The sequence below is a fragment of the Pseudorca crassidens genome, chromosome 13 (assembly GCF_039906515.1).
Source record: "Pseudorca crassidens isolate mPseCra1 chromosome 13, mPseCra1.hap1, whole genome shotgun sequence".
Lineage (NCBI taxonomy): Eukaryota > Metazoa > Chordata > Mammalia > Artiodactyla > Delphinidae > Pseudorca > Pseudorca crassidens.
Genome location: NC_090308.1, coordinates 968,825 through 1,039,542, shown reverse-complemented (window position 1 = coordinate 1,039,542; position 70,718 = coordinate 968,825). Strand labels below are relative to the sequence as shown.

General features: G+C 51.9%; 1 protein-coding gene across 3 annotated transcripts; it reads right to left on the bottom strand.

The window, feature by feature from the left end:
* Nucleotides 1-29,557: 29,557 nt before the first annotated feature.
* On the bottom strand, nucleotides 29,558-58,091 carry THBS2 (thrombospondin 2). Of its 3 annotated transcripts, XM_067701515.1 has the most exons (23): nucleotides 57,798-58,091; nucleotides 56,265-56,288; nucleotides 55,047-55,121; nucleotides 53,108-53,664; nucleotides 51,868-51,952; nucleotides 49,106-49,302; nucleotides 47,423-47,563; nucleotides 46,754-46,850; nucleotides 45,272-45,439; nucleotides 44,849-45,025; nucleotides 43,937-44,110; nucleotides 43,325-43,452; nucleotides 43,090-43,242; nucleotides 42,453-42,671; nucleotides 39,975-40,082; nucleotides 39,042-39,201; nucleotides 37,472-37,590; nucleotides 36,639-36,873; nucleotides 35,117-35,344; nucleotides 34,369-34,640; nucleotides 33,729-33,826; nucleotides 32,470-32,609; nucleotides 29,558-31,605 (listed from the first exon to the last, which is right to left on the bottom strand). In XM_067701515.1, exons 3-23 carry the CDS (start codon nucleotides 55,096-55,098, stop codon nucleotides 31,598-31,600), a joined length of 3,516 nt encoding a protein of 1,171 aa, XP_067557616.1. In that variant the 5' UTR covers nucleotides 55,099-55,121; nucleotides 56,265-56,288; nucleotides 57,798-58,091; the 3' UTR covers nucleotides 29,558-31,597. The 3 variants fall into 3 exon arrangements, with proteins under 3 accessions (XP_067557616.1, XP_067557615.1, XP_067557617.1); XM_067701514.1 differs by lacking the exon at nucleotides 56,265-56,288; XM_067701516.1 differs by lacking the exon at nucleotides 56,265-56,288 and having other exon boundaries at nucleotides 45,272-45,436.
* Nucleotides 58,092-70,718: the final 12,627 nt, after the last annotated feature.

The window sequence follows — 70,718 nt, the reverse complement described above, 5'->3', positions numbered from 1 at the left end:
CCCACTTGACTGGGCTCAGGGACTCCCTGAGGGCTGGTCGGACAGGATTCTGGGTGTGTCTGGGAGGGTGTTTGTGCATGAGCTGAGCCTTCACATCTGTGGGCTCAGTAAGCAGATGGCACTGCCCCGTGTGGGTGGGCCTTGTCCAATGTGATGAGGCCCCAACAGGACAAAAAGGGGAAGGAAGGGCAAACTCCTCTCTCCCCTGGAAGTGAGGGGTCCACCTTCTCCCGCCTCAGACCTCAGCTTTCCTGGTCCTCAGGCCTCCACCCTGGACTGCATGACGCCACCAGCTGCCATGGGTCTCCAGCCACCAGCTGCCCTGGGTCTCAGCCTGCAGAGGGCAGATCATGAGCCAGTTCCTACAAGGAATCTCCCAAAATCAAGCGTTTCATTTAAAAAACTTGAGGTGTTATCAACAAGAAAATTAAAATGCCTCTACTCATCACTATTTCCTGAAACTAAGTACTGAAACTATGTGTGGAAATGAAAACAAAAGTCATGTTCCTTGTTATCCCAGTCTGGCTGAAGAGGGGGGGGAAATCATTATCTATCCATCTATTTATCATCTATCATCTGTCTATCCACCTCTCTATCTATCCATCATCTATCTATCCCCCTATCATCTGTCTGTCTATCACCTATCTATCAATTATCTATCTATTTATTTATCATCTATCAATCATCTATCAGTCATCTATCTCTCATTTATCTATCTATCATCTATCATCTGTCTATCTATCTATCATTATCTATCCACCTACCATCTATCTATCACCTATCTATCTGTCATCTATCAATCATCTATCAGTCATCTATCTATCTATCATCTATCTATCTATCATCTGTCTATCTATCACCTATCTATCAATTATCTATTTATCTATCATCTATCAATCATCTATCTATCTCTCATCTATCTATCTATCTATCATCTATCATCTATCTATCTATCTATCTACCTACCTACCTATCATCTATCTATTATCTATCTATCTACCTATTATCTATCTATTATCTACCTACCTATCATCTATCTATCTATTATCTATCTATCTATCATCTATCTATCGTCTATCTATCATCTATCTATCATCTATCGTCTATCTATCGTCTATCTATCATCTATCTATTATCTATCTAGCTATCATCTATCTATCGTCTATCTATCATCTATCTATTATCTATCTATCCACCTATCATCTGTCTATCATCTATCTATCTCTCATCTATCTATTTCCCTATCATCTATCTATCTACCTATCATCTATCTACCTACCATCTATCTATCTATCTATCTATCATCTATCTATCATCTCTCTGTGCATCTGAAATAACTTCAGGAGCACGCACAGGAGGCAGCCTCAGCAGGAAGTAGCATAGTCAGGAAGCTTTAGGAAGGCAGTGGGACAGGACAGGCCTTGAGTCGCATGTACACATAGACACTGCAAAGCAGCCCCGTGCATCTGAACGAGGTGCAGTGCCATCCACCACAGACGATGCATCCAGTTGGCTTCTTGGTGGTCTGGCAGGTCGCCTGGCTGCTAAAGACAGCACAGCCCTACTTCCTCCCTGCGGTCTGATCCCTCCCCCATGAAAGAGGGTCTACCCTCTGAAGTGGAGTAAGGAAGGGGCATGGATTTGCTAGAGTGACTGACTGAAGCAGCTGTGCTTTTGGAGGCCAGGAACTAACCCTGCACCGAGACAAGGCCTATGACACAAGAGGAAACTCAAGCTGGGTCATCAGGGCCCCAAGCCCTTTCCTACCTGGAAGCCCTGTGTCCTGAGGCAGAGCTGCAGGTCCCGATGCCCCTGGGTCTCCCAGAGGAGATATGAGACCTGCCTTCCCCACCCACTCCCTCCTGCAAGTGCACCTCTCGATCACCGTCCAGTCCCAAAGCACAGCTCTAGGAAAAGGACGTGTAGGGCAGGTGGGAGTGGAGGGGAGGCCCAGCGAGGCCCTCTGGCAGCACCTCGCCTGGAGCTTCCTCAGCCGAAGCCCAGCAGGACAGCACTGAGCCCCACCCCAGGCCCACTGGGTACCCTGTGCAAAGCCAGGCCGATGTGGCTACTGGAAATGCACCCACACCCGCTGATCTTCCCCGGTGGTCCCGTCTGTGTGGTCTAAAGAGCACCGTGTGCTGAAACGCCCCCTGGACTCCTGACACCATTTGCCTGGCGTCTCATGGGTCTCCCAGCTGTCACTACACTCCACATCACATCACATGGGTCACAGCGACCATCTCTGTAGCTCTGCAGAAATTGTATGAATCTAGGCCACGAGGAGATTTTTAAAGGTTAACTCGTGCAGGATATGTTCATACAATAAAGCTGCAGGCCACCTTCCACTTGTGGGGCTCCCGTGGGTCCCCCAAAGCGGCTGCTCGTCCACACTCTCCCCACGTGAGCAGTAAACGTCTGCTGTGATGGGGCTGTGATTGGCGGAACCAGGCTTGACTCTGGACAGCTCAGGAGCCTGGGCAAGATGGCGGAGTCCTGGGGGTATGAGGAGAAGGGGACGATGTCGGGATAGTGACAAAATCCACCCACAGGTCAGGAGGCGTTTTCTAGACAGCACAGCGGTGAAGCGTGTTTCCTGAGGGCTCACGCATGCAGGCTTCACGTGAACCTGTTCACACAGGTTTTCTCGGATCCCACAGTCACTCTGCCTCGTTCAGTGATGAACTGAGCTCAGGAGGCGAGGAACTCACCCAAGACGCCACATTCGGCCAGAGCTCGAGTCCCCCCAGGAGGCCCTCTCTGGGGCCAAAGGGGAGTCACCAGGCTTTGTCTCTGCACCTGACGGGGTCCCGTGAGGATCCAGCGCGGACGGGACTCGACTTCTCGGCGCCTCGGCTCCTCAGACTTAGTGAGAGTCAGGGCCAAGTGCGCAGAGCATCTGTGAGGTCAAGACCAAGTGCTGCGTGAAGTAGCCGGAGTGGAGCAGAGCGGAGAAGGCCCAGCAGGCCTGGTGATGCAGGAGACGTGCACACAGTCAAGCTCGGGGAACAGGACCCCCCAGCACTGGGGAGCCGGGCCCTCTGAAATGAGTTTGTCACTGGGCAGCAGTCCAGGCCCCACGTTAAACCCAGGGACAGCGTCACAGGCCAGGAAAGGACGTGCCCTTGGGGAGGTCGAGGTGGATCCCTGAGTCTGTGTGAATTAGGCTCCAACTTCAGCGAGTAGGAGAGATGCTCCAACAGGGCCACGTCCAGGGAGCCAGAGAGAAAGGGCCCCATCCAGGGAGCCAGGCCCAGCCTGAGGGTCCGGCCCCCACACCCAGAACAGGCCAGTGGACTCCATGGGGGCCAGGCTGCACCTGCCAGCAGCCTGTGAGTGTGGCCCACTGACCAGTGGGGTCAGGCTCACGTCTCTCCCACTGAAGCGGCTTCCTTGGTGCTCATAAAATCCAGTCTCGGCGCCAGCACCCAGCTGGCCTGCCGCACCCTCCCGGAGCAGGGCCTCCAGCCCTCCAGTTTGGTCCCCAGAACGTTGCTCTATTTTTAGGTCATGGCAAACCTGATGGCTTTTACTGTTCTTTCTCAGCTGTCTTCTTTGTCTTTCCAAGCACAGGGAATAAGGGCTCATTTTTATTACTTTCCAGTCACAACACAAGCATTTCCTCCTCTGCTTCAAAAGCTGATAAAATGCTCTTTCATCATGGATGGTTTTATCTCGGTCCCAGCAGAGTGTGGCTGGACACCCAGCCCCACGGAGACCTGGGAGGGCCTGAGGGTGGAGCCACTGTTCCCGGACGTCCCTAAATACACCCTTAAGTCACTCTCACTACCTCCACAAAAATTTGAACAAACTAGACATCATAAGGTGGTAAATAATAATATGGTATCACAGGCAAATGGGAAATTGAAAGTTTAAGCAAAAAACAAGTCCAGAGGACCAGCCCACACCAAGACGGAGAGCCCACAGGGAAATTGCTGTGTGCGTGGCGGGGCGGTCAGGACGTTGCTGGCGGACTCGGGCGGGAGGAAACTCTGCTTATCTGAGGAATATTTTAAAGCAGTGTATTAAAAGGAATTTTTAGATGATTTATCAAAGTCTGAGAAAGAAAATGTGGGAACCGGGAAGACTAATTTGTTTTAAAATGATTATGATTAGCCAGAGGAGAGGTTGACATCCGTGGAAAGTAAAGGACATGTGAGCACAATTCTGTGCACTGTCTGCAGTGTCTTCAATCCGCCAGGACATGGTTGCAATCAGTCTTCCATAGTCTGAGTGAGTAAAGAATTCTGAAGAACAAAGGAGAGAGGGGTGTGGGCCGTGCTCACAGGAAGTCCCCCTGGAGCCCTTTCCCAGGACGTTGGCCCAGAAGAGCGCAATTTTACTTTGCGTGGTATCCTGTCTCCACCACATGCTTGACAATCTCTACTACACGTGTAGAGGGGGCTCGGAGAAGAAGAGGTAACTGTGTCCTGGAACAATACTTTCCAAATTTAACGTCCTGAATCAGGCTGCCGCAGTGGGCGGGGCCATGCTGAGGTTCCTCCCACCTGAGGGGCCTCAAAATGCTCCTGGTTGGTGGCTCAGGCCTGGAGGGGCTAGGCTGCAGGTTCAGCATCAAGGGAAGAACGTGGCGGGTGCTGGTCCCCCCAAGAGGTGCGGAGTGGGTGGCAGGAGGCAGCAGCGGCCAAGCCGTCACCCGCCGGCTGGGGCTGGGAGTGAGGTCGGGACAGAGGCAGTGTAAGGGTGCCGTAAGGTTCAAGGGACTATTCTCCCTTTAAGTTTTGCTCTGTGTGGACTATGGATGGAAGAATCCTGGAAACGCTTATTGCCAAGAGCCATTTGGAAGAGGGGGACCATGACACTGGTTATGTGACTGAACATCAGATTGCGAGCCTTCTGAGCTGTCTGCTGGGGTTCCTGGCACCCACTAGGGCCGCCGGAGAGCACCGAGGGCGTGTCCCCCAGCCTGAAGTCAGCACAGGGCAAGGGGGACGTGGCAGCCTTGCCACCAGTCCAGCCACACCAAAGTGGAGAGAGAGGTCGGTTTTATGTTGCAAAATGAGTCAAGAGTACGCAAATGCCCAGCAGTTTTGTCTGTGGCCAAATTATACTTTTAGACTCATGCCTATAACTTTATATTTTAAAAGCTCAAATTATTTTGTAATCTCCCAAAAATACATCATGTTGTTGTTTGTTTTCAAAACCTCATCTGTAACCTTCATAATATTTAAAAACCTTTTCCTCCCTTTGGATAAATACAGAAATATTATCCAGTTAAGATCAACACTGAATCATCTTCATATACGTACTCGGGAAGCGGTTTTTAGAGGAGGGTTTAATTGTCGGTGCCCTCAGGAGCGAGGCACGGCTGCCAAGGCACACAGAGCTGCAGGCCTCGGAGGCACGTGGCCTACTCCTTTCTTCTGAATGCGCTGGTGTCGTCGATGCTGTGAGACGGGAAAATGGCTCTGGTGCTTCTCCCCAGGGCGTGCGGGCACATCAGGCAGAGAGCTCCCAGCAGCCGTGTCCCCATCCTAGGTCGTCTCATGGTTACCGTGGCTGTTCTGTCCCGCTTTCTCTGGCCGGTGCCCTGGGCTGTGCCCGAGGGGTGGGACCCAGCGCTGCCTCCCCTCCCGCCCACCCCGGCGGTCCTGGCCGTCCCCTCTCCTCCACCTTGTCCCTCGACGATGCCCAACACCAGCAGGACCTCAGCCCCGGCCACTCCCAGACCTCTGTCCTCATCGCGGGCATATCTACTGAAAGCCCTGGACTCTCTCTCACCTCCGGATCAGCACGACGTTTCCATTCTTCCCCCAAAGGTGTGTTTCCACTGTGTTTCCTCATCACCGTTGACGGAGAGAGAAGGGATAAGAGATATGCACGTTTTATAAACAACATTTAAAAATGCTCTGGGGCGGGAGGGCTCTAAACTGAGTGCTTGACACGGATAATCCCACTTAATCCTCCCAACCGGCCCACCGAGCCGACGTGTTTGAAGATCTTTTAAAGAAGAGCAAAGCGTGAGCCCCCAGAGCCTCGGTGAAGGGTAGAGCACCTGGCACGTGGGACTGTGCCGCTGGGTCAGTGCCCTGGACGTTGGCCCCGCTGTCACTTGTATTTCTTCAGGGTTGGGACGCTCCCTAAGGCCACACAGTGGCCCAGTCAGGCCAGGAGGCTCAGCCCACCTCATGCTGGAGCCCAGAGCAGAAAGCTCTAAATTTCGGTCTCTGAGTCCCCTGTTCTTTTTCTTTTTTTTTTTTTTCCTCAAAATTTTGGGATTTGTTAACAATGGATAATAAAAATAGCTCATTTGTTTCCTTTTCTTGTGGGAACATCTAGATCCTCCCGTCTTTGGAATTGGTGTAGCGGAGTGGTTAGGACCACCCGTCCTGAGGTCAGGAGACCCGAGGTCAGATCCAGTCTCTGCTGGTTCATCTCATCACCTGCTTCGGACACAGTTTATTCATCTGTAAAACTGATGTAATGGCAGCTCTGGGCGGTTTGGGTAATATAACTGTCGCAGAGTACTTACACAGAGCCAGGTCGGTACCCAGGAGTTTCTCCATAAAGGTTGCCTACACGTATTTGTTTTAAATTCTGAACTTTGTAAGCGATCACCTCTGTGTACTGTTTCAGGTGCCCTATGAGACACTGCTTTGAATAGTATTTAGTGATGCTGCCCTAACAATTCTCTTTTTCTCCATCAGTTAAGAATGACTATGTAAATTATCCAAGCTTCTGCTGCACCACCCCCGACCACTGTTTCCAGTGATGAAAGTTCCCCGGGGTCTGGCTTCCTCCCCCACCTGCCCAGCCCCCAACTCCACAGCCCACGCCTTCCCCACCATCAACTGCTGCTCTGCTGCGGGGGACTTTCCTTGGGGTGGTGGCTGCCCAAACTCTCCCTATTTATCATCCCAACAGAGGTTCCAGCTAAGAGAAGAAGTGAGAAGCAAACAAATACTCTGATCTCAGAAGATGTTTCTGAAGTAAGGAATCGAGACTACTGTGCAAAATTCACTCTGTGTTACAGAAAACAAAATTTGGTCTGTATCAAGACGTATACTGACGAGGCTATTGAATTTCAAGGAGTAAGAAAGAACATTTCAGGTATCCGTCCATGTCCTTAGAAGAAATCGATAACCAGGCTGGCCTCCGGGGTCTGTGTAGCAACTCTAATACCAGAAGAGAAATGCTGGCAAAATTTCGGAGAAGAAAAGGTATGAATCTGAAGTTTTGTTCCAACCGGGGTTTTCCTCCAGCACAAAGGCAGGTCCAGTTTCCCACGCTCACCATCAGCGGATGACAGTACCCAAGTCTAAGCTGGATTCAGAGCGGCCAGACGCATGCAGCCCCCCTGCCTGCACACACCCCTGCCCACCCTCCTGGCCACCCCAGGGCCGGGGCCCTTCCCGCTGCGCTGCACCCCTCCCCCCTCCTCGGGGTTGCCCCAATTTTCCTCTTCCTCATCCCACATTCCTAAGAGGGCTATTGATGGAGCAGCAAGTGGATGGTGAGAATTTGGAAACGTTTCTACATTTAGGTAGAAGAGGAAGAGAATTGAAATAAAAAAACTAGCCACTCTGAAAGCCCACAGCAGATGGACAGTCACTGTCACACGAATGAATGAACAAACAAATGGATGAGTAAAGGATGGAAAGTGTAAGTCTCCTCATTGGTAGATACACAATATGCATTTTTTAAATATCATCTTTTCTGCTTCTAATTAGTTTTGTATAGTTTAATGACTATCACATTGCCTTACATACGATAGATACTTTCTGGGCATGGTCTTCATAAGGAGCAAAAGAGAACACTAAGGCCAATAAATCAACGTGTGTTTGATGGAAAGTTCAGATCTGAAACCTCAGTGTGAAGCCTTTGGAGTCCTCGTCGGCCAGTGGGAAGGGTCAGAACTCTTACCTTAAGAGCCGTGGAGAGCGTGGCCCGGCTTCACGGCTGGCTCCCTGCCCACAGCCCTTCACTCCGGGCCTGAGACTGAAGGACTCTTCCCTTATTTGTCGGACCCTCCTCTTCCTTGCCAATGAGGAAGATGAGTATAAACAGCCTGGCATAATGAAAGCATCCTCTGAGTTAAGGTCACGTGAGCAGCGTTCGGAGACACTGGTTCCCTGTAATTTAATTAATGCAGGAATGAAGACCTAAGCATTTGAGAATCTTTAAAAATAATTTTGTAGCCAAAAGATTTATCTCACAGAAGATAATTTACAGCCCAGCCCAAAGCGGCAAACGCTTGCTCATTCTAGAAAGAATGTGTCCTGTGGAGAAGGGTTAGCAGCGTAGATCTAGTGCATGTTCATCTCACAGACCCTCTGTGTCCTCAGCTCAGGGCTGAGCTCAGGACGACATGCAGCCTCGAGGGGGAAACACTCAGGCCTGATGTGACCCAAGGATATTTGGTATCACATTCTGGGCATTTTCTGAGCAATTTCATGCACAAATGGAGACTCTCTTTAATCGACAGTGTTCTTGACAATTCATGGACCGCTCCTGATAAATTAGACCAGGAGACCTCCACCAAGAGGGAGGGGGAGTTACGAACAAACAACAGGACGGTGACACAGGACAAGTCAAGTGTACCTGCACGTGTGAACGTGAAACGCCTTATCCTGAACCGTTGACATCGTTGCGACTGACACAGTAATGCTGCTGACAGTAACTGCCACACTCGTTTGCCAGTCCTCTCAGTCTGCAAACATCTCTGCATCACTGACCGTACAACGGGCTCTTTGCTGGATGTGACAGAGCACAGGTGTGCCCTTGCCCACGCCCCGAGCATCTCGGCAGGGTGACTGTCTGAGGTTCTCTTCCGTTAAGCCAGGGCCCCGACATAATCTGGGAATCAGTGATCATGGTAGACTTTTGACTCCTAAACAATAATAAATCCATGCAATCTTCCCCACATTGGCAGCTAAAGTTCAGTCTTAAAATAGAGCTCTTTCTGTAACTGACAGGAAATATAGACTCTGGGTTCCCGCCTCACAAATGGGAAGACGTGAATGAAGTCTCCTTACTTTTGAGAGAAACTGGGTCACCTTGTAACCTCGAGCTGTCACAGGACTGGGCTGCACACCTACCGCTGTGATGTCAGGAGAGCCGGATGCCCACCTGCCAGGGGGGACGCCTGGGGGAGTGTGGTCCCTGAGAAGTGAACGAGGACGTGGCTTCCCTTTGTTTTGCTTCCCGTCACAGTGAGACGCTCCAAGCCGTGCGTGTGCACGTCTGATCTGACCTCATGGTAACCCGGAGCCCAGACACCACGTCTCATGTGTTTTCTAGAAGCCGTGGAGCTGAGACCTGCCCGCTACAGGCTCTGGGGAGCCAGGGGTCTGAGGGCTTAGCTCCCGACCCTGTCACCACCACGGAGGGGGTCTGTGTGGACCGGGTGGGGGGAAAGGGGGGTCCTTTCCCGGGTGTCGGTCATCAGGGCTGTCAGGGCAAACAAACAAAACCTGGGTTCTGATACTTCAGGCCCCTGAGTGCCCTTGGAGCCCCTTGATCACCAGTCGGACAAAACCAGTGCCGTCTTTCTGTTGGGGCCAAAAACATTTTAAATCTAGCGTTTGCTGTAATCTTAGTGGCTCTTTTTTCTCTGTAGAAACAGTGTGACAGTATTTTGAATTTTATTTGAAAGGGGATGGTAGTGATTAGTAGTGATTTTTAACACGTTTGCAAAATAGGAAATGTTGCACCTATTGCATCAGGTCAGGAGAAATGAGAACAGTGCAGTGTGTGTCCTGGAGCCTCCCCACCTGGCCTCTCAGGCTTTGGGAGTTTTCATTCAGGATTTTTCCACCAGGTATAGATAGCCTGGTGCTGACTGAGCCCTCATCCAAACTGTGGATAATTCAGAGAGACGCTACTGGTGCTGACGTACAGAAAGATTTCTTTTTGCATGTGGTCGTGAACACGATGCCAAAGGCATTTTTATTAGCTTAATCTCAGAGTCTGCAAGCCTGTGGGCTGACGTCTCATGCTGCGTGGCTTCAGTTAGATATTGGGTGGGAAAGGCTGAGAAGGACGAAACAGATTAGAAGCAGGAGGCCCAGGGGTCCTGGGTCTGCCGCTCATGTAGGCAGGGAGTGGGTGAGACCTGAACCATCTCAAGCATCCCTGTGGGATCATAACAGAGACTTACTTGATAAAATTAACAAAACTGCATCACATAGTTTTGATGAGGTGAAGTAACATATGTGAAGTATGTAGTTAAATTTATTTAACTACATTATTTATAAATTATTTATATTTTATAAATAATAAAAAATAAACTAAATTTATTAAATTTATTTAAAGTAGTTAAATTTATTCCCATGTGGCCTATGACTCGGGATCTTGTCAACACTCCTCGGACACTGGTCCCTGGTACCGACATCGAGGACGCGATACTCCCGCCCATGGCACATACACGTAGGAACTGCTTCCTGCTGGCACCGGAGCCAAACCAGCCAGGATAAAGACAGCGCTTGGAAGGCAGACGTTTTAGCGAGAGCTGATCTGTCTTCCCCTTTCCACAAGGAACTTCAGTGTGATGACAACTGGTCTCACGGTCGCGAGCAGTTAAGGAAAGAGAGAACATCTTCACAGACGTGGCAGCATTGACCTTACCTGTCATCCCGTGAGAATAAAATTCACAAGCAGTGAATGTAATGTGAAGCTGCCGCCACAAACATCCCACAGAAAAAGCACGTCATTGACCTGAGAGGATCCATCCTGGGAAATGCTGTTGACGACACTTTCCTTCACTTAAACCAAACTTTCCATTTCTTCTAATGCTAAACCTCTTAAATGGAGCTGGCGATGAGCAAGTCTAGGATTTGTGACGCCCTGTGTTTAGCATCTTCCACCCTACCCTCCGCACTCCTGCCGGGCACATGCGTGTATGATGTGGACGCTCTTCCTTGGTTGGAGTGAAGATAATTTGTTAAAAGTGAAGCCCGCCTTTGATCCCACTGTGACGCCTTCACCACGTTTCTGGAGCGCTGCTGGGCAGTAAGCTTCTTGCTGACCTTCGTGAATATCATCTTATGCGTCCATCTATGCATATATCTCATGTATTAATTTTATTTTCCCAGGAAAATTTACAGAGACTCCCAGCAAACTTTTGAAAGAAAGATTCATAGTGAATCACAGGCAAGTTGAAATGTCACATGGATTCTGTTTTCCATGCTTCCTTCTTGCAAGGCTGTAAACTGTGATTCCTCCTCGGGAGATACCACCTAAAATGCAAATATTCCTCGGTAACAGGGTGGGATCATCTGTCCGTGTGGCTCAGGTTCTTCCTGTGGATACAAGCTCTTAATGTTATTCTGAAGACTTTCGCTAAGAGGTTTTCAAGCTCCCGGAATTAATTCTTCGGGGATATCATTCAACAGGAACAGCTTCTAACGAAGGATCAGGGCAGTGAGCGTGTGCCCACAGCAGCAGCCTGCAAATTAGATCTTTCCAACTGTCTTCGGGGACACGAGAGATGGAACACCCGGCCCTGACAGATCGCTCCTCCATCACCCGGCCAGCTCGGCTCCTTTCCCTCTCTCCCTTTGTCAGGTGTAAGGGTGAAATGCAGCATTAGCAGAGGCCACCAGTTCCACGTGAGGACCAGCCCCAGCTCACTTTTCCCCGCCGCCCTGATGTCCCACCCCAGAGTTTCTATGACACCTCTCGAGAGCTGCTCAGACAGACGTTCCAGCCCTTTGTCTTTACGGTAAATTAGAGAAACTCAGCCCTCTCCTCGCTATTATTTTTCCTTCTCCCAAACTTGCTGACTAGCCACCTCTGACGGCCTGCCCTGCTGGGTGGTGGAGGTATGCCATGGGGGGACGGTCCTCTCTGTGGGAGGAGCACAGTCCCATGGGAACGCAGGGAGCCCCGGGAGGCCCCGGTGCAGACCCAGGCAGACAGGACTCCACCTCCAGCGACATGGTCGTCCCAGTGCGGCTCCCGTTCACCCCACCGTGGACCCGGAGACGCTCCCCCACGCTGGGAGGGTGAGGGGAAGGCGGGGCAGGAGGGCTTAGGTTCAGGGTTGGGGTGATCAGATGGGCTTCCAGCGTCAGTGACTAGGAAGTGGCCTCAGGCCCTGGGTCCCATGTCGGTCAGGCCAGTTCTTCCCTGGGTGGAGGTGGTGATGTCACACTCGGGTTGTAAGTACCAGGTTCTGCAACCCTAGCTGGGCCCCCATCGGGGTGGCCCAGGGGACCGTGGAGGGAGACAGGGCTGGATGGGGAAGGGGACCCCTTCCTCCCCGGTTGCTCCCGGCAGCTCCCCTCCCCTGAGCAGTTACCCCGAGTTCTGCACCCCGACCGTGGTGGTTTCTTCTGCAGAGTTGCTCTCATCACACCTTCTGGGGTGGGGGGCACCAAGCCAAGCCCCCAGCCCAGAGGAAGGTGCCCTGGGCCTGGCCTCGCTCTGCACAGACTGCGCTCCAGCTCTGCGGTGTCCTCCGCTGGCTCCTGAGCCCTCCCTCCCACCCTGTGACCACGAGCTCCCCTTCTCCTCCTTCTGTCGCCGCTTAAATCTTGACCCCTACCTGGTCCCTCAGTGCTGGGTTCCCGCTGTTGCATAACCGCAGCCCTTTCTGTCCCTCTGCTGGGCCCTCACTGCCTCGCAGCTGACGATCGGGTTTCCTCTGGGCTTCAGATACCTCACTTTGTTCCTGGATGTGGGTATGGAAGCAGGGGCCCCGGTGCTGTGGCCACTTTGCAATAATAGTGGAAATCAACTCGAAGTGAGGGTGATGCCCTGCTGACACGCAGGGACACATCGGGACGTCGATGAGCTGGAAGCCCTCCTCCCTTCAAGGACCAGATTGATCCCTCCCCAGCGTCGTGGGGCCTGTGTGAGTCAGATGCTCTTTGACCTGCACTGGGAAGTGTCCCCAGCACTGTCCGCTGGCATCTGTGCTGTGTCCTCCATGTGCCGCGGCCCTTGCCTTCTTCCCTCTGAGCCCTGACACCGCCCACAGCCTGGACCGTATGACAGCACTGCTCCGTGGCCGGGGTGTGCTGCTTCCTGTGTTTATCTTTGGTTGCCCAGCTGGGCGCTAAGCTCATTAGAACAAGGACTGGGCTTTCTCTTCTCACGAGCCAGTAAACTCTGCCATAAAACTAAAATTATGTTTGGTACCTGCCAAGTGATGACAGATCAGATGAGCATCTTCCATTTGCTATGGGTGCAGGGAGTGACTTTTTTGTTTTTTGGCATTTTTATATATCGCTGTATAACCAGAAGAGGTATTTGATAGCTGCTACCAGAAAGCCTCTCAGGGAGAAAGCTGTGTTTAGGAAGACAGATTCCTTTACAAGCAGCTCCAGGACGAAGGTGATTCCAGGGCAGGAGCTGGCGGAACAAGGAGGAAGGGAGGTGAGCTGCTCAGAACTGAAGTAAAGGAACAGGATGCAGGTCAAAGAAGGGGGCCTGAGGACCATGGCAGAGGCCGCAGGACTCTGGGGAACGAGCGCCTCGGGGTTGACTGAGAGCTGCCTGATGTACCGCAGTAATGCCCTCTCGTCCCCAGATTTCCTGTATGCGCCGCTACTCACACAGCTCTCTGTGTGGTTTGCTTGTTTGCTTGTTTCTGTGTGTTTGTATGAGGACTGACTGTTATGCAGGGGGTCGGGAGCTGGGTTGGGGGGTATGTGGAAATGTGGAAACGGCACAATTCCTTATCTGTATCAGCATTCATAGAACACGGCAATGTGGGGAGCTTCACCTGAGACAAACGCTAAGTCAGACCAGGAGGGATGGTGGGGAGGCTGGGTGGTGAGAAGCTGCACGTACAGGGCCAGCCAGTGGGGCGGAATGACATCCCCTGCCATGGACAAACGATATATTTTCTACCTATGTATGTGTGCATCCATCTACCCATCATCTACCTACGAGAGAGGATGCCATCTTCTGAAGGTAAACAAAGGTGTTTGCCTCAGTCCGCTCAGGCTGTGTAACAAGACACCCCACACTGGGCGGCTTATAAACAGACACTCATTTCTCCCAGTTCTGGAGGCTGGGCCTCTAAGATCGAGGTGCCAGCAGATTCAGTGTCTGGTGAGGACCCAATTCCTGGCATCTTCTTGCTGGGTCCTCACATAGAGGAAGGAGCAAAGGGGCTTCTGGGGCTCTTTTATAAGGACACTAATCCCATTCACTAGGGCTGCACCCTCATGACCTAATCACCCCAGTGACCCCACCTCCAAATACCATCACACTGGGGGGTAAGTCTTCAACATGTGAATTGGGGGGGGGGGTGACACAGACATTTAGTCTGTCACAGAATTGACAACAAAGATGCCAGACCTCCGTAGCCATCGGTCATAAAGAGGACACTTAGCACCCTGGAAATGGTCTCCTTACACCCACATGCTTACACGTAAAAAGTCACTGTTCGTTACAGCCATAGATGTTTATCAACTGCTGGTTTTGCTCCAGACACTGCATCAGGCACTGTATATGCAGGCAGACTCCCCTTGACGGAGCTTCCAGATTTCGCAATATTTACCAATTGGAGTTTTGTGACAGCCCTGCACCGAGCACGTCTGTCGCAGCCATTTCTCCCAGCAGTGTTTGCTCACTTCGTGTCTCTGTCTTACATTCTGGTAATTCTCACAATATTTCAAACTTGTTCATTATTATCTTATTTCTTATGCTCATCTCTGATTAGTGATCTTTGAAGTTACTGTTGCAAAAAGATTACCACTCACTGTTGTTGAGGAAAAAGCCTTGAAATTATAAGACAAGTTTTGCCCAATACGGTTATAATCTGTTTTAGTAATAGACTTTTTTCCAGTCTGTCAATAAAGAAGTAAGCAATATAGATGGACAAATTATATACATAATTTTTCTACCAATAATATCTAGGTTCTTAGTGCTTTATCATTATAGCAATAAGAAAATACGACACCAATGGAAATATATAGCAATATGAATATTACTTTTGCACAAATATTGCAATTCACCCAGTCTTTCCTACATTCCTTTATCTGTGTCTGTCATGTTGTATAATTTAGCTGTACAGGAAATTACAGAGGACGTGGGAAAGGGATGCTTTAATTTACCAAAATCTCATACTGATTTTACACAGCAAGTCCACGCAAAAAACATCCAGCCCCCAGGTGAGTTCTGCTTTGGGGTATGTCATGGGTTCTAGCTCAGGTTAGAAAACATTAGAGCGGGGGCGGTGAGATGAATTAGGAGATTGGGACTGACATATATACATATATGCACTAATACGTATAAAACAGATAACTAACGAGACAAAAATTAAAAGATACACTTCAAAAAAAAAACATTAGGAACAAAAGAAGTTGTTAGGCTTATGGGTTCTCACTTTCTACAGTTAGAATATATAAATCCCTTTCCACATATTAGCTAACAATTCTGCCCCTCTCAGAAATGCAAGATTTATTTCTCATTTCTCATGTGGTTTGTGTCTTTTAAAATGTGAAGTCACCTCACTCTGTTTTGAGATGGTCACCTGTCTGAAAGGGGCACACTGTAACTTCAATGATGGTTCTGTGAGTTCCATGTTGGGAGGGCGTCTCCCAAGGTGCCTGTGAAGGTGCGTGTGTGTGCGTGTGCGTGTGTGTGTGCATGTGTGTGTGTATGTGTGTTTGCAGGGGTGAGGAGATGATTCACATGGGTAAACGTTACTCTCATATCCATAAGGTATGTTACCTACAGATATTTTATAAAGACACTGTCCTTTATTCCAAAGTATGTATTCAAAAGAAAAACAAAATGTAATTGTCTCAAATGACTTGTAAAAATGTCTCTATATATTATTAAACCTATAGTTCTCTGAAAGAAAGCACGGCATGTTTAGAATTAAAGTAGACAAAACTTTTGCTTCCATAAGTTTAGTTTATTTTCAGGAAAACAGTGATGATTACAGTTTAATATAATATAAAGAGAATATGAGCATATTTAGGCAATGTAATGTTTATAAAAAATATACAGTATGTTTGAGGAGAAGTCTTGATAGTTAAAACATGAAGAAATAAGGACTCGAGGTTTTGGGGTTTTGCTTAATACTTAGCTTATTTTATGTCATGTTCTCAGGTTTGTCTATTTTTCATGGAAAGGCTTTACTCTGGTATTTCGTCTGTGCCAGGAGGATCGTCGGGCTTGGGGCTCTGGTGCAGCAGGAAAGTCACCCGGTCCTTCTTCAGCCCATCTTCCCTCAGCTGTAAGAGGAGGGGAATCACCCCACCACCACCCCCATCACCCAGGTGCACAACTTACACACAAAGCCCCGATGCAGCTGGGGTCCTGGCAGGGGTCTCCAGGTGCCATGCAGAGCCCTGGGCTCCTAGGGGGTTGTGGGAGAGAAGGGTCCCCAGGCCTGGGAGCACAGAGGACACCCTAAATCACAGGCCAGGTCTTCAGACGATGGAAGGCCATTCAGGGCAGGGCTCAGGTCTCCATCAGAAACTGCAAGGGAGATAGTAACCTATGAGTTTGCCACTAGGGAAACCCTGTGGTTCCCTCGACTGGACACAGGGCTGGGCTCAGTGGGAGACCCTGCTTCCCCAGGACCGGGGTACTGACTAGACACAGGCTGTGGAAGTAACACCCAGTGAGCCAGTTTGGGGAGGTCAGGCCCTGCGCCTGGGTAGGACGGACCTGCAGGCTTGTTGTGGGGGTGGAGTCATCTACTGTGGAATGCTCGGTGATCTACAAAGCTTGTCTGTTTCTAGGGTGAAAGCGATTGACTCCTTTACTTTCTGTGCACGAGTGTCCAAATTATTACCGAAGAGGATGCAAATGTGCTGTGGTTCACACAGACCCACGCAGGTGCCCGACGTGACTGCCGTTAACAGCCCCACCTGCGAGACGGGCCCGTGTGCCCAGGAGCCCCGGCGACGCCTCCTGCCCTGTCCTTACAGCTGTCAGTCACGAGTCCTGAAGTTACCTCTGCTCTGCCTGTGCCCTCCTCACCCTCCTGGTCCTAAGAGTGTGAGATCCGTGAGGGCCGTGTCTCTGCCAGCATCATCACGACCACATCCCACACACCTAAGTGTGTCTGAAACATATAAGATTCCAGGAAATATTGCTGAACGGTGAGTGAATGAATCTTTCCAAGACCACAACTGATCATTCCTCCTCCTGGATTCCTTAATTCCTAACACTGGAACCACTCCCCACCCCTGTGCTCCCACACAGAGAGCATCCCCTCCGACAAGCTGAGCATCTCACAGCCCTGGAGTGCAGAGGGCACATCTCTGGGGGTCCAGCAGTCCTCGGCCCGCCAGGTCTCATCACGCCCTGGGTGTGCCGCAGCCCTGGCCACAGGCATGAGTGTCTTCCCGGCCCGTCCTGACGGGCCAGCGTTCCCTGCCACATCATTAGCCTCACAAAAGGCCCCTGACTGGGGTGCTTGTGGGGACTGCGGCGGTGGAGGCCATCAGCCCCAGGAATCTGGGTTCTTCTTACTTGAATCGTCATAATTGCACTTTTCTGGGAAGCTTGGAATCTTGATGTCTGACAAAATTCATATTATTTATTGAAGGTGAATGTTGCAACTCGCCATTTCATAATAAAGTAAAAGCTGGATATATTCTCCCTAGCCATTAAGAGAACCACAAATTATTTGCTGATTTGTTTTCATAGAAATATTTTTTAAGTCACGTTTTGGCAAGCAGTGTAGTAGCTCTTTCTGGGTTTTGAGCTTTTCTTGAACAAGAATTCTGGACTTAAAATGTTGAAGACCACTTCCATTTAAAAGCTAAGATAACTTACAAAACACTGTGAGAAGATGAACACTGTATAACTTAGTGTCATTAAAAGATGCAGATTCTCAGTTTATTAAGGTGCAAGGGAAACACAAACAAAATAAGCTCAAAATAATGGTTGCAAGAACGGAAGTGGGTTTTGAAAACAAAAGACAGACAAGACTGAAAACAGTCCAATCCCGGCAGCAGGTGGGGTCCTGGGAACCCTGATGTGGCGCCGACAACGGTCCCTGAGTGTGGAGTTTGGGGCTCAGGGAAGGGAGACAGGAAGCAACAGACCACCAGCATGGCTCGGGGCCCATCAGACACTCAGAGGGTCTCTGCAAGCCCACAGGGGTCTTCCCGTTTCTCAGACGGGAAACTGGATGTTTAGTCAGAGCCACACGGCTCGGAGATGACAACACACCTAGAATTTGTGCCCAAAACCTCTGCTTCCTATTACAACACAATGTCTGCCTTTTACAAACGTTAACTTCTGTTCACGCATGCAAGTTATTTTTTAAGTAAAAGATTATAAAATAATAGCCCAAGAGTCACAGGGTCAAAATCAGAGACCCTGGGTCCCTCACGTGTTTGCTGTATGATCTTACACAGCTCCTTACCACCCTCTTTTAGGGTTTTCGTTTGCAGAAAAGGGCAATTCCACCCTCCTGGACCAGCTCATTCGTTATCAGAACTAAGTGAGAAAATAAGGTATCAAAATGTCTAGTTTTTCCTTTTACAAATGAATCGTGTTTCAGATGTTATTTTTCTCCATCGGGAATGTATTTTGACGGCAATTTCTCTTTCATCGTTTTACCGCTGAGCGGGGTGAGCAACGTGGAGCGGGGCTGGCGGACAAGAAGCACAGAAGCTACAGAGACCCCCAACCACTTGACCCCTGACCTGATGACCCTGACCCACACCCGATGATCCCTGGGGCCGGACTCCTTAGCCATTTGAAAACACACTGGAACCTCCCTCCACCCTCTGATTAAACTCAGGGTTAGATTCACCCTCCATCCCTCTTACTTGATGCAAAGATCAGATCATGAAGACGCTTCCGGCTGGAAGATGCCACAGGCTGGCCCGCGCCCATCTGCTTGGCGATGCCCGAGTCTGGGAAGGTCCTTGCATCTCCTCCCGCAGTTCTAACAAGTTTTCGTGGCCCCAGGCTCTCTCACCCTCCCTCTCAGAAGAGCAGCCCCACTTCCCCATCGTAACGGATGGCTGAGCCCTCAGTCGCACCTCCTGATCAGAGGACAGCACCTCTGCTCTTCCGGTTTCCTGCTGCATTGGACCCTCCTGTACCCAGGCCCTTCACAGGGCCCATCTTCATTTGTTCCGTGGATGCCTTTGCTTCTTGCGAACAGGTGGCCTACGCTGACACCCCACTTCTCTCCTCTCCCCTCGGCTCCAGGTCGTGAGTTCCCCTCGGGCTTTTTCCCATGGAGCCCGCGTGCCCATCTCCAGATGTGAGGGCTGCTCTGCTAACTTCTCTCCCTGGGCCTCCCTGCAGGGGAGCCTGGGCCAGCTGCCCTTCTCTGCTCCTCCCCTTGCGGGCCCACCTGACGGGTCCCCAGATGCTGCAGAGGAGGAAACGGGCTACCGGGGGTGGGAGGGGATGGTGGGGGCCACGGGAGCTGATTTCAAATTGTGCCCAGTTTCACTCTGTTTTGCCAAAGGTCTTGAACTCTTTTAAACAAAATCCCTGGTATCCTTATGCTGCAAAGACAGGCATGCCCCGTCAGAGGTTGGCATGAGGAAAGAAGAGAGAAAAATAACACGCCTCTGATGTGGACACGTGGACATTTGTGGCGTCTGTTTTGCGCCTGAAGTCAACTCCTATTCTCTCCATCTGGCCGTCAAACTTCTTCAACAAATGATGCAGGGTCTCTTCCAGGAATTGGGGAATCCTTTCCAGAAGCAGATTCTGTGTGTGCTCCAGGAAATCCCAGTGCATCACATGAAATGCTGTTTCAAACTCAAAATGGTGAGCCTCTCAGAAGACTCTTCTAAGCTGGGAAGGTTAGACTCCAGCCCTTTGAGGACAGTGGCAGAAACACAGCTTGGACAACCAGAGAACACCGTCAGCCCTGGTCACATCACTGTGGTTCTGTGTCCACTCCATCTCTTTGGTGGCGAATCAGCTGCTTTTGGAGAAGAACAGTGTAAACGCATGGCTTTGCACTGTCCTGCAGGCGGGACGGGGCATCCTGGGTGGTGCTGTCCGCCTTTGCAGGAACATCTACACACTGCCCCAAGGTAGATGTCCCGTGTTCCTGAGCTATGCCCATCCCCTCAGACCAGCCCCAGCCTGAGCTGCAGCCAGGTGGACATGGCCGACCCTCTCTGACCCTCCCCACCTCAAGCACTGATGGTCTCCCATTTTCATCCTCACGGCCTCCTTCTTCCTGCTTAGCCCACAGGTGGGTGCAGCCCCAGTCGTGGGATGATTAAAAGCACTAGGGGGTTGGGGTTGGGGGGCAAATGGCCTGGACTCCTTCCTTTCAGAGGGACCTTCTGGTTCCTCAAATGGGCCCGAGGACTATTGAGCTTGAATTGCCCATAGCAGTGACCCCTTGGTGACGGACACGTTAATCCCCTCTGTCACTTTCCGGATCCCACTCCAGCGCCAGGAATCACCTCCAAGATAAGTGAGCTGATCCCAAGCCCATGGCCACGCTCCCCTTTGGGGCAACCGACCTGAGACAAAGCCCAGCGGCAAAATCTCCTTGGTTACTGGAGAATCGACAGAGAAACGAATCGTATCATCATAAAAGCCATGACCTTCACACTCTGTTAGCATCACATCATGACCGTCCGGCACTCCGGGAATGAAGCCGTCTGGCTGTCCACACGTTTCGCAGGAAGTCCTCGTCCTGCACAGGCTCCCGGGTCTCCCTCTCTGCTGCCCCTTTGTCTGTGCCCCGGGGCTGACTGTCCTTGCTCGGATAGCACAGTCTGCTTTTAGCAAATCAAACTGCAGGGAACACATTCAAGCTTTTAAAAATGCATTCCTTTGGAAGGTTACACCCAGGATTTGGGTGTTTCTCCTTCAAGGTTAAGGCTTGGGGAGGTTCCCCTCCGTGAGGACGACCTCGCCTGAACCAGGCCGGCTCATCAGGACCGAATTTTCCGAGGGTCCCACCTTCTATTCAGGCTCAGAGGCTCCTCGCAGCGGGACTGCATTTCTCACGCCTCCCCCATGTCTGGCAAGAAGCAGGGTGGCCATGGGAAAGTGACTTGAGGCCTGCTGAATCTTCTCCAGGCCTCCTTGGCCTGGTTTGTTCCTGCTGAAGGTTTAAGGGAAGTTCCCCCTGTAAGAGTTCACATGAGCAAAGGCTGTTTGCCAAGTCACTTTGTCAGCACGCTGTCCCCCGGGAGGATCTGCCCACACATCCACACAACGGTACACATCGTAGGTGTTGTAGTCTGAGCATGGGCTGGAAGAAGAGCTTCCAGACACCAAGTATTTTAGAAAAGAGTGAGTTTATTGAGCACGAAGAGCAGAGTTATTGAGGGGCCCTGCGAACACAGCCAGCAGACTTCCTGATAGACCAGGGAGAGCAGGCCCCCTGTGTGGGCTGGTAGTCGACTTTTATAGCCTCAAGACAAAGAAAACTCCTGCTGGCAGGAGCGCTAGGTGATTGGTCAAGATGCTGCAAGGTGACTACATGGTGATGATTTCGCCTAATATGGAGTCGGGGGCTGTCCGGTTTAGGTCAGGAGAGCCCACGGCAACAGTTGCTATGGGGGCTCGGTTAATTCTGGAATTTTTGTCCTGTGTCCTTGACGTAGTGTGTCCTTGACGTAGTGTGTCCTTGACGTAGGGCTCCACAGTAGGGACACCGGATCTCGAGAGCTTTTCTTCAGACACTCCGAGCTTGTTTTCAGTTCTTTTAGGAGTTTTATCCCAAGATGTTCTGAATTTGAGTCAATAATTTTCCTCCCACGGCGAATAACGGTCCGTGATGGAGACAAAGGTGATGGCTTGCCCTCTGCTACCGAGTTGATTTGGGACAGGACTGACGCGCTTTTCCCCAGCTGTGGCTCCTGAGCAGAGTGCCTTCTGTCCAGAGCCCTCCAGCCGCCTGTGTGCCTTTCTCCTAGAAAACGACGCAGGTTTCCTCGACACGCCCTGGGCAGGATCACAGCGGGGTGTCCGGTCACCGCGCACGGGCAGCGATGACCCTCTTCTCCTCCAGCTGAGGGAGCAGGTGTGGGAAACGGCATTCTTGGTTGAGACGGTCTTTGCCTCTCTGACCTCACGGTTGGACCTCGTCCAGCTCTCAGCCGGGCTTTGGCAGGGTGGCTGGGGCCTGGGCTCTGAGCCTGAAGGGCCCGCCTGTGGTTGTGACCACTGGCCTTTATGTCTCTGTCCCTCCAGCCACCGTGAGCACAGGCCTCGTGACCCTGCTCGCCGAGCGCACGGGGCAGGGGGAGGGCAAGGGAGCTGCTCCATGGGGAGCAGGCCCCGGGGCACCGGGGGTCCGGCCCCCCTGCCTTGTCACGCAGGGGCCTCAGGTCCCCTCCCCCCGGGCCCAGTTCCGAGCCCCACTGTGCTCAGGCCCCATCTTCTCCACCACCACGCCTGCTGCCTTCCAGCGGCCCCTCCTCTGCTGCCAGCAGCATCTCTCCTGCCCCGAAGCCCCTTCTGCTGGACTTCCTGATCCTTCAGGCCACTGTCTCCTTTCTGTCTCCTAGCCGCTCCCAAACAGCTCCGATGAGCAGTTTCATTTATTACTGTTACTATTAATTTCATCTCATTCATGCACTGGCCCCTTAAGGACTTTGTCGTTCCTGCCCTACAGCAGACAAGGAAACTGAAGCTCAGAACGGCTAAGTCACTTCCCCAGAGACATACAGTCAGTGCGGGGCTCAGCCCCGCGGGGAGCGCGGAGTCCTGTGCTGCTGGCCTCTCACGATACCCGCCTCCAAAACGTTCCCGTTGCTTCGAGGGCAAACAGAAACTCATAGTGCCTTTCAGTGACTGCTGACTTCCTGTGAGTTCTCCGCTAAGAGCGTCACGTGGACCTGGTGTTTACACATCACAGCGCTCGGGGAGGATGTTGAAGCGGGTGTCCTCCTGGCACACGTGATAAAACTCAAGTCCCTGGGGTTTAATAACTCAGCCACGCCAAGCGGCCATGCCCTGGAATTTGGGCATTTTCTTCGCTCTTGTAGCACAGCCTCCCAGACGCAGAGCAGTGCGGAACAGCACACACAACATTATTCGCTGATTTTAACCCTTCTCTCGGTCACACGGTGGTTGGATTCAGCTAAGGCCTTGGATACTATGAGATCCTCTGACATTTAGACCAGCTGGGAATCCAGGCGTGGAAGGCCCGTCCCTCCCACAGGCCTGATGCCCTGGCCTTCCCCCTGCCTCTAAAAGCCATTCAGCAGTGGAGGTAAACCCGAGGGTCCGTCTTCCTGTCCTGGGGCCGCCACCCCTTCCTCACGCCCAGCCTGTTCACAGGCCACGTAGGGGTGAGGGCACTCGCCAGCTCTGGACATCGGCCTGTCTCATTTCCTGGGAGCTCGGGAAGGAGCCGATGCTGTTCCCCCACCTTGCAGAGCGCGAGTGAGACTCTGAGCACGTACCACCTGCACGGCCGGCAGCATCAGAGCTAAAGTCAGAACGTGGGTGCCCTGGCTCCAGAGTGTTTCCAGCTCCGAAGTCACCAGGGGTTAGCAGGAAGGGGACACAGGAGGGCCTGGGAGGAAGAGGGACCAGAGGTAAAGTGCAAGACCCCCAGAGAGGGTGGAGGGCGGAGGGCGGCTCGGAGACATCGTGCCAGCTTCGCCCTGTCCTGGTCTATGTGCATCCATCTAAGTTCTCACCTGACCGTTCATTCACTATGTGCTACAGTTACGATCGCGTTCTCACCTGACCGTTCACTCACTATGTGCTACAGTTATGATCGTGTTCTCACCTGACCGTTCATTCACTATGTGCTACAGTTATGATCGTGTTCTCACCTGACCGTTCATTCACTATGTGCTACAGTTACGATCGTGTTCTCACCTGACCGTTCACTCACTATGTGCTACAGTTACGATCGTGTTCTCACCTGACCGTTCACTCACTATGTGCTACAGTTAGGTCGTGTTCTCACCTGACCGTTCATTCACTATGTGCTACAGTTAGGTCGTGTTCTCACCTGACCGTTCATTCACCATGTGCTACAGTTATGATCATGTAGTTCCCATTTTTACGTTAAGGTGAGATTCGTGTCACATAAAACTAACCATGTTCAAGTGTACAATTCAGGGGCATTTAGCGCACCCACAATGTTGTAAGACTATCACCTCTGTTTAGTTCTGGAACGTTTTTATCTCCATGAAAGAAACTCTTGTACCCATTAAACAGTCACCCCCATTCCCTCCTGCCCCAGGCTCCCGTCACCACGAATCTGCTTCATGTCTCTACAGAGTTACCTATTCTGAATATTTCAAATAAATGGAATCATACGATATGTACCCTTTTGCACCTGGCTTCCTCGATATTCAGCATAATATTACTTAGGTCGAACCGTGTCATAGCAGGAGTCAGAGCTTCAAACCTTTAAGGCTGAATAATATTCCTTTGTCTGGAATCCATTCATCTGTGATGGGCATTTGGGCGGCTTCCATGTTTTGGCTGTTATGAGTAGTGATGCCAAGAGCATGCATGACATGTCCTTGTGTGCGTTCTTGTTTTCAGTCGTCTCGGGTTTATACCCAGGAGAGGACGTGCTGGGTCACATGACGTCCCTGTGCTTCACTTCTGGAGGAGCCGCCAGCTGTCTCCCACAGCGGCCGACCCGCTTTACAGCCACGGCAGCGACACGCTGGGGCTCCAGCTTCTCCGCATGTCCTCGCCGGCACCTGTCCTTTTCATTATTATAGTGGGTGCAAGGTGGTACCGCATGGCGGTTCCTCTGGTGACTGATGTTGAGCAACGTTTCGCGTACCTGATGGCCATTTCTGTGTCTTTAGAGAAACATCTCTTCAAAGTCACTGCCCACTTTTTATTGTTTCCTTTTTTTTTTTTTTTTTTTTTTTTGCCTTTTGTTTTGGGGTTAGAAGAATTCTTTATATATTCTGGACACCAGACCCTTATCAGATCTATGATTTCTAAATATTTTCTCCCGTTCAGTAGATTGTCTTTTTATTTTCCTCGCAAGGTTCTTTGATACAGAAATGTTTTTAATTTGATGGTCTCCAGTTTATCTACGACTTTTTTTTTTTCTTGTGGCTCACGCTTTTGGTGTCTTATTTAAGAATCTGTTCCCAAATCCAAGGTCATGATGATTTATACATGTTTTTGTCTGAGACTTTGGTAGTTTTACCTCTTATATTTAGGTTGTTGACCCATTTTAAGTTAAGTTTTGTACATGGAGTGAACTAGGAGTCAACTTTATTCTTTTGCACGTGGAGATCCATTTGTTGAAGAGACTGTTCCTTCCTCACTGACAATCTCAGGACCCTTGTTGAAAACCAACTGGCCGTGAATGTCTGGGTTTATTTCCAGACTCTGTTCCAGTCTATTGGTCTATGTGTCCGGCCCAGTGCAACACCACACTGTTTTGAACACTGTACCTTTGTAGTATGACTGGAAATCAGGAAGTGTGAGTCCTCCAACTTTGTTTTTATTTTTCAATTTTGTGTTGGCAATACAGAGCCCTTGCAAACCCATAATGAATTTGAGGATCATCTTTTCCACTTCTGCAAATTAAAAATTGTTGGAATTTTGATAGGGATTGAACTGAACCTGTAGTTTGCATGGCATAGTATCACTGTCCTAACAGTGTTAAATCTTGCAGTCTATAAACGTGAGATGTCTTGACATTAATTTAGGTTTTTGTTAATTTTTTCACAATGTTTTGCACTTTTTATTATACAAGTCTTTCACCTTTTGGTTGAATTTAGTTCTAGGTACTTTATTGTTTCAAATGCTATTGCAAATGAAATAGTTTTCTTAATTTTATTTTCATATTACTTCTTGCTGGTGTATAGAAACACAACTGATTTTGTGTGTTGATCTTGTACTCTTCAACTTTGCTGAATTCCCCTTTTTTCCTCCAACTTTATTGAGATATAACTGATACCTTTAAACATTGTTTTAAGTTTAAGTTGTACCCCCATATCCATTAGGGTTTTGTACACCCATATCCATTTTTTAAATCCCCCAACCCATTAAGAAAGAAAGAGCTTGGGAATTAAAAATAGAAATTACCTATGAATGAGATATCATGGCATTCCAGTAACGGATTTTAGAGTAGTCTGATATTGTATTCTTTATCAAACAACATGCAACAGCCCCAAAGGATAATCAGCTACATGAATATGTTTAAGAAACTGCCAGGATGGACCATGTGAACAAGTCTCCTTGCCCAATTATTTAGGACCCGAGATTTGATCAATCTGGGGTTGCATGTCCTATTCCGGAACTGGCTCGGCTCACCACAGCATGGTGAAGGTCACTCCTCCCCAACATAGCAAGAAACTCCAGAGTCTGGTAGAATCCTCCTGACGCTAGTCTCCTAATTCATCCTTCCACAGCAGCTGAAACCTTTAGCTGAAGTGCCAATGATTCTTGTGTGCAAGATGGTAATTTCTAAAGAAACGGCTCCTTACGGAGAGGCTGTGTCTTCATGAGGCGCGTGTGTGTGTGTGTGTGTGTGTGTGTGTGTGTGTACAATATTAAATATATGTCATTAAATATTTTTAATATATTCATGCATGCTATATTAAGTGTATATGAATATGTTTTGTATATACAGATATATATCTTGTTTAATAAGTGTAATTTATTCCTGAAACCATATTAAAGAAAAATAATTCAAATTTTTTTAATTGAACTATCGTTGATTTACAATGTTGTGTTAGTTTCAGGTGTATAGCAAAGTGATTCAGACCTTTTCAGATTCTTTTCCATTATAAGTTATTATAAGATATTGACTATAACTCCCTGTGTTAACCCTTGTGCTTTATCTGTCTTATATATAGTGGTGTGTGTCTGTTAATCCCATACTCCTAATTTGTCCTCCCACCCCCTTTCCCTTTTGGTAACCATAGTTTTATGTTCTATGTCTGTGAGTCTGTTTCAGTTTTGTAAATAAGTTCATTTGTATTGGTTTTTAGGTTCCACATATAACGGATATCATATGGTATTTGTCTCTCTCTGTGTGACTTACTTCACTTTTAGTATGATTATCTCTAGGTCCATCCGTGTTGCTCATCATCTGAAAGTTTAAATGGGAAGAATTACATGCATTCTGCCCCAGCCCAGGATAACTAAACAATGTTCACAGGTAGAAAAATAAATCCACTGAAAACAAAACACATTTATATAGTAATAAACAACAATTTGAAAGTAAATTACTAGTACACAAAACGAAGTGCGGTCGGGTATTAAGGACTACCCTTTTTTCCTCTCCCTACACTGCGTTTTTCAAAAATCAGCCCTCTGGGTGCAGACAGCTGTCTTGCAGTCAGACTATCTTCTTACCATGAGGCTGTAGCCCAGAAGAGGCCCCTCTGGGCAAAAAAGGCTGACCTCCCAAGAGCCTGGGGTCTGGGAACTGAGCCGGTGGCCAGGGTCTGAGATGCTGTGGGTGGGTGTTCCCCACCATCGGGTCCCGTCCGCACTCAGGCGCTTACATAAGCGTGTTCGCTGGGATGGCCTCTGACCGAAGCTGTTGTGTCAATGGTGTGGAGAATGTGTCTTTGCTGGAAATGTCAGAATCTCACTTCTCACGTGTAGTTGGTGTGTTTCGTGTGTTTCGTAGCCACTCTACGGAAAAGTGACGACTGAACGTGGTCCAAGTTTCCAGGCCTCCTTACGGCTGAGGGACCTAAGCTGGAAGGCAGTCGGGGAGGCCAGCCTATAATCTCAGGCCCCCTGCCCTGGTGACCGGGGCCCCGCGTGGCCTCCACGGGGCTCAGGGCCTCCTCCATGTCCACCACTCAGGCGGCCACACACAGGGGACCCTGGACGGCAAGGACCCGCGTGGGGCGAGCTCAGCCAGGGTCAGACATGGAGGCGAGGCCCGGATGTCTTGGCAGGAATTCTGCGGCTTCCGAAGCTGAGGCCCCTACTGCCCAGCCAGGAGTCTCTGTCACCTCTGCACTCCTGCCCTCTTCCAAGTCACTCCCCTGGGAGCGGGGGCCCGGGCTTGGCCAGGCCCAGACGGCCCCGCTGTTCCCTCCTCTTGCCCCGGGATTCCGGGCCGTGGTCTGTGGGGTCCAGATGAGGATCCTTTAGTCCTTAGCAGAGCCGTGCAGGCATCCGTGATTGCATGACCGGGGCTATGGAGCTGTCGGGTGGCAGCTCCTACAAGTCCCCTAAGCCCACGGACCACTCCGCTCCCGTGGCCAAAACGCCGCTTTGTGAAGCTCAGACTAAGTGAGCAAAACCTGCCTGAGACGTTTCGACCCACAGCGACCCCCGGGCAGTGCGAGAGGCTGGCAGCCGGGGGTGGCGGAGGGGCACTGCCTCCACTCTGGACCCTCAGCCGCTGCAGACTCCACGCTCCCTGGCTGCGGTGCCGTGGGAGGGTGAGCTGGCCTCTGGACCCCTCGGACGCCTGCACCTCGGGCTGGATCCCCCCCGTTCAGAGTCACCCAGCTCCCCTAGATAATGGCTCATGGAGCGCGGCCTGAAGGTGCACACCTGGGGCAGGGCGGGGCTTTTTGTCTCTTCTTTCAGGAACAGTGACTGTGCACAGTTTTACCGCGTGTGTTAGAACCTCACACAGAAGGAAAAGACACTCCACAGAGCTGCCCCACGCGTGGGTCACCTAGTCCCCCGTTAGGCCAAAGACACTAAAAATTAGTTCTGGGACTACCAGGACGCTGACAGGGAGTCTGTCAGAAACTTGTATTTTCAATAAACTTCCCCCAAAATCTGAATGTGTGAAAACTGTATCGCGTTTTAATGTCCTGACTTCTCAGCATTGTTGCTAACATATGATACACTTGCTGTTTCACCAGCGAAGTGCACGTTAGGGTCTCCCAGTGGCTCCGTGACCCACAGTCCAACCCTCACCCTTCTCCTTATATCTCCTTGTTTCTAAACTTCTCAAAGGCCTCTTGGGTCACTTCTGCAGGTCTAGTCTCTTACTCTATCTCCATGTCCCCAAGTCTCTCCGTTCTCAACCCCAATCAAGGCCAGGTCCTTCAGCTCCATCCCGCCCCCTCAGGAGGCCTTCCCTAGATCTTGTCGCTTCCCTGGCAGACTCCTTCCAGCCTATTTCAGCCAAACACGCTTGTTTTCCCCTCTGTCTCTCCGCTCCCCCTGCATCTCTCGCTCTCACGTTTCCCCTATAATTGACGCCACCGTAATGCTCAGAAGTCCCGAGAGCAGTGGGGCAGCCAGAGACACCGCAGGCTGCCCTGTGGCTCTCCTCCCATCACTGGGCAGCTGGTTTGTTGTCCACGTGATGTCATGATCTGACACGTGTCCCACCGAGTCCTCTGCTGCTTCTCGCTCCGGCTTGGAACGAGACTGGATCATGGGAAGCACCGCTTGTATTGATGAGGGGCCCCTTGTGTTGCCCCCGTTTTCTGAGTCATCTCAGTGGTGCTGACGCTCTCTGCACTGCTCTGTCCCCTGTCGGACAGCAAGAAGCAGCCGGAGGATGGATTTCCTAAGGTCGTGTCATAGCGCGTGACCCGGGTGGCTCCACAAACCGTGATGAGACCTGCCTTAAACAGCTTCTTTCCGTGAAGACCCCAAACGGCATCTCAGACTGAAAAGCGCACGAGGAAGAACTGTCACGGAGGAGGCTGTCCCTGGCCCAGGAGACAAGGCATCAGCCGGGGCCCCTCTCCTCCCCCCGGCAGGAGCCCTGCTAGCTCTTTAAAAAAGGGAGAGAGATTCATTTATAGAAAACCTTTTTACAATTTATTTCCTGTGATGAATCTTTAAAGTATAAAAATGAGTCTCTAGCTAAATGCAGCGTTTCAGTGGTGAAATTCTGACCATGTGAACAAATAAATAAATAGTTACAGGCTTTGTCAAAACAGAAGAGTTTCATCCATCTGTACGAGAAGTTTGTTTTTAAAAAAAAACATAAATAATTTACAAAAAAATATGGTACATTCTAAGTATTCACATCATCATCGTCCCACGCCACCGTACTGTTCAGGCAAACACCACCGACACAGGAAACCTACACGCTCTTCACAATCGTTACATTTAATGAAGTTCCCAACACGTCCTTGTCTTGGGAATACAGTTCCACCAAAAAAAGTAAAAAGTGCAGCAAAATGAAAAGTAAAATCAACCTCAAAGGAAGCAACAAATGCAACTTTATCAGACACACGAGCAAATGAAAACAAAGTCATGGAGCCGCTCCCTACTTGACAGAGGAGTGAAGTCGCTGTTAACAGGAAGAGAACAGTTTGTCCGCATCAGATCAACAAGACAAAGTCTTCTTCCTAAACCCCTATGTGGAGTGAGATTAACGAATAGTTTCTGCAGAAACGTCATGCAACTTAAAGCAAAAAATAAATCAGACCTGTGTGTATTACTATATGACTGATTCAGGGGTAGGTCTGCCGAGACAACGCTGGTTTACCCTCGGCATTCCAAGTCTTTAAAATCCTATGTACAGCAGATAACACTAAAAAATACTGCATTAAAGTCACCGGCAACAGTATATATTAAGGTTCCATTATAAACTCTTCATTATTATTCATTTATTCTATTACATTTTGCAGCATGTTTTATGATGACAACATAGTATTATAAAGTCTTGCATTTTGAAGATATTTTGCCGTAACTGTATCTTTATATTATATGCTAGTTATATGTTTACTTTTAGATATTATACTTACATAAGTGCTACTTGTCATATTTAAAATAAGTTATTGGTGAACGGAACTGCATTCTATATTCACTTAATAAATATTAGCACAACATTTATAACTGGAACCTTAATGGAATGTGTTACCAAGTTAGGTAAAAGCAATCGTCCATAGTTTCAAAGCCTAGAATAGGGATTAGATGCCAAAATGCATTTGCTGATTTTTTCGCCTGCTGACTCTTCCCCAGCAGCTCGGAAAGGAGCTCCAGCAGGGATTCTAGGGATCAGACTTCGGAACCAAGTGACCACTGGCCACGAGTTCTCTCAGGTCCACAATGGCTGGAGGGGCGAACCACGGTGACAGCACTTCCCTAGGTTAAACCCTCACATAGACGAGGCTTTGCCAGGCCCACGTCTGCACCCACATTAGAGCCATTTTGCAAGGATATTCCTTCTTTGATGAGACAGCATCAATGAGGGCTTCCATTGTAGGACAAGAGAGTGGGGGAGGGGTATTCATTCATTCCCATAATTATTTTTGATGTTCCAATTAGTTACTTGACATCCCACATATGTGACTGGTATCTCCTGACCTCTTTCCGAAAATGGCATTATTCAGACTTGAGTTGACTCTTCTTTATAATTGACCTAACAGGATTTGGGTGCTCTTGCACCAAACTTAAGGCACTGGAAGTAGTGTAGCAATATTAAGCATAAATGCTTAATTTATGATAATTGCTTATACACAATATTCCCTTCAGCTCCATATACACATAAATAAAATAAGTACTTACATTTCATATGTAAACGTCATTCTTTTTAAACACACAAGAGAAAACAATGTAATACCATGCTCGATTTTCACTCCACATAAAGTCTCATGGATCATCAAACTGTCTTTCCTGTAGTGGGTTGATGTTCATCTTTTGTTTCCATTAATATTCATCCTCTGAAGGCACGTGGGCTTGGGTTGATGACAGGAGGTGAAGAACCACTCAAGGTTGGGGTCAAGGACAGGAGGTCTGCTAGAGAGAAGCTGGGAACACTGGGATGGACTGAGGTGTCTGGGTAACGGCGTCTACAGTACTTTGCTGGAAATACAGCAAATCTTGTTCAGACATCTGCAAAACACAGTGAACAGAATTTGGGAGATTGGACCATGCATTTTGTTTTGCTTTATTTTGTTTAACTATAACATAAAAATCACTATTTCTATTTTTTAAAAAAAGGTTTCCACAATATGAATGGATGTGTGAATGGTTGAATGAATGGATGGATGGTGGATGGATGGATGGATAAATGGAAGGATGGAGAGATGGATGGATAGGTGGATAAATGGATGGAAGGATGGATGGATGGATGGATGGGTGGATGGATGGAACGAAGGATAGGGAAAAGAACACTTTACCAGAATCAAGAAGACAAATCAACATTCTTGTGTGATTTTTGAGAAGTATCTCTGAACCTTACTTACCTTATCTGTAGAATAGGGATATTTTCATATCTACATGAAGACAGAGGCTTAGACCACATAGAAGCCAAGTTCCCTTCCAGATCTATAATATTTTGATTCAAATATGCTCCTAGAGTGATAACTAAAGAGAACCTTTCCCCCCATCCTTCCTTCCTTCTTTCCTTCCTTCCTTTCTTTCTTTTATTCTAGCAAAGATAGCAATCTAAAATGCCATTAAGAGCCCAGAAGGTGTAGAAAATATAAAAAGCTATGGGATAGAGTAGAGTGGGACAAGTAGAGCCTGTGAATAACTTAAAAGTGTTTGTCTTACCAAAGACATTCACATTGAATTTAAAACAAACAAACTGACAGACAAAACCAACTCAAGCTGACCAAAACAAGACATCTGCCTGGCAGGCCGCCAGCTTATTTCCCTGATGTGTAGCTTTTGTAAGGGGAAAAGTAAAGTATGTGTTCCTTCCCCATCCCCTGTGCCACTCACGGCCACAGTGAATAATGTTCTCACACCCACCTCTGCATTCATATTTCAGGTCCGAGAAGTAGACCATTTCTTGAGAGAAGACAAACAGACCCAGCCGCCCACCAGCGTAGGTTTGGTCATAGATGGGTCCTGAGTCCGCCATGACCTGTTTTCCTTCATGCACTAAGACTCTGAAAACAGGAAAAAAGGAGAAAGAAAGAGAATGTCAGCTCTTTGAAGCACATTCACCAGAGGGCAGGAGGTCAGCCTTCTCCTCACGAGGCTGGCCAAGAGTAACACAGCACCACCCCAGAGCCCTCCTTCTTCCCTATGACTCACTGACCATCACCCACCCCAGCATCCAAGTTGTCTCCACCTTCAGGAGTCAGGAAGAGTTTAGTGGAGTCAGGAGGCCCCTTCCTCTGCCTAACCCTAGCTCTAAGCCTCCCCCGTGTCAGCAAGCTCCTGGCCTTCACACTGCACTGAAGCCACGAGCTCACCTGCTTCCGCCCCACAAACTGTGAGCTGTGCGATAGCAAGGACCAGGCTCCACCCTACACGTACAGATGCACTAAAGCTTCCCTGGTAGGAGAGGAGTGAACAAACAGGGACACTCCACAGAAACAGCACACCCCTGGCACCAGCCTGAGCCTCCCCTTCTAAGATGTGCTTATTGGCACTGAGGACGCGCACACACTCCTGGTGAAGAATCGGACTGGCTCATGCTCTTAGTGACTAAGTTTAACTTTGCAAAAACTTTAAATTTAAATCATCCGTGTTTCATTTTATAAAATTAGAAATTGTCCCAGCTTAAAAAAAAAAAGTTGATGACAAATGCTGTCATGCCAGGAGAACAAAATGCTGTTGGACTGATTTGTCAAAGTTTTGTTTAAGATGTGTTTTAAATTCAGCCATTCACAATATCAGAAATAAATAGGAACCTGTGCACCAAAGAAATCACATGCTAATTCACAAAGATGCAGTTATTTTAACTGCACCTTCCCTCCCATGCCCATAATGTTCATTAGGAGGAGAGATGCTTATCACTTTCTGGGTTATTTTAACAAGTTTGATTTTTCTTCTCTTCAACAGTTTTGTTTTTGCTTTTTTAAAAAACGTGAAGAAGATGCTGGACAGAAAAGAGAAGGCACTTAAAGTGGAAGAATCCAGGGAACAGCATACAAGTTAGAATCCACTTTGGCTTATTTATCTGTTAATGTTCTAACTTGCCATCCAGTGGAAGGATGTTCTTGGAATGTGAAAATTACTTGGTAGAAATACAGCCGCTACTGAGCTACCCTCTCACCTACCTTATGTAACCTGTCTTAGGTCTGTGGGTCAGATGCCACCTGTAGGCAGTGTAGTCCTTCCAGCCAATATTTTTGGGGTCATGCCATAACGTGCGAACCTGAGGAAAAACATCATTTGTGAGTATAATTGGCACCCTGAGTCTTAACCACAGTTTTACGGCACAAGGGGGGGAGATAAAAACAGTACTCTGCTAAGTAATCCCGATGGCCCCTGCTGCCACATCTACCTCCGATATATTTCATATCATAAACCTCTAGCATGAGCAAAACCCACCGACAGGGAACAACGTAGTTCAGCTCAAAGAGCACAGGCACTTGGGCCGAGTCACAGATTCTCTACTTCCTCAACGTGGGACCTTGGGCAAAACACTTAAACTCTTGAAACCCTGTTCTCCCTTTGTCTATAAGGGAGTACGCCTATGTTTCATGTGCAAGAGGATTACCAATTGTGTTTATAAAACCACCAGGCATGGCATCTTTAATAAGCGAGGTATCCGATAAAAGATTATTCACAGCACCGTGACTTGAGGTAAAATGAACAAAAACCGAGGTGGGGGTACTTTTGCAATGGGGCAGGTACTGCTCTCCCGAAAGCTCACAGCAGCTGCCGGCCTCGGTCAGAAGAGACCGTCCTCCTCACCTGTCCCTCTGTGTTCCCCGTGTGCCACAGGGCATTCCTCAGGTGCTCGCCTGTCCCCGTGGTGGAGTTCACCACCTTGAGGGACACCCCTGAGTAGCCGTACGCCCGGGTGGGCTGGTCTTCCCAGTACGTCTGAGTGACCTGCTTCCACATCACCACGTAGAAGCGGCTGCTGGACTGGTAGCCAAAGACGAAGCCAGCATAGTCGTCATCCCGGTCCGTGTTGACGTAGAATGTGCCGCTGAAGTCGACTGACCCAAATTCATCGAAACCTGGGGGCCAAAGGGAACATTTGGTCACAAAACCAGGTCGGAAACAGCCTTTTAGGAAATTACTGGATGAGCCCTGGGACCACTGGACGCAGGTGGAAAGAGGCTCTCCTCTTCCATCTAACTCAAGGTCTGCTCCTGTGGGATTAACAACACTTGTGGGATTTAACTTTTTAGATCCCACTTACAGAGCTACGGCAGGGCTTCACCACCCTAGGTAATAATTTACAGACCCAGTCCATGAAACGAAATGGCTTGCTGAATATTAAATCGCGGAGAATTTGGAGAGGCAAATAAGCGCTTCCCCAAGTTCTCCCGTCAAAAATATGTAGGCAGATGGCTTTACAAACCAAGGGAGGATGGGGGCTACCAGAAAGATCCACCGCTGCCGTCCACTCGGTTTTAAAGGGTAGCGCATGTGCTCCGTGGGCACCTTGCAGGCAGGAACCGCAAGGGGTGGTGCGTGTTCTAAGGCTCACCAACAGCGATGCCAGGGTCGGAGTTGGCCGTCTGCACCAGCTCTTTGCCTTGATGGCGAATGACCCAGTTGGGATCGATCTGAGTGGTACCCTTGGGGTCCAGGTGGACCATCTGGAAGTTCCGGAAGTCCGTCTCACTGATGGCGTGGTTCTCAGGACACACGTCGTCAATATCGGGGATGCTGTCGTTGTCAAAGTCGTCTTTGCAGGCATCACCACGCCCATCACCTGTCACCAAGGACAAGCAGAGAAACACGCAAAGTAAGGGTTTGCTGTCTGCCTCTCTGTGTCTGAAAAAACTTAGCACATGATTCTCTGAAAATTCAAGGTTAGGTGCTTGGCAGGACCTGGATCTGCCTTCCTGGACCAGCGCCTGTAATCTCTGCCATTTCACCCCAGCGCTGTGAGGAGTCTGGTGCTCTTTTCAAAACGTTGCTGTGCTAAGCCCTGCAGCAAAGCACGCCCTAATCCAGTTCCTGGAGAGTCACTTCTCACTTCCTTCTGAACTTGAAACTGGGGGTACCAAACCTGAACGCTGCCAAGTGAAGTCAAGCTGAATTTCCAGCTTTTTCTCTGATAGTCTCCAGAACCTCTACTATTACCTAAATCACCCCTGCCTGCAATCTGTTTGGCACTGAAAGCAGAACTCCTTCATGAAAAATGATTTCCCTAGGGAGATGTGGACTTCTGTTTTTTGGAAGCATCTTGTCAAATTTTCTAATGAGGTGGGGATGTGGCCATGGGGCTGCGGACCAGCCTGGCACAGAGAGATGCCTGCTGAGACCTTCACAGCCGTGCAGTTCATGGTAATAGTGATGATCCAGATGACCACTTAGCACTGCAATTAGGCCATTGCAGTGCCTACTGCTTGAGAAGGAGGAAAAGATACCAAGTTCAACCGAATTTCCATCACATCCTTCAAACCATCCTTCAGTTCTGTTCAGTAACACACATCCACGCACTGGGTGACAGGCACACAATCACGCAAAAAGGAGCTTCCAAAACCCCTAAGACACCCCTGAGCATGCCAGCCTTGCCTCCGTCCCAACCTCCCTCCTGGTAAAAGGCGGCTCGGTAGCCAGCGGCGCCCCTGCCCCACTGTGGGGACTGAAGCCGTCTGTCCTCTTGTCAAGAATGAGCTCTGTGCTGCTCTTGGGATGGGGGTGGGGGTGGTCCTCGGAGCCGCCCTTCAGTCAGTGAGTCTCCACGTGCCTCTGGGTCGTGTGGGCTCAACACCCCACACCCCATCTCATGCCAGTGGACGTGTACCCCCAGCACCCGGGTCAGCCGGGATTGCGCCCACAGGCTCCAGCAGATGCCAGAGGACAGCCAAGCCACCACCGAGCCCAGCGGTGCACCTGCCACATTACCTGCCACGCTACCCGAGACTCCTGCCCCCTCCGGGTCCCGTGCTCATGGCCCACTTACTCATGTCAGCAGTCGGGCTACGTACTTCTTTCTCCCGGCATTTCGCGCTCCCGCAAACTCTCTGCCCCTGCGGGGTGGCTGTCACAGGACCTACCATCTGAGTCCTCCTGGTCGGAGTTGGCCACAAGCCGGCAGTTGTCCCTGTCATCGGGGATGCCGTCGTTGTCGTCGTCTGAGTCACAGGCGTCCCCCTTGCCGTCATGGTCATGGTCGGCCTGGTTGGCGTTGGAGATGTAGGGGCAGTTGTCCTGGTTGTTTTGGTGTCCGTCCTCGTCGATGTCCTCGTTGTTGTCACACTGGTCACCCACAAGGTCGTTGTCTACGTCGGTCTGGAAGACAGAGTTCGGGGACAGCAGCAGTGAGCACCCATCCGGTGAAGCAGATGCCAGGCTGAAAGTCACCGAGGGCACGTGGCCGGTACCACCTCACCCCCGACGTGAGCCGTGACCGCAGAGAGGAAACGGTCTCTCTCCATCCTAACCCACCTCCCTACGGGGATTCACTTTCTTTACGGAAAACTGGAAAGAATGAGCTGCAACAGAATCAAGTCCTTTCTGACAACATCTGCTGCAACACGTTCTAGGGACTACATCCGGATGTTATGTTCTCACCGTGTCTTCCAAAGGCACATCTGGAAAAGCAGCCAATTCCTATGTTTGCATCAGGGAAATACGGAGATAATTAGATGAAGACTCTCTCCTTTCAGACAGTGGGACAAAGGCACCCACTCATCTGGCCAGTGGCCACGGAGATACGAGTCATGCTCAGACCTGAGTTCAATGTTTTCAATCACAGTGATTGAAAAGCCTGTGCTGTCGCGTCCTGACAGGTGGATGAAAAGCTGCAAAGCCGCGCACGTTCTGTGACTGAGAAGCTCCTCCGCCCCCGCTGCTCTTAGCCACACCTGATCAGTCGCCGGCCAGTTACCTGGTCTGGGTTGTGCACCAGGGGGCAGTTGTCGCAGTGATCGCCCACGCCGTCCCCGTCGGTGTCCCTCTGGTCAGTGTTGTAGACGTAGGGACAGTTGTCTCGCTCATTGAAGACATCTGTAGGATTCAGGGGGAAAACAGAAGCAAACGGAGTTTAGAAAAGGCACGTTGCTTTTCCTATCTCAGTAAGCAACGTACAGCCAAACTTTTGTTTAATAAAAAAATGATAAAATGTAAAGATTACTAGATTCATGGCAGATTTCCCATTAAACTTAAAATTCCCTTAGTTTGAAGCAGAACCAACTCTCGGAGGTTTCTGGATGACAATACACACGGAGGGCTGATGAGTGAGTCATCACAGCGTAAACATCGGAGTCCTCACGCGGACTGTTTGCCCTAACGTCCATTCAGAAAATTGGCGTCGCGTTCCTAGGGCCTGATCAGCTTCCGGGGCCCCACTGCCTCATCTGTTCCCTACGTTAGCAGGAAAATAACAACGGCAGAGACTGACAGGGGGTTAGCTATAGTGCCTTACACCCAGAAATCTGAAAATAGATAATGAATTTCATCAACTTCGGGGTTATGAAAACTGAGTTAACAGTAATCAGGCTCGAAGGGCAAAGCAAAACCTCACAAATCAGTGAGTCAGCAGGAAAGCTTGAGCCAGGCTAGGCGGCTGTCTTATCCTGGCAGATAGGGGGAGGCAGGGGGCGAGCCAGTGAGAAAGGACCCCTGAGGTATGCAGGCGGTCAGACCTCACAGACGGAGGATTGGAGGAGATGCCCGGCTACTGGAAAGCCATAGAAAGCGGCATGGCCGGACGCTGTCTTGGCGCCGGTGGAAGCTGGTCGGTGTGATGTCAAGTTACACCAAGAAAATAGCCAGGAGACAATCGCAGGTTGGGGTGGGAGGGCAGAGTCAGAGGGAGTGGGTGTGAGTCTGTCCGAGCTGCTCCCTGAGCGTCAGACGCCCAGGGCGAGGCTGTGCTGTGAGGTGTGGAGCTCGTGCCTGCGGCACTGGCATCCAGGGTTAAATAGCCGGGCGGTGTCGCATGTTTCTGAAGTCTGGGGATACCGGGAACCCCTCGGGGAGGCTTTGCAGTGAATGATTCAATGAATGGCTAGAAATACAGCGTGGAGGGAAATAGGAGGGAACAAAGCTGTCCTCAGGCCTTTCTCAGAAGCACGGTTGGGTCAGGACAGGGTACTGGGTTCCTGGGGCTGTGAACGGATGTGGACCTGGGAGAAGACACCAGGACTGGCCACAAGGACATGGGACAAGAGCTCAGGGCCAGGAAAGGAAGATGCCAAACGTGTAGTTTTCCAAAGGGGGAAACTAGGCCGGCGACCTGAGGCCAGCGTCCTGAGGCCGGCAACCCCTTCCAGGACCCCACGGGGACAGGGGCCGAATGAGGCCGGGACCCTATGAGCAAAGCGCCATGGATCGTGTTGTCTCGTGTCAGTGCACAGGGGAAGCTGGGCTTATGCAGTAACAGAATAAAGCACGGAGCCTGGGACCACCGCCGACCGTGAGCCCTGAAGCCTGTCGGGAGGACGCGCGGGACTGACCGTCCCCATCGATGTCCACGGAGCAGGCGTCGCCCTCCCCGTTGCTGTCCGTGTCGATCTGCGCCGGGTTGTGCACGTAGGGGCAGTTGTCACAGCGGTCCCCAACCTCATCTTTGTCGTAGTCGAACTGACGTGGGTTGAAGACAAGCTGGCAGTTGTCCTAGAGAGAAAGTGAGGGAAGACTTTGAGAAATAGGGTAGGGGTATTTGTTGAATTGCTTATAAAATGGCTTAGCACTTACAGGCTATGTATTCAGAGTAGATCAAGATGATCAAGGCAGCGATAAAGTACCTTGGCAAAGGTAGCCATTGCTGACACTTTCTTGATATCAAAGCATTTGATAATTATTTATGCATCTGTCCCTATGAAAAATTCTGATATTTTCTATAGTAAAGGTGACCTAGCACATATTTCATGGTGAGGATAGAAACATAAACGTCAAGGGAATGAACGAATGAATGAGTTAATGGATCGGTGGAAGCCAGACGCAGTAAACCTGTGAATAAGAAGTTAGCCTCTGTCTCTGCTAGTGCTGAATTACGGACTAACGTGTCAGAGCACTTATGTTTGCAACGCTTCTCTCGGGAAATGGTAACATCTAAATTCTGCCCTAAAGGCAGGGAGTGGCAATATCGCTCATCCCAGGCAGCCCCCATCGCTGCCACCCGCCCCAGAAGCAGGGGGGATAAGTCCCTTTTATGCAACTAAAGGTAAACTAAACCACTGAAAGCGCTTCTGACAGAGCACCCCAGGCAGCTCCATGCTCGGGCTGCCTCGTGTGCTTGTGCGAAGGACAGACGCTCCCTGTCGGTGACTTTCCGTTACTAGCCCAGGAGCGCTAAACCCAGCAGTTCACGGGGACCCCTGGGTGCAGAGCACTGCGCTCCCCCACTCCTCAACCCGAGGGCAGGTGCCCAGGTGGTGCGGACCCACCTTCTCATCGCTGACGCCGTCGTTGTCATCGTCATCGTCACAGGCGTCCCCGATGCCGTCCTTGTCAAAGTCTTCTTGCCCAGAGTTAGGCAGGAGGGGGCAGTTGTCCTGCAAGCAGAGGAAGCAGGCTAGTTACAAAAACATTCCCAAGAGCCCGCTTCTTTCAGATGAGATGGTGAGGGCGGAGCCAGCGACATCACGCCAGGCACCTGTCCTCGCGGGAGCAGGACGGAGATGCCGCGGCCCCGCGTTTCCCCTCAGGTGCTGCTCTAGGACCGACATCACCACCGCCAGTGAGCTGAGGCAAAAGAAGCCTGTGTCCTGAGCTCGGGATCCCCGTATGCAGCTGAATGACTGCGGGAACCAGGAGAGAATGAAAATGCAGGACAGGGCAGAGCCTCCCGTCCCACTGCTTCCCACAAACTCCAAGCGCCCATCCAAAAGCCAAGGTCATAAACCTTCAACGCTCACTAGCCAGCGGGTGGCCTAGAGTCTCTGTTCAGGAACCGCGGCCCAGCTCCCCAAACCATCTCCCTGATTCAGCTCTGCCCAAGAAGTGGAGAATTCCCATAACGGGGGAAAAAAGTCATTTTGTTTCAGTCCAATGAGATAAGGACTCAAACCCGAGCTGTACAGACACTGCAGCCTGAGGGAGCTGGGAACACCAGGAGAGGGTCCACGTGAAGGTGTTTCGATGCCGTTAACACAGGTGTCCCAGAAGCCCCAGGGGTTCAAGGGGGTCAGGGGTCTCATCAGAAGCACAGCCCAGGGCCATGTCTGGAGCCAAGCTTCAACTCCAGCCCGTGAAGGAGGAGAGCATATTCCTGTGGTGTGGACACAGGTCCTGACGGAGGGACTCAGCACCTTTGCAGGGATGAGTAAGGGAACCTCTCAGACGGGGTGAGGGGGCTTCCCATGAACTGTCTTACTTTTGCATCTGTTTGTTCCCATAAGTTATATTTAATGCAAATATAATGTGCAAATTTTGATGTGCCACCTTTTTAGTTATTAAATTCCTGTCTGAAGTTCCACAAAAATGAAAAAGAAAGAGGGTGTCCTTCGCCTCGTGGACACCTTCCATTGTTCCTGCTACGGTACCAGGGCATCCTGGGTCCCTAGTGGAACTCTTCATCAGTAATCGCATCCAGTAGGCACCCACTTCCTGCGGGGATTTCCGGGCTTGACACCTGACCTTGTTAGGTCAGGAAGTGTGGTCAGGGAGATACAGTGAAGGTTGCAAACTTTGTCTCTGTTATTTCAAAGCAGATTCACTTTTTGTTTCAGTCAACACCTGCCATCTTTAATCAAGAGGGCGAAAGATAAAATGTAAAACTCTCTTTACTCAAAATTCACAAGAACAAATCAATATTAAATAGATTAATATATGTACATTTGCAAGTAATGTCTTTTGTGAGTTTGTACTACTTATATTTCTGAAGCTTCTAAGGTATAAAACTTCACTGAAATGTTTTGGTACACCTTGTTTAGTGGTCTGAATGGTGGTCCCCTAAATATATACCATGTCTTAACCTCTAGAACCTGTAAATGTTACCTTATATAGCAAGAGTGGCTATCACCTTACATGGTAAAGCTAATATCACCTTATATGCAAAAGATGCGCTTGATGTGAGGGTCTTGAAAGGACGAGTTTACCCTGGAGTATCCAGATGGGCCCTAAATACAACCACGTGTGTCCTTATAAGGGCGTCAGGGGGAGTTTGAGACAGATGCACAGAGGAGCAGGCGGAAGCAGAGGTTGGGGTGGTGTGTCCACAAGCCACAGACACCTGGAGGGTCCAGAAGCTGGGAGAGGCTGGAAGGACCCTCCCCTGGGGGCTCCAGGCGAGCCCAGCCCTGCCACGCCTTGACCTCAGACTCCTGGCTCCGGACGTGAGAGGGTGCAGTCCTGCCTTTTAAAACCACCAGGTTTGTGGTCATTGGCTGCAGTGGCCCCAGGAAAGGACTCCACCCCGTTACAGGCCCTAAGGAAGCCCCACTCACCCGGGGGCCCTGACCGCTTCCTGTGTGCAGCACATGGGGGTCTTTGCAAAGAAAATTGTGTGCTAGGCTCTGTGTGACCACAGCCCGGCCCACCTGCAGACCTCAGGCCCCCACAGCCTTGGAGGAGGGTGGGGCCTGTTTACATCGCCCCACCCCCCAATGATTCAAGCCTCTTTGTATCAGTTAACAAACATGTACAAGGCTCCGCGTCCTCTCCCAGCTCCCAACAATCAGCTGCTTTTCCAGAGTGGTCCTGGAATTTGCAGAAACCCACTAGGCAGACGCCTTGGAGGGGCTAGTGGGTGGGCAGTGACACCCCAGCTCCCGTCAGCTTCGGGGGTGGGGACCACGCAGAGTGCAGGGCCCACACGGAGCCTCTGACTGTTTGGACCCGTAGAGGCACCTCCAGGGCCACAGCTGCCCCGAGCTGGAACCGCTGGGGCCTGAGGAAGGGGGACCCCCCTGCCACACCCTCACCTTGATGCAGTGGTAGGTGGCGTTGGTGGCGCAGACCAGGTTCTTGTTGGGCCAGCCATCCAGGTCTGAGTCCTCCCCGCAGATGAGCCCGTCGCCCGCGTAGCCCGTCTGGCACTCGCACTTGTACATGGGGTCGCTGAAGTGGCCCAGGTAGATGCACTCCGCATGCCTGTGGCAGTTGTGGCTCTTGTCCTTGCAGGGGTCCTCAGGCTCACACAGCTGCGGGAGGGCCGAGCGTGTCAGGACGCGTGCTGACCCTGACCCTGACCCTGACGGGAGGGCCGCGTGCAGGGCGCAGGGCTCCCGGCCACCCACGGGATGCTGAGGAGGGGCAGCGTCCAGAGACCCAGGGCTCTGCTCCCCTGGAAGGCCCCGAGCGACAGCAAGGTCACGTCGGGCCTCCGGTGGCGCCTGGGGTCACGGGGAGACCACGAGTCCCCACCCTGGCCCTCTGGGATGCTGTGCGTGAAAACTCAGCCCTGTGGTCCCTGCGGGTGGGGTCGCGCTGGCCGGCAGAGTGAGACCGTCTCTCCCCCAGGTCGCCGTCCCCGCTCCTGTCCCGTCCACCCTCCAGTCCCAGCTCCCGCCTGACTGTCCTGCTGTCTCTAACAGGAGCTCGGAAGGCCGAGCAGCTCACCTGCTTCTCCGTCCTGGCCGCCTCCAGGCCGACGCCGAAGGGCTGGCTCCCCTTGTAGCGCGGGGGGCAGGGCAGGCAGTGGAAGCCGGGGTTGGTGTTGACGCAACGGTGCGCCTTGCTGGTCGTGAAGCACACGTCGGTGACCAGAGCGCACTGCGGGGACCAGCGGGCCAGACGTGAGCCCACGCTCCCCACCTCCGAGGCACGCCCCGCCGCCTGGGAAGGGGGCACCTACCTCGTCCAGGTCCTCGCAGTGGGTGCCGTTGCCCAGGAAGCCCAGCGGGCAAGAGCCGCAGGACCAGGACCCGTCGGGGAAGCTGCGGCACTCGGCTCCGGGGAAGCAGGGGTTGGACAAGCAGCCGTCTGCACGGAGGAAGCAGAGCAGAGTCAGCAGCCGCCACCAGGTGGCGCCGTAATGAACCCACACACGAGGCCCGGGTGATGCCCTTCACACACTCCGGGGTTCAGCTGTGGAGAAACTGAGTGAGTTAGGAAGATGCTGGGGACAGCCACCAAAAGTCACCACCTCCAAGAGTAAAGCGTCGGAGATGTAGGGGTGACAGGGCCCGCGTGCTCTGTGGCCGCACTACCTACGATGCTCCCTTCTGCGCGCCATGCTTTCTGCCTTCACGTAAAAAGGCCAGAGGAACACGAAGCAGAGCGTAAAGCTTCACGTGTGTAGAACGGATTTTTCTGCTCTGTATTTTCCAAGCATTTTTATACATTTAATCAGAATTAAAACCCAACGGTGTCTTCAAAGACGCCTGCGGCTGGAGCGTCCAGGCCCCACAACAGACGCCCATCGGCCGAAAGGCTGGAGGCTGCGGCCCGTCCCGTGCACACCCACCTGCGGGGCAGCTCCTCCTGTTACACATCTGATGCTCCGTGACGTCGCCGACGCAGTCCTTCCCTCCGTGCTGGGGCTCCGGGCTGTTACAGATGCGTGTCCGCTCCCGGATCCCTCCGGCACAGGTGACCGTGCAGGCCGACCATGGGGACCAGGGGCTCCACCGACCGTCGACTGGGGGAGAGAGGACAGAGGGGTCACTCTGGGGGCGCGGCCTGTGCTGGGGGCTCAGGACAGAGAGCCTGGGATAAGGCCACGCCTCCACACGTGGAGGAAGCCTGGTAGGAAAGTCCTCTCAGGACCGTATGGTCAGGGAGGGATGAAGATGATGACAGTTCACTTGTTTCGTTTTGTCTCTGGGAAGGGAAATCACACAATCTTCTGTGCTCAGAACCTGGGACCATTGACCGGGGGCCGCTGGCTATGGGTCCACCCCTGCCACGGGCAAGAGGTGCTCACGTCTGAAAAGCTGTGCGGAGCTGAGTTTCATTTTAAAAGGCTGTCGCTCATCATCAGTACAGATAACTCAGTAGGGAGAAGACTCACAGCACAGCCTTTTCTGGGCGAAGACCCTGCCCACGTCCCAGAGCAGGCCTGGTACAGGGAGCACGTGTCCTCCCAAACCCAGGCCCCAGATGCCCCAGATGCGGGGGGGTGCCTCCTGAGCCCCCCTCCTGTGCCTGCTGTCACTTCCCCCTCTGTCCCGGCCTATTTCTGCTCCATCGTGGATTAACTGGAGTTTGTTCTGGGGAGGTCAGAGCTGAGCACCGCAATGGGCATCCACCCCAAGGCCCAGCTTCCAGAAACCAGCCGACCGAGAGGATCCCAGTGCCTTGACCTCGCGGGGCCGCGCCGGGCCTGTGTCCTGCTAAAGGCCGGCCGCGAGCCCGGACCCCGCCCTTGTCCACTCACCCGGGCAGGGCGGGCCCTGGCAGGCCTTGGTCTCGCGGCCGCTGCCCTTGCAGCTCCGCCCGCCCATCTGTGGCACTGGGGAGTTGCAGAGCCGGATGCGGGTGACATTGCCGACCCCACAGGTCACGGAACAGGAGGACCACGGCGACCAGTGGCTCCAGCCACCATCCTGCCGGACTAGCACATGGAGGGAACAAGGACATCAGAGGCTCAGGGCGCTGAGTGAGAGGCAGGGCTGACCCGTCCCGGGAGTCTGCCCATCAACCAGGCAGGAGTGGGGAGCCCAGCTGGGGAAGAGCAGGGTGCGTGGGCCACATGGAGCCCCTCCCAGAAAGGGCAGCAGCAGGGGGTCTCTGGACCCCCAAGACCCCAGGGGCTGGGCCCTGTCCCCCACCCCGGGCCGGCCCGGCCTCTGACACTCACTGCGGTGGTCGCACTTGCCCAGGCTGCACGACCGCGTCTGGATGGATGGCCCCAGGCAGGTGTTACTGGTGACATCGCAGGACCGCCCCCTCTGCTGGGTACCAGGCCCGCAGGTGGCAGAGCACTCCGTCCACTCCGCCCATGGGGACCAGCCGTCCTCGCCGTCTGCTGGGGGGAGCACCACTGCCCATCAGACCTCCCCGGGGACTGCCCCACACAGCAGAGCCCAGCCCTGGGCTCCGAGCTGCATGCCCCAGGTGGGTGCTGGCAGCGGGCAGACAGCAGGGCCGCCCCACGTCTGTCCCAGGGTCGGAGCGCAGGGGCCGCCCTCCCAGGAAAGGGAAGCAGGGGGATGCACAAGGAGCTTGGCCAGAAACCCAGGGTCTACTGGCAGGAAAGGGGTCTGTGGTTGCTTCTAACGGCCTCACAAAGGAGAGCGCTGAACCCTGTCTGCACAAGCTTTCGCTGGAGTTGCTAAGATGTAAGCTATTTCCACCTGCACCTCCATGTGCTGATTTATATATGGTGATGAAACTTCAATTTTTGGTTGAAATTACAGGACACTAAATTTCATTCCAAATACTTTAAATTGGAACAAGTTAAATAAAAAGGCAATTTCTTGCCAAGAAATTCTTCACAGGAAATTATCAATCTCTGAATAACAGAAAAGTTGTACCTTAATGCAAGAGATCGTTCTGGTAAATAGTAAATGCTACGATTCAACGTCTCAGAAGCAGCAAGAGAAGAATTTGAGGAGACCCTTCCTGGGCTTTTACTCAACAACGTGAAACGGCTCCCTCTGGGCAAAAGTGGGCCCTCGGGCTCCCGCAATCACACTGTTACTCTCTGTAGCAGGTCCGATTTGGTCTCTGTTTAACACCTAATATACGTCAGGCACTTTCGTACATATTGTGCTGTTTATTTTCATCCTAAACTAAGCCTGTGTCATGGGGACACTCATTCTGTATTTTACAGATGAAGAATCTGAACCCTGGAAAAGCCACATTTTGCTCAGATTCATGGAGGGGCAGAGCCTGTGCTCATGTCCGTGGGCTCCCCGAACACGGAAGCTGCCCAGCCCCGCCCGGGTCACCAGACTCAAGGACCCCCAGACCAGGATGAGGGCCAGACAGTGAAAGACAAACAGGACACGCAGAGCAGCAACCGATTCAGTCAAGGCTGCCGGTGACACCACGAGGAAGGGGGTGGGGAGCCGGTGTGAAGGAGGCTCAGTTGCTCCAGGCTCAGCTGGGGAGGGCGATGGGGGACTCAAAACAGAGGCGGGGGCTGTGGCTTTGGATCAGCACAGGAGGGAAGGCTGAGGAGGACCAGGGCCACTGCGACCCCAGAGCCACGAGCATCTGGGCGCTTCAGGAAGACCTCGGAGCCCTGGCCCCTGCGAGACCGTCCGACACAGACCCGCATGGTCCCACAGCCGGGGCCGCTAGGGCCGAGGCCGCCGCCCGCCCGCCAGGCACTCACCGTGGAAGCAGGAGGGACAGCACTCGCCGTCCACAAACGACGGGTCGGCGCACGTGGCGGGAGGGCAGCTGATCTGGTGGCAAACGGTTTTAAATTTCTGCAAGGAAAAGAGGCATTTATGTCACTCATTTAGGAACATGAACACTGACCCAGGGCTGGACTGGAAGGGTTGGCAGGAAGGCTGGAGGTCTCTACCCACAGACCCCGCCGGTTACAGGGACGCGAGCGCATCTCTCGCCGCGCGCACGCTCCTTTCTCCGTCCGCGGAGCCGCGGGCAGGGGTCCTTCCGCGCGCTGCGGGCGGGGGGACGCACAAGGTCGCAGCGGCGTCTGGTGTCCAGGCCCCCAGCAGTGGAGACCAGGTGCCAGGACATAAGGAAACTAAGCATCATGTTGTGTCGTGGGCAGTGACCCCATCCCCAGTGGCTTGTGCCGAACCCGAGGCCCTTGCAGGACCGAGTGGCCTCAAACACAAAGATGTGGGGGACCGGCCAGCCATCGGGTGACACTGGCTGCACCCTCCCCGGCTCTCTGGGCGCAGAACCACGGGGGCACTCGGGCCTCATTGGAGGTGGCCCCCTTCCCCACGCCCCACACGCGGCGCGGGGAACAGAGAGCAGGAAGCCTCCAGCCCGGGGCCGCCGCCAGGAGACCACGTGCCCGTCTCACCTTGCAGGTGCACTTGGTGCAGCTGTCCACCACCCAGGTTTCATTCTCCGCAAAGAACCTGCCGTCCTGCAAGCAGGCGGACATGTTCCTGGTCTTGGCGGGTCCTCCAATGAGCTCCCAGAGAAACCGGTTGTCATTTGACTGGAAAGTGGAGGGAAGGAGGTCAGCACAGCCACAGCAGGCTCTGCAGCCATCGCACACGGGCGGATGCAGGACGTGCAGTCGTGAAGGAGCCTCAGGCTGGACCAGGGGGGACGGGGTCCCTCCCACCACCCGCAGCTGAAAACTAAGGTTCAATTCTTGAATTCACCCATTCTTCCAAGTGTGACAGACACGGCTGTGATAGCACAACGGCAAAGGCAAACAGACATAAGCCCTGCTGTCATGGGGGTTACAGACTGCAGGAAACAATGCAAAGTTTAAAAGAAAATCAACTAGTGAAAGTTACACCATTTGTCCCCTGAGCACGTGTGTTGTCACCTCCCTCCTTCTAGGCACCCTGCTCCCGCTAACATCTCTGATCTGGGGATAATGGGCGCTTTGAGAATCACCCAAAAGATATGCCCCCCCCCTCTGGCGCAAAATGGACAGAAACACACCATCCGGATGTTTTTGTGTGATTCAGGGAGCTGGCGAATTTCCTTAATCCCCAACTCCAATGTAGGTAAACTTCTCCAGAAGCTCTTTTCAGCTGAAAGCGAGACGCGTCAGGGGCAAAGGCTCCCCCGCTCCTGTCTCGGCCTCCCTTCTGCAGCCCCTCCCCCGCCGGGACCCCCCGGACGCCACCGGCACCAGCAGGGCTGAGGCTCTGTGTCCTGAAGCAGCCAGTTAGAGGTCACATGCCACGTGCAGCTCGTGGGAAGGTCCTCCACGTTTACGAAGATGCCCGCCCAGCAGGGCCCCCGCCTGCGGGTGACCCTGGTCTCAGCGCCCCCAGCCCTGGAGGCTCCCTGAAGTGGCGAGCGCTGGGCGGGGAGGGTGCTCTCCCCCGCCCGCCCCACTCCTGCCCCCACCCAGCACGTGGTAGGACATCCCAGAAGCCACACTCGTCGTGGGTACTGCCCAGCCAGCACCCTAGCTGGAGCAGAAGTGCCCCATCCAGGGCCCTTGGGTGGAGCAGAGCCTCAGGGGCCTGGGGACCCCTCCCCTCTGTATTCTTTCCCTCGGAGCCGCTCCGGGGCACAAGCTTCCTTCAGCTGAGCTCAGCCTGAGGTCTACATGGCGGGAGGATGGGCCCACGGAGGCTGCTTACTGCCAGCAACCTGCTCTGAGCCTTGAGGCGCGCTTGCTAAGACTTGAGGCACGTGTTCTGCCCCTTGACGAGCTGCGGAGAGGAGACCAATCTGCCTGTTACGGCCTCGAGGCTTCAGGGACGGGCTCTGCTCTGAATGCCATCCTTAGGTGAACGCACCTCCCTCGGGTGCAGGCTTCCTGTTTCCTGGGAGACGAGCCCCCAGGGTTGAAGGACTGAGAGGGAGACTTGTGGCCGTGAGCACACTTTCCATAAGCACCCCTCCCCCGCCCTCCAGCCACACGTCCGGGACCAGCAGCCTGGTCGTCAGGGAGCCGGGTGGTTACTCCCGGCTAGCAGTGGCTAGTCGGGGGTAGTGGTGGAGAGAGTGCTGGTTAACGGTGGATAGCCGAGGTTACTCGTGGTTAGAGGAGGGTCCCCAGGGCACCCACCACTTTGCGCAGGTTCTCGTGGAGCTGGTTCACGATGACGTGCAGCCCCGACAGCTCCCTGATCAGGCTGCCCAGCTCCTCGCAGGAGTGCTCGCACACCTCCGGGCCCTTGGCCTCGCTCCGGCCCACGTGCTCCATGGAGACTGGGGGGCTCAGGTGCAGTGTCTCCGTGTTCTCGCTGATGGCGTTGGCTTCGGCTGTGGGGAAGACACGGAACGGTGAGCCCGCTGGCCTCTGGCCACAGCCTGGCCGGGCCCGCAGGGCGCTACCCAGAGCACTGGAGCTACACGGGCGCCCAAGAGCCCGAGAGCTGGCGGAGGTGTTTCCCGTTGCGGCCCTGCTTGTACCAGAGGCGCTGCTAACCTCGCAGCACCGTGGGGACTGAACCCCAGACACCGCCCATGAGCAGAGCGAGCGGTCAGCTCAGGGATGGAGAGATGCGAAAAGCCAGAGACCTACAGCTGCATCACGCATCGTGCTCAAACTCACTAGAGGCAACAGTTTCCTGTTTTTCTTGTTTTTATATAAATATTTATATCATTTATTATCTAAGATAAGTTCCTTCTTTTTGTCCCCCACCCTAAACCTGTTTGCATCCCCATATTCTCCATGAATTCCAACAACTCCTTTCACTCCTCATTTATCCCCTTTTTCCATCCCAAATGCCTTTTCATTTGGCTACTGCATGAAGGCAAATTCAGTTCTTTTCTTGCTAAATGAGTCATTTCATCATTTCCCTGCTGGCCTCATGAGACCCCGAGAAAGGCAGAATCCCAACCATGGGCTCAGAGCTCACTACCCCAGAAATAGGACAAGCGCCTGGAAGTCCCTGAACATGGGACACACACGCGGCTATGCCACTAGTTACAAAAGTGATCTGGGCAAGGGCCGAGACGGGTGTCGCCCTCGGGGGAGCCTGGCCAGCTGGGATGTGGCCGGCAAGCCAGCCCCAGCGTCCTCTTTGCAGTGATGCTCAACTGTCTCGTCCGATACATTCCATTACTGAGTTATGACCTGTCAATGTCATAATTCTGTCAGACAGTCTATGGTCGAGTTTTGTTGTTTGTAAATCCTTGTTGCAACTCACACTGATACCTCAGACTCACCAGACCTAAAACCATATATAACCGTACAGACATAAGCATATTAATCACTACATGTATGTAGAAGAATAAAAATACGGCAATAATAAAAGTGCCTGGAAGTCCCACGACCGTCTCATGGAAGATGGGCAGAGCCCTTCCTCAGGATAGGACACCCCCATTCGTGGCTGCAGGGCAGGGACCGGGGTGAGGGCCACATCCACTCTCCCCCCCATCGAAGGTCAAGTGCCCCCTTTCCTTTTCTCTGTCACAGAGACGTGCCCACCCCACCGGGTGACCGCTTCCAAGGATGCTAAGCTCTTATCTAGAGACAAGCAAGTCTCCCTCTATCAGGGCCCCCAGGACCATCTTCTCTTTCTCTGTGTCCTGTGGGATGTCAGTTAGTACTGTCTTAGCCTTTTTAGAACTTTTGCTTTTTTATGACCTCAGCTCCCCGCAAAAAATGTCTATGACCTAATCCGAAGGGGCTGATACTGGCATTTCAGCCGGAGCTGGTGGTTTGGGATGGGATGTGGTGCAGAGCTTCAGAGGCTGTGGTGCTCAGGGAGTTTGGAGCTGAGGGTGTGTGACGGGAGGCCTTATAAGGTCCTCTCACTGCACAGGCCACCAAAAGTCACAGTTTCATTTCTTTCCTTTCCTGAACTCAACTGGCCGACTGTGGAAAGACGCACAGACTGAAAGGTGGGCGGCCTCGGATGGAGAGACCCGGATGATGCCTGCAGTGCCGGCGCTCGGGGCTTCCGGCTCTGAGCCGTCAAGCCAGCCCTCCGGGCCCTCCGGGGGCAAGGGCTGGGTCACCAGCCGCGACTGCGCATTACAGACATCAGATCCTACGCGTCCTCACGCGCGGATCCACACGAGTACAGTTTATGTTTCCTTACAGCTGACACGAAGAAGCTTCTTAATGGAAGTAAGTCGGAAAATGGGATCACGTGGCAGATAAGAGCCTACTGTGTGGGACGCGGCCTGGGGGCGGGAGGTGCGCTGCTCTGATGCTCACAGGCCACTCCCCCGACAATTAGCGGCCCTCCTGGCACCCCGCTTCTTTATTTGTAAAGTGAGGGAAGTGGATAAGCCCAACTCAAGGGGTTTTGAAGATGAAATGACACAATGCATTCAAAAAGCCCCAGCATAGTGACCTTCAAATACCAAATGCTCAAGACAATGTTGACAAATTATGGTTGAATGTAAATTCAAAATGCAATTAACAGACAGCGTGGGATTACCTGTCAATGATGCCAGTGGCGTCCATTTTCATAATAAGGCTGTACCAACAGTTGTGAATAGTATAAAAAACTTCCATAAACCAAATTGGACAAACGTCTCTGGTTTATCTTACTAAGTTGATCTTCCCACATCAGTAGACTGGAATAGTCGCATGTATTTAAAATCATGTTAAAATGCCAGGGGTTTATTTTTTGGTATGTAAAATGGATTCTATTGGATAATTAAAATATATTCATAATTAATCCTTCAAGCAATGTATTGTTTCAGAGGCCAACACATCCCAGCTGACCAGCGAGCTCATTCAAGGCCATGGCAGCACTTGAAACATATTCCAACATGTTTACTTATGTCCCACCGGCCCCTCCCCACACACCAGAGGAGGAACCCATCAGAGGTGGGACATGGGGCACCACACGCAGCCCAGACACCTACCTCCCTGGCTTTGCTGACAACCTTTCTTGCTCAGAAGATCTTCCACAGAGTTTTCAAACACTAAGTAGACGTTCTGCAGCAAACCCTGAAATATGTACAAGGAAAGAAACAGAGATGGATAAACAGCAAATGTTCGACGCCACGTTAAACGATATTTCAAAAATACAGGATGTAACCTTACAGCAGCGAGAACATTTTCGTCTGTGCTTTTGCCCTCAGCAGGTCTGAAATCTCATTAATGGGTTATCTGTGTGTTACTTTGAAGCTTCGTTTGAGGCAAGAGGCAGACAGTGGGGTTGACCCGAGGAGAAGGAAGAGTGTCTTAGAGAAGGGGCGGTGGCCCCCAGAGGGATGGCAAGGGTTGTCTTCTGAACACGCTCAGGGGACAGCGGGGGCCACACTCTCTCCGCAGGGGACTCTGCGGGTGCCTGGTGTTCCCGCACGCGGCCATGGGTCTCGGGAACGTGCACTGTTCCAACCACAGAACAGACGGTACAGCTATGAGACCAGGCCGTCCTCCCGGTGACAGTGAGGGGCTTGTCCCAGTGGGGCCAGTCGGCCACGTGGGCCTGGGGGTCTTCCTGACAATGGCCAGAGACCACGACCAGCATCTCTAGGCCTTTACTGAAATAACTGAGTCTAATCATACATTTATTTCCAAAGAATACACACACACCTGGAGGAGAATAGTTACTAACCCTCCACTGCAGGTTCTAAACACTTGCATTTAGAGAGATCCTCTTGTAAAAACTATTATAACTGAGGTGAACATGGAACTAACTATTCCCTCATAAATCAATAGCCCCTTCCTTAGAAAACATAGTTTCTCTCCTGTCTTCCTGCCATGTCAGTACTGAACTGGAATCTGGGGCTCTGGGGTTATAGACACATTTGCATGGGGCTGCTTCCTCAATCATCAAATGAGTCTTCACTCAGGAAATCGCTGACCATTTGTGCAGCTGAGAAAGGGCACCTATGCCAGCGTGCTCTGCTCCTTCCTGGTTCAGAAAGCCGTGTGTGCCGTGTGTGCACGTAAGAGCGTCTACGAGTGTGTGTGCAAGCATGTGTATACGTGTATAGTCCGTGCACGTGTACGATTGCATGTGCCGGTGGGTGTGCATGGTGCACGTGGAGTTTGTGTGGGTAGGTGCACGTGTGTCTGCTTCTCCAAGGCCACACCCGACCCCTGCACAAGGCAGCGCACTAAGCGGGGCCCTCGGCGGCATCCCGCACAACCTACCCGGAAGTGACTCTCTCGGGCGGGGCCCTTGGCCACGTACATCCTGCTCTTCTCCGTCTTCAGCTGCTCGTAAAAGGGCTCGTCCAGCGTGAAGCTGTCCATCAGGTCGCAGCCCACGTAGAGGCTGTAGGTCTCTCCGGTCACCTGCACAGTGATGTTCTTCCAGTGGGAATCAGCCAGGCCCACGTCCTCCAGGGAGATGACGTGCTGGGTGCCGTCCACCCAGTACGTGAGGTCCAGGGTGTCGGCGGGGCCGTTGGACACGATCTCGAACTGCCTGTGTGTGGCGCCTGGGCCCTCCAGCGCCAGCAGGGTGCCCCTGGACTTGCGGTCCTGCTTCAGGCTGGCCGTCAGGAAAAAGCCCTCCTTCCGCCGCATGGCCTCGGCGATCCGCCCCAGGTGCTCCGCGCTCACCGGAGGGATGTAGTCAAAGCGCACAAAGCGGTAGGCGGGCACGCTGGGGTCCGGGCCCCGGAACTGCTTGACCCCGATGGTCTTGCGGTTGATGCTGCTGATTCTGAAGAGGTCAAAGGCGGTGTCCTCGTCCTGGTCGCCGGCTGCCGGGGAGCAGAGCAAGGGGGTCACGGGGAGCAGCAGGCACAGGCACCCTCATCTCGGGGCCCCAAGTCCCCCCTTCCTCGCCTGGGTGCTCGGGCTTTATTCCTCGAAAACCACTGCTACCTCCCCCCTCAGACATCTGCTTCCACAGGACCAGCTCCGCCCTTGACCGTCAGGGGCGCTCTGCTCGGACCAGCTGACCCTTTGCCCAGCAAGCCTTCCTCCAGGACAGATGCAGCGTTCGGGTCATACTCGGTCCCACCTGCTCCCGGACCAGGACCCTGGCCGCCTGCTCTTTCCTGCTCTTCCACCCAGAGCTGAAGCTTGAAGGCGACCTTCTTTCTAGCCTCTGATTGCCCAGAAAGGCATCCCGCAGGGAAGTGCACCTCCAGTCTTGCCACTGGCGCATCATTAGAAAGCAGTTACATTTCATGTCCCTTTCTTAGATCAGCTGACTTGAGCTTGTCATGTGGGAATCCCTTATTTTGTAGAAAGACGTGCTCCCACTCAGGGCTCACCCTGCGGGGGAGCATCTGAGAGATGATGAGCCGTAAGGCCACAAATGAATGGTTTTAAGTCACCGTCTAAACTACTGGAAAGAGTTGTTGTCAGACCTCCCCAAATCCTAACACTTTAAGTCATTCACAATAATTTTCTGAACAGAAAGTTTAAACAGAGAAAAACTTTTCATCTAATACTTGGCAAATTAAAGCATTATAATACACAGTGTTGCTGATAGAAGTGTCATTTTACTACCTGCAATAGAGCTATTTGCCCATATCTCAAAAATCCTTAAAATAATTAAAACCTTTGACTCAGCAATTTTACGTTGGGAAGCTATCCTAAATATATAACCACAAACTCTAGGATATATGTATCCACAGCAGTATTCCATGAGGCATCATTTATACTAGTGTAGATGGGATGTGTAAAGTAAACGGGAATTGACCTAAAAATACTGGGCGTTACCTTCTAATGGAATATGATACAGTCGTGAAAAATCATGCTGTAAGAAAAGAAACACATGGAAAAATATTTTTGATACATTTTTAAGAGCAGAAAAAAAAGTGGGAAGGAAATAAGTTATAAAACACCAAAAAGTTTAGTATGCTGTGAATATCACATATGAAAAAAGGCAAAAAGTGCCCCAGCCAAAGACTGCATCTCCAGGTCAGACGGTCTCTTTCTCTACCACCTGGATTTTCCAAAAATAAATGATTTCCTGGTGTATGGACTCAAAGGTAATTGGGGATTCATCTTAAACTAAGTTAAGGAGGTTCCATCCGGGCCTCCACTTTGCCCATCCCTCCTCCCACAGGCGAGGCTGTTGCTCTGGGAGCCCAGGTCACTGGGCGGGGGGGGGGGGAGGGTCCACACTCACCCCAAGCACCGTACCAGGGCCATACGGCCAGCAGCAGCAGCGGCCACAGCATCCTGCCTCTGCCGGGCTGAACCCCTGCGAATAAATCAGACCCGTTACTTCTGAATACATGACCTCAACGTCTAGTGTAGACTGGGATTTTTACTCATATGACCATTTAAAAAGAATTTGTGTAGGAAAATCAGAACTGCCCACATGGATTTGTGGGCAGTTAAAGCTAGATAGGAAATGTGCTTTTCAAATGGATTCTTCTAACTGTAGCTGGTATTCCCTGGTCTAGCATTTGCTGACAAGCACTATGCTAATGACGTCCTAAGTATTCATATTATTTAACCCTCATAATTACCTAGGAGGCGACAACTATTATTATCGTCTCCCTTTTACTGACAGGTAAGTGGAGTTCAGAGAAGTTAAGTGCTTGCCCAGAGCAGTGATGCTACTGAAGGGTGTAGCCAGGATGTAAACCCAGGAAGTTTGAATTCAGAAAATGTCAGCTTGGGGAAAATGACCTGTGAAGACATTTTGTGTAAATAGCCAAGAAAAAAGCTGCACATGACTTAATTAATAGAATAAATATTAACTGTATATGCGTTAGAAGTAAACTTAGTCTGGTGGATCATAATTACAAAAACAAAAACAGCCTTCTACTGAGTAATCACTTTTACTTTGCTCTTCTGTTTTCCTGAGGCCTGTTTTTCCATTCTTGAGGATTCTCAGTTGGCAGGCTCAGCAGACACTGGCCTAGAAGTCAGAGACTGGCCGGGAGCCCATCCACCGTTAACCCCTGCTCAGCCTCCTGGTCTCCGTGCTGAGCAGCGCACGGTCCCAACGCCCCTCCAGCGATACACTGCGTCCCGCTGAGGCGAAGCCAAGCTGAGACCCTCACCCCTCCCTGTTTAGGGCTTCAAATATCCTGAGCTTCTCAGTGACGAAGAAATCCAAGGAGTCCCCTCTACAGAAGGATTTGGAAACCTAGAACTACCCATTCCCCCCAAGATGGGGACCATCCCCTGGGCAAGTGGGGTCCATGCAGGACCCTCAGGTTTCCCCCTGGGATCCAGACACTTGCTTTCAGTCTGCCCACAGCAAGTCCAGAATTTCGCTGAGTTCCACCTGCACATCGAGGAGCCAGCTGTGTGCCCAGGCAAGCCCCCGCCGGGCCAGGCTCAGGGCTGCCTTGTCAGGCACCCTCTGTGCAACCTGGGGAAACTTACTTACCCTCTCTGGTCTCAGTCTCCTCTCCTGTAGAATGAAGAATGGGCATTTAAATTTTCTACTCATGGGGTTATTGTGAGAGAATAAATCAAGCAAGTTAGTGTCTGTAAAGGCTTAGGTAGCCCAGCAAGCACAGGGCGCATGGCTGTTCATTGGAATGCGCTGTCCCATGACCACCCAGTGCAGTAGGAGTGAGGGTGTTGATAGGACTCCAGAGGGCTGAGTTACACGAGTGAAGCCTCGTAAGGGACTTGGACTAGCACTTGGCACTCAGTGAACACTACGCAAGTGTTTCAGAGTAAACGGTGGGCAGGCACGTCTGCAAAGCTCAGGTCTTTTCCCCATTCAGCCTCACGTGCACCTCTGTCCCCTGCAGACAGCAGTGACCACTGCCTCTGGCAATGACAAGCTCCATCCAAAATGTAAATTTCCAAATTCTGGAGGCTCAGCTTCCTATCAAGGGAGTATGCTGAACTCTGTTGCTAACAAAATCAAATCCTCTGACTCTAAAGCAGAAGTATCAGCCCTCTGCCATCTGTCCCATCTTATCTCAGGGGATCGCGACAGCAGAAAAGAACGCAGCAGGGTCGGAGTCACGGGTATGGCTGGTACAGCCTTATCAAGTCCTGTGTTCTTAGAAGGCAACACGTATGATATCCTACGACACACGCCATAGGGACGGGGACACACGCTCCCATATCCTACGCCTCACTTCACACATTTACTGCTTATTTAAGGTCATATTTTTTTTCCAAAGGAAAGGTTTCCAAAGCCTTCTGCAACAGAATACCATTAGAACTTGTAAAGATCTTTTAAAATTCTTTTTATATCAACAATCAAAGCAAACATAACTTCACTGAGAAACACTCCTTCCCTCGGCCGAGAGCGCTGTGATTTCCCCAAAGGAGCCCAACTCGGATTGACAGAAGTAACGCTATTTCCCCTCTGCCTTTTCATCTGCAAATTATTCCCCAGACTTTCAAGAACAGCTGGAGTCCACGGGCAGCCGGAACACTCTGCACAGGCTCACTAAATACTATTCATTAAGAACGTTCAAAAGCACTTGTCAGCTGTGAAAAATGTTTAGAATTTGTCTCTATAACCTCTCCGCTTGTTTTTCACGTGCTCAGGAACAATTTTTTCTAGTTTCTTTCTCATGGCCACACCTTGATAATAAACTTTATGTGGAAATGTCTTATTTTGTAGCTGAAAACAGAAGCATCTGCCCAAGTTTCCAGGCAGGTACATTCACGAAAGTAACAAGAATCCTCAGGTGATGCGAAAGCCCAGGAAGGTCACAGCATTATCCCCGCAAATAAAGTGCTGAAAATGAGTTTACTCGCCTCAGTTCTCCAACTGGGCGGCACAAATACAAGGTGAAGACGTGTTTGCTGTTGAGGTACTAATAGGCATGCCCCCTCCTTACTTTAAACTTCTTCTGCACTTTCTCCTTCTCCCCTCTTAGAATCAGAAAGAGCCTTTTCTGAAAATTAAACTACAATGAAATGTTTTGGTAAATTTAAAAAAAGCTCTTACCTGGTATGTGGAAAACCTGCAGGGATGACTCCTCTCGGAGTTGGGAATGGGGTCCAGGAGGTATGAGGGTCAGGGAGGAGACCCAGCCCCACTCAGCAGAGGAGCTGGGCTCAGAGCTCGGTACCCGCCGGGCAGCAGGCGCTCCTTATATGCGCTGGGTCCTGTGTGGGGCTGTCAGTCAGACACACGCGGAAGCAAGCTGAACTCACTCCTTCGGAGAAATGACATAATTCCTCCTCTGATCTCGCATTTGCTGGAGTACCGGGCACCGGTCTGGTCCAGCCTCCCCCCAACCCCGTCGCCCCACCCCTGCTCCGACCCGCAGCTGGGGGACCACAGAGGAGAAGCCAGATGAGTGAGGGGAAGACTGACTTTTCCTGTCTTCTCTCAGGAAATAAAATGCTATAAATAAAACCAGCAAGATTGGCTGGAACTCCCCTTTTTGCTTAGGAGAAAGAATGCAAGCTGTAGGCTTCAGATCTGGTTCACATTACCCAAAGTGAGAATGGTCTTTCTAAACCAAATAAGTAACAATCAATAAAACGCAAAAGGGTAAGTGGGTGGAAATGATCAGTCCACCTACTGATGAAGTTATACGGGCCAATTCATTTATCACGTGCGGAAAGTAGGATATTTAATCTAAAAGGAAGTCAACACATCACCTAGATGACAGAGAAACAGGACGGGGAATTATTTTCATCCAAATTCTACTTCATGAGCTCAGCCCGGACCCCATAGGATGGCCCCTCCCTGGGGACGCCCAGTGTGCGGCCAAGAACCTCTGGCACAGACTTTCCCCGCGGCATGAACAAGCCGTAGTCAGCTTCCAAGGCTCGCTTACCAGGACAGCCCGATGAGTGGGTCGTGCAAGAGGAAGCCTCGAGAAGTAAGAATAGCAACAGCCAGACTCCCTGCCACTTCCCAGAGCTCACACATCCCCTGAGGCCAGGCTGCGCCCTGGACGGAGGCAGGAGATGGATGGGAGAGGGGGCGGATGAGGGGCAGGTGGATGGAGAGAGGAGGCGAGGCATCCCCAAGACCAGGCTGGACCGCAGACAGAAGAGGAGGTGTGGTCGGCTGCATGGGCTGACGACCCCCGAGGTACCGGGCAGCGGTGTGGTCAGCAGCCGACAGGTCAAGTCTCAGCTAAAGGGTGTTAGAGGGAGTTTGCTCTAAGCCACCTTGGAATCTGATGGGGGTAACGTTGCTGAGGAACCTGCATCCTCTACACCTGGGTCCCTGCCAGGTGGGGGCCACGAGGGACAGCAGGTGCACACAGAGCCAGTCACACTGCAGCCCAGCCAGGGTGTCCCTGGGGGTTTGGAGGATGGAGTGGGACAGGGAGAGGGCTTGTCACCGAGCAGAACAATGACCTTGGCCCCCTGTTTGCATTTTCTGAAAGCCTTTGTTTATGGTGACTGTATATTTATTACCGGGTACACAATATCAATTTCTGAGCTACAGAGGAAGAAGAAACTTGACTCAAAGAATATATAGTATATGTCTTGTTCAAGGTAAGATATCTTGCTTTTGGTCAACTAATTGGTGACACAGTCATCATTTAAATTAAAAAAGCTGGACTCTATGTAACTCAGTTGATGTTGTCTCAGACTCCAAAGAAGAATGTATAACCCCGTTTCCCTTAAAGCCTTTTCAGTGGAGCTTGTTGATATGCTAGTTGACCTGACTTTGCTGACAGGTTGGCTTTTCCTTTGTCCAGAAAACGGTGGTTAAACCCTCATGCCCCACCTGCCAGCAGACAGAGCTGTCAGTGTCTTTCTTTATCTACCCACCCATCTGACGGCCACTCACCCAACGAGCTTGAAGACAGGAAGTCCTGCTGTGCTGAGCATCTCAGGAGCACACGGGGTGAGGAAGGGTCTCACCACCTTCGCAGCTGAGGAGAACAGACCACAAGCAGCACCAGGTCAGAGGAGCGCTTGGCCAGAGGGATCACCTTGCTGGGGCTCCAGAGAAGAGGTTTCTTCCAAAGGGGAAGCTGGACTTGGCAGTTCCGCTGCACAGGGGGCATTGGAGGCTGGAGCAGGTCCTGGGCGGCCACCACGGGACAGAGGGACATGTGACCACGAACCACAAGGCAAGGTCGGTCACAGCAGGCAAACGGGAATTCTGAAGAGTTAACAGACACTTGAGCAGAATATCAGTTTTCGGGGATGAGGAAAGTGTGTGCATCTAACAGAAGAGGGGAAAGAAGGGCCAAAGCAGGCTGGGTCACATCCCCCAGTGCGTGGCCACCTGGAGCCTGTGACCTGACACTGTTTGGAGACACGGTCTCTGAAGGTGAGGTTGTACTGGAGGAGGGTGACCTACGTCCAGTGACTGGTGTCCTTATAACAAGAAGGTCATTGGGATACAGGACACCGTGTGAGGACAGAAGCAGAGATGGGAGGGATGAGGCCACAAGCCAAGGAACCTGAGGATCACGCAGCCCCAGAAGCAGTAGGACCTCCCCAGAGCCTCCGGAGGGAGCACAGGCCTGCCTGCACCTGGACCTCAGATGTCCAGCCTCCAGATGGTGAGAGAATTCGCCAGTGTTGTTTCAAGCCGCCCAGTTTGTGGCACTTTGTTACAGCAGCCCCAGGAGACCAATGCAGAGGCACTGCCAGGTTCCAGAAACTCATTTTCACAGTCATTGTGGGAGGCCCGGGTGGAGTGGAGTGGGGCAAGCTACCTCAGGACTGCAGGACCAGCTACCGACTGGGCCAGGGACCGTCCCCGGCTGGGGGTGGGCTCAGCCTGGCTCAGTGACCATCCCCGGCTGGGGGTGGGCTCAGCCTGGCTATGACTCCGAGTCTGATTGGGAATCAGGGGCTCTGGGATGAGGAGGACAGATGGGGGTCCAGGCAGGTTCCTGCAACGGGATCCAACATCACCCTGTTTAGGGCATCCTACACAGAGGGTGGGGTATGGGGTGCAGCTCTCACCCCAGGTGCCTAGGCTGGGCTGTGTTCCCACAGAAGTGCCCAGTGCATGTATAATTCCCCCCTTCCAGCCCCACCGGGCAGGTGCCCAGTTCCAGACACTGGACTTTAGATGGACGTGGTCCCTGGGGCAGGAGGGGGAAGGACGGGCGGGATGGAGAGGGGACCAGAGCAAATGCCTAGGGGGCCACGCCACTGACTCCAGAAGCCTGGAGAAGCCTCTGGAAAAGGTGTCTTCGTGTCTCTGGAGCAAAATTAGAATTTACGTACCAAGGAAACAGGGTGAGATTCCCGCTCATTCCTGGCAGCTCCCTGTTTGTCAGCGACTTCCAGTCACAATGAACACCTGAGCGTCAACTGATGGCCATGGACCCTGAAGGAGATGTGGCAGGGGATTCGCCAGAAACACGGGGCGATCCTGGCACACGCGGGGCCGTTGGCCGGAGAACGGGGTCTGCTCTGTGCCACGTGCTGCAGATGCTCCGTAAGTACATTTTGAGTTAGAGAATGAGCCAGTGGGTTCACAAACAGACAAACAAAATGAACTCTCTGCTCTTCTTACGAGAAAACTCTGAGCAGCTGAGGTTTGGGTGGAATCGAAGGAGGGTCAGCCCAGCGCGGCTCCCTGGGGCGTTCCGAGCGCCCCTCACTCCGGGATCTCGGTCTCTGCGGGAACCGAGGGGGTCTGGAGGGGAGGGCGGGGGGCCGGGACCATCTGACCCTCGCAGTGCTGAGCCGGTGGGGCTGCAGGGGCGGAGCCGTCGAGGGCGCAGGACCGGAGCCGGGAGCAGGGAGCTAGGCGCCCTGGATGGAGACACCGCACTGCAGGCATCTGTTTCCTCTTAGGTTCTCCTGGCCCTGAGTCAGCAAAGGGCTTTCTCACCCTTCTTTGGGCGGAGGGTTCCTGGAACTCGCTCTGCCCTGCCCGACAGCAGAGGAGAAACAACCGTGTGTGACTCCGACGTGAGGGTGCAGGGGGCCGGGGGCAGGAGAGGATTCCTGAACAGAGGGTCCTGTGAATGGAGGCCAGGCAGGACGAGGTCGCGGGTTACTTGCAGTCCTGGCGGGGGAGCAGCCGCCCAGAAATGCTGGGGGGTGAGGAGGTGGCCAGCGGCCTCGGCCCGCGTGAGGCCGGGCAGAAGCTGGGGAGGCCGTGAAATGGGGCAGTGAGAGTGGAAGCCTGGATTCAGCCCCAGGCCGTCTGCGACACGGCCAAAGCCCCGCCCTGGGCCTCAGCTTCCTGCCTGGGAGACAGGCACACCCCCAAACCCACCGGGTTGGAGCCCGGTCTGAGCCAACCCAGGGCTCTTCTGGCAGCGTCAGCAGGTGGAACGAGGTCCCCCTCCAGGGTCCCCAGCATGCGGTGGGGATGCTTACCAAGCAGGGACACCAGTGTATGGCTCCAGGCCAGAGGGCAGAGAGGCCAAAGTGAGCCCCGAAGCTCTAGTCCCACAGCACAGCCGGCAGGGGGCCGGGGCTGCTCTCAGGCCCGGGGCTCTGCTCTGTCCTCCCATCAGCGCTTCGAGCTACGACACCAAATCTCTTCACTTTCCCCGTGTTTGCTGCTTTACAAAGCCTCCGATTTCCCCGTGTTTGCTGCTTTACAAAGCCTCCGAGACACGCTGAAAAGACAAATGTTGCAGGTTCCTGATCCAGTGGGGGACCCTGGGGGCCACGGCGACCTGGCTGCAGCAGCGTGGGGCCCGGGTGAGGCCAGGCGGTGCTCTCCCGGCGTGCTGGACTCCTTCCCTCAGCTGTGTCCTGCACTCCCACACCTGACGCTCAGCTGCCGGCGTCAGGTCTCCTCCTGGCCGGCCTCCTGGCCTCCGGGCTCACTCATCCGGTCGTCCTGTCGGGTTTCGGGCCTCACCCCAGCCAGGCCCAGCCCCGTCTGGCCGCAGACTCACCTGTCCTACTTCTGTTCAAACGCGCCGTCAGATGTAAACCCACGTCCACAGAAGCGGCACTGGTGTCCTCGCCTTCCTTAGCCGCCCTCCACAGGGGACGTGGCTCTTCAAGCCAGGGCCGATGAGCTATCCTGATCTTACCTCTCCCTGGAACTCCGGATCCCACATCTGCAAGGCTGGGAGCAGCCCTCCCCCAGCCTGGGCCGAGACGTCACTCTCCCCATCTGTCCCTCCCACTCCAGAAACCCCAGACTCCGCTGGAGCCGAGGGACAGGCCGGCCAGCCGCTGGGATGCGGACTCCGGGGCCCCACACCTCGCTCAGCTCCCGGAAGGCAGCCCTTCTGCACTGACTAAATGACAGCGGAATGGAAGCCCCAATACCTCTCCAGGGACCCGTGAGCCCACAGAGGGCTGGGGAAGTGCCTGGTGCCCCGCAAGCCCTCAGCCACCTGCAGGGGCAAGAGAGCCTCAACCGCTGTGCCTGCCCCCTGCAGTCACCCCCCAGAGTGACTGGAGGGACACTGCAGGCATGACACCCTTGGTGCCCTGCTGACCCCCCCCAGTGACCTCCCTCCCCAACTTCCGTGGTCGCCCCTCCCCCTCCCCCTCTCCTGTCTCCTTTGGGCTCCCCTCCCCCGCCCCGTCACCTTTCTGGGACCTTGACCTTGCTACCCCTTCTGCCCGAAACACTTACCCGACAGCTGTCAGACGGCTGGTTCTTTCTACTAAGGCAGCTCAGGTGTCAGCTTCGAAGTCTCCTCCAGGCCCAGCCAACCAAGACCCCTCCCTGCACCCGCCACTCCCCACTGTCCTCTTATCTCTCAGGACCCCATTTACGCTGAGCTTCTCTGCGGATTCCTGGAGGGGGTGCCTCGCTCTCACTGGTCCGTGACCTCCAGGAGAACAGAGGGTCCAGGACGGCAGGGGCTCACCCACCCCCCTGCCAGGGCTATGGCCCGAGCCTCGGGGACATGCCCCAGGGGTGTGGGCACAGACGCCCACTCTCGGCGTCACTGAGGGAGGGATGGGGCTCCCCTGGTGACTCCATCCTGAACCCCGTTTATCCTTGCCTTGTGCATCAGAGGAGGACTTCCGATTACCCAGCAGAAGTTCATTGATTAACATCTTTTTTCTTTTGCTAAGTCAATCAGTATAAAGTCGATATATACCATGTGCCTGGACCAGGCTGGTCCCTGGGAATATTGTAGGTGTGAGGCTGAGGCCTGAAGGGGCTGACAGGCTCCACGGGGCTACTTCCTGCAGAATTCCTTGCTGAGCCTGGTGGAGAGGAGGATTGCAAGTCTGAAAGCCAAGTCTCAGCCGCTGCTTCTGCGGATCAGGAAGAATCTAAAGCGATGTGAGGGCTGCTTCTGCCCCAGAACTACGCCGTCAACACCGTTTTCTCAGCCCAGGCTCCAAAGCAGTCCACAGTCAGCACCAGAAAGCTGCTTAACCAGGAACCAATGTTCAAACAAGATCCTGGGGGACAGTCAGCAGGGGCATAACTGGATTGTGATAAACCAGGGCATGCGCAGCGGGAGAAAGGAAAGGGAGCGGAAGACAGTCTGGGGGCATTTCCTCGGTCGGACCAGGACACCCGGCATCAGTAAGGAGGATCCTCTCCCTCAGGGAGGCGGAAGCTGGTCCACCCAAGGCCCCCTGGGAGCAATGTCACTGGTCCCACACGGGACACCGAGGCGTCTGCCAAGGAACCCTCCAGAAGGTGGTGCAGCTGTCTCTGTTCCGCCCAGAACCTCCAATAAAAGCTGCCCCAGATCCACCTGTCAGGTCCCCCGTTCTTGATGCGGAAGAATAACCCCCGCCCTCAGTAGGGCGGCGAGGACAAAGCATCCACTTAGTTTCCTTTGATAAGGATCTTATCACGCACACTGATGTCGAGTAACTCCATACAGACAACCAGTGCTTTTCTTTTTCTCAAACCCTAAAGATGGCCAAACTCTGATACACAATACACAGGAAACCAGGGTCTCCCAGCCGCACCAGGGCCCCAAACGGACATGACCACCCCAGACACCCGGGCCATCTACACACAGGGTCAGTGAAGGGCGTGTGTCAACATGGTGTTTCTGCAGAGTTTTCCCTGAATTTGCTCCACTTCTTCAGGGTTTTGCTCAATGTCTTTCAGGGGAAAGGACTTGTGCCGAAGCAGTCTGCGCTGTGTCCTGGGAGAAGGCACACGTGGCGATGGGTCTCCACAAGCAGATTCATGTGAATGACATTTGCACAATGTTTTTGTAATTAGGGAGCAGGAATCTGAGCAAAGAGACAGACTGGGAAGATTTTCAGGCCAACCGGCGTTGTGCTCGCCGCTCGCTTGGTGTGTGCATGCGTTGTTACTGTGGAATTCAGTCAGGAAGGGCAGAAGAATCCCAGTGATTATAAAGTATCCCATGAGCACCACAGATGTAAATATGGTTCCCAGGATTGAGCAACAGTAACCTTTTGCAAAGTGCAATCACAGAAAAGAGTTTCGAAGTATCTCCTTTCTTTTCAATGCCCTTGCAAGTTAGTGAAAAGGCCAGATTTTGCAAGATGTCCTGAGCTGCATGACCTCATAAGAAGGGTCAGGGTCTTCATTTTCTACTCAGTTTTGGATCTTTTCAAAAAGTATTTGGCAAACTTTGTGTGTTAGTCAGGGCTCTCCAGAGAAACAGAAGAAATAGGAGGTACATATATACAGAAAGATTGACTGTAAGGAACTGATTCACACCATTCTGGAGGCTGACAGGTTCCCGATCTGCAGTCGTCAAGCTTGAGGCCCAGGAGAGCTGGTCTTTTAAGTCCAGTCCTTGTCTGGAGTCCTGGCCCCAGGACAACTGAGGGTGCATTTCCAGTCAGGGCACTCAGGAAGAGCTGATGTTTCACTCGAGTCCAAAAGGAGGAAAAAGCCGATGTCCCACTTCAAAGACACTCAGGAGAGGAGAGTACCCTCGTATTCAAGGGAGGGTCAGAATTTCTGTTCTGTTCAGGCCTTCAACTGATTGGATAAGGCCTACCCACGTCAGAGAGGGCAACCTGCTTTACTTAGTCTACAGATTCAAATGTTAGTCACATCCAAAAACACCTTCACAGAATAAAGCTTGGCCAAATGTCTGGGCTCCCCATGGCCCAGTCAAGATGGCACAAAAAGTTAACTATCACAGCTTATATGGACAAAAATTAAAAACTGAAAGAAGAGAAAGCTAAAGGATTCCTCTGATGAATGGAATTTCTCACTGGGTGTGGGTTAGTAACGAGCTGTCTAACAATACTCACACCGACAATGAATTTATTCCTCAATGACTATCTTGACCCTTCAGTGAATAGGATGAATCAAAAGTGAGCTGAAATTATTAGGGCAGAGTATAAAATGAAACGCTTTTAATGCAAACATCTGATCCTGAAAGTGTTTCTTATCCTATGAATTTCATTCTTTCAATTTTTGAAGCTATTGAACAATGGAAAAAAATAGAAATTTTCTTTGCTTGTAAATTTGTATAAAATATTTTATTTTCCCCATTCAGAAGAGCAGTAAAAAGAGTCCACATAAGAAGTTCTTAATTAATTGATTTAATTTAAAATTCTATTAATTTGATAAAGCACCTAGCATGGTGAAAAGAATCTAGAAGTACAGTAATGTACATATTTTAAACTGAAATTGTCAATTCAAAAGTAAAGCTGGTGATCCAAAACCTAAGTAAAATTGGGTAAAACAAGATCAGTTCTGGACTCTCCAACACCCAAAGCAAGCCTATGGTATAAGAGCATCATAAGACAATAATACAATTTAACTCAGATTTCAATGTTTTCTTCGTATTTCTCCTCATACCTAGTACACATATCTACTGCTGTCTCTAGGGATCTTTAAAACATGAGTACAACTGAGCCAGCCAGATTCTTGCCTTGATATCTTATCAATAAGAAATGTCAAACTATCTCCAGAGATGTAAAGGGATGCAGAAAATAGCATGTTTGAAAGATTTATTTGATGAACTCTTCAGAGTTGGCCAGGAGAGCCAAGGGATCTCCTTGAATGACAGAGATGGTCCTGAAAGTGCCTTTTAAGTGACTTTACAGCCACAGCACAGATCCTCCTTGGGGTCTCAGGTGGGCTCACCCGGAGCCAGCTGACTTTGGCACCAGGAAGGAGCTTGGGTTTGGATCTGCTCCACTCACATCCCCAGTCTCCTGGGACCCACACCTGCCAGAGGGTTCCCTACACATGAGAGAGTGAGTAGGGACACGCCATCCCCCTGAGCCTGGCCTGAACTCTCCACTGTCACTTCTGCTCACGTTCTGTGACAAAAGCAGTCCCATGGCCAAGCTGGGTCAGTGGGGAAGGGAACGAACCCCTCCCTCTTCACGGGCATTGTTACAAACACACCAGTAGAGGTGGACTCATATTTCTAATCCGGAGGAGGGAGAATGGTGGACAGCAGCCACTCCACCACAGGAGCTTCGCAGACCGCAGGGCCTCGCTGGCCCCTGTCCACACCGCCTCCTCATCCCATATGGACATTGGGCAAAACCGTGAAGGATTTTGATCTGAACTGCCAGTCAAATGACACAAACCAATCAGATGTGCTGGGTATGAATTCCTTAGATAAACTGCTGGTATTACTGACTAAATATTACAGGACACCTTGGTGTACAAGACCTGTTAAATCACCCTTCTTTAAAAGATTAGGGCAAATGCATACAAACCCTTGAACAATGTCTCAGTTATTTGGTTTTAAGTTGTTTTTCCGTCACACAGTTGCCACCGTTCAGAGCTAAACTTCGTTGTCTCTTTACTCCAGAGGTTTGCGAACATCTCTTCTTGGTTGTTCTGCTGTGCATATTTTTCTATGTAACTCTAACCATATTTTGAAAATAATTTTAATAGCCAACATTGACTGAAAGCTGTTCGGGTTAACATTTATTCATTCTGAACTAATTTTCCCCAAATCATAGTTAATCTCTGGACATAGTCAGGTCTTTGCAGAGACAGTGTGTTATTTTTATAAAAGAAAATACAATAACATAAAATGATAATACAAAGTAAGCAGGTGAAGCCCATCAATGATATTTTAGATCTTCAACATCTTTTCTGAAATGTTCACAGCCTTCTCTACACAGGTAATGCCTACAGCGGCCGACCTTCATGCTGTGGGAATGGCCCGATCGAGTCCTCCGTGCTGCGTTCTGTGTACTGGGTATAACTTTCCTATTGCAAGTCCCACGAAGCAGCAACGTCTACATCTCCCATATAGGTCTAAAGCTTCCCCACTTCTAGTCCATATATTCAATTCCCTGAAGACAAAAACCTAAAATTGGATTCATTGACTGGTTATGAACACCTACTATGTGCATGACATGCTGTATTAGAAATTGAGAATTTCTATTTCTTTAATTTACATTTTTAAATATATTACTAAGAATCCTGTTGTAAAAGAGTTATGTAGGAAAATGGCTAAGAATTAGACAAGGGAGAAACACTGATTTTTTGCGGGTTAGGTCAGGATGGCTCCAAAGACAACACAACCGGAAACAGTCCTTAAAGAATGCTCAGGCCTCCAGGTGAACTATTAAGAAGAGAGCCTTCCAAGAGGAGAAAGTACATGAGCAAAGAGAAAAGACACAGATGCACAGGACACACCTAGGCAAAGGAAATACTCCTGAGTTCCTGGAACACAGGTGAACAGGAAGGAGTGAGGGGAGTTGGGGCTGCAGAAGTCTGTCCGTCCAGACATCCAAGGACTCGTATTCCCAGGAGCTTAGCCTCAGTTATGTCAACATCGGGGTTCTGGGTTTTGCTTGTCTGTTTTAATTGTCTGCAGTTTTTTTTTTTTTCAAATGCATAACAATTGCATACAGTACAAAATTAAAAACAAATCCCAAGCCACACTTTAATGAACAGTGGGCTCTCTCCTCACGCCCACCTCCGCCTCCTAAGCCCCCGTCCGTCACCCTCTTGTCTTCCTCTTCCACGTCTTGTGTGTGTCCCAGAGGTGATGTAACAAGCACACACAATCACACATTTGCACAGCACACAAGGACACATAAGCGCTCCAGGGTTGGTCAGGTTGCCCAGAAGCAGATCTTATCAAGTCGTGATGTGCTGAGTGCACCCTACAGAAACAGTAGGGAGGGGGTCCTGGTCCGGGATGGGCCACGGCCAGCCACGGCGCATTGTAACGCAACATTCTCAGAGCCAGGCTTGGCTACACAAATTGCAAAGCCCGGTGCAAAATAAAAAGGAAAAACCATCAAGATAGGGACAGCCGAGCTTTAAATCAAGTATGAGGCCTCCGATTGAGGGGCCCTGTCTGACCACACGGGTGGCAGCCCGTGAAGCTGGCCCTGTCCAATTCTGACTCTGCAGGGACCCCAGGATGTAAGGGATACCTCCAAGTTTCTCCTGAACTTGGGTCCAGGAGCTTGGTTCCCCCCACCTTTCTGTCGGCGGCCCGGGGCCAGCCTGGGGGACACCCTCTCCTACACCCCCGGCCCTGTGCCCACAGGTGAATCTGCCTAGTGGCCTGGAGGACCCCCCTCAGCAGGAGTAGCAGGTGCTGGCGGTGGGTGGGTGGGGGGAACTGTCAGAGCTGGTGACAGGGAGTGCAGGGCCCGAGGGGCTCTGGGCGGGGCTGCCGGGGCGCAACCCTGAGACCTTCCTGAACCAGCTCAGAGGAGCTGCCTCGTCCCCTGCGATGACTGTGCACACCTCACTGGGTGAGTTCTTCGTTTTGCCGGTGTCCCTGCCAGTGGGCCTTTGGGGCGTTCCCAGGCCCGTGCTGATGTACCACCCCCAGCGATTATCCTTACTTGTGTGCCTTTGCGCACATGTGACAGGATGGCCTCAGGACAGTGCATCAAAGGGTGGGTGAATTTTTAACTTCGAAACATTGGCCAAATTCCCCTCTGCAGAATGTCCTCCAGCCAAGTGTGAGAGTCGCCAGTGGCTTTTAACCAGAGCGGTCACTTGAGCAGTTCTGCATTTTAGACAGGTCGTCCAGGCTACCATGAGAGCACTGACTGGTCGGGGAGAACACCGGGAGACACGGGGAGAAGGTCCAGACCCTGACTCAGTCCAGGCAGGAGGCTGTGAAGGCTTCCTGAAGATGAGCAGACGTGCCAGGAGGCTGGGATGCAGAAGCCTGGGGGAGTGGAAGCTGTGTGTGGTGACGGATATGGCGGGCAGGGTCTGACAACAGGAGAAGGTCAAGACCTTCACCGTGGGAGATATTAGATGGGCTCGTGATAATCTGGTCAAGAAATAAATAGAGACGGGGCGCTTGTTGGTGAACGTGTGGGTTAGACGTTCCCCCGGAGGGGCGCAGGCCCGGGGACGTGCGAGCTGGAGCTCAGAAAAGAGGCCGGCGGTGCAGATGCGGCTTTGGGAGAGGCCAGGCTTCAGAGGGCATTGCTCTCAGCTCCTCCATAGAGAGGACGGAAGACCAAAAACTGGGGGCCCCAGCAGCCAGTGGGTGGGAGGAGTTGGAACCAGGGAAGGGAACTGGAAAGGAACAACAGGAGAACAGGAGGCCAAGTGCAGAGGAGGAAAGGAGCCGGCGGTGGACAGTCCCTCAGCCAACTGAATGCAGAGTGACGCGGCAGTGTCCTTATTTGGGATCAAAGCATCACCTTTGGCCCCATGCTGGAATGGAAAGCATCCCTGGGGGACTCCCTGAGAGGGTGCTGATGGGAGGCTTTGAGGACCAACAACAGGCAGACCTCCAGGACTCACTTCATCCTGCCGCTTCGAGGAGCTACACCCACGGAGTTTGAAGATTCCGGGAACACAGCTGTGAATTCACTCCATCCACCAGCTCAGAAGGACAGACTGCAAATCTTTGAGTGGGTATCCCCCAGGATGCTGGGAAGCCAGCCTCTCTCCCTGCCAGGCCACTCCCCGTGGGAGGAGAGGACAGAGGATGTCTGTCGGCAGAAGTTAACTCCCACCCTTAGGGACACAGCAGTGGGGCCTGGTTCCACTGGGGACAAGTCAGCCTTTAAATTCTGCAGGGGCAAGTGCACTTGTGTCCTTGAAGTTCTTAACAAACAGCAAAAAGGGAAGAGTATGATTCAA

Bases quoted from the DNA above. Each gene is read 5' to 3' on its own strand.
- THBS2 (XM_067701515.1), bottom strand. From the start codon at position 55,098: ATGCTGTGGCCGCTGCTGCTGCTGGCCGTATGGCCCTGGTACGGTGCT. The intron at 46,851-47,422 runs GTGAGACGGGCA...TTTTCCTTGCAG, and splicing joins GCACCAAGTGCACCTGCAAG to AAATTTAAAACCGTTTGCCA. The intron at 44,111-44,848 runs GTGAGTGGACAA...TCTCTCCCCCAG, and splicing joins CCAGGGCCCGCCCTGCCCGG to TCGACGGTCGGTGGAGCCCC.